This window comes from Erinaceus europaeus, chromosome 3 (genome assembly GCF_950295315.1).
Source record: "Erinaceus europaeus chromosome 3, mEriEur2.1, whole genome shotgun sequence".
In the NCBI taxonomy this organism is placed as follows: Eukaryota; Metazoa; Chordata; class Mammalia; order Eulipotyphla; family Erinaceidae; genus Erinaceus; species Erinaceus europaeus.
In genome coordinates, this window is record NC_080164.1 from 184593771 (window position 1) to 184654718 (window position 60948).

General features: G+C 56.9%; 2 protein-coding genes across 6 annotated transcripts; both read right to left on the reverse strand.

Moving 5' to 3' along the window:
* Window positions 1-18984: 18984 nt before the first annotated feature.
* Window positions 18985-30555, reverse strand: RNF4 (ring finger protein 4). The gene is made up of 8 exons (XM_016194572.2): window positions 30409-30555; window positions 26617-26770; window positions 22136-22250; window positions 21472-21551; window positions 20201-20210; window positions 19781-19940; window positions 19534-19582; window positions 18985-19269 (listed from the first exon to the last, which is right to left on the reverse strand). Exons 2-8 carry the CDS (start codon window positions 26623-26625, stop codon window positions 19120-19122), a joined length of 573 nt encoding a protein of 190 aa, XP_016050058.1. The 5' UTR covers window positions 26626-26770; window positions 30409-30555; the 3' UTR covers window positions 18985-19119.
* Window positions 30556-36666: 6111 nt separating this feature from the next.
* On the reverse strand, window positions 36667-59486 carry CFAP99 (cilia and flagella associated protein 99). Of its 5 annotated transcripts, XM_007537648.2 has the most exons (15): window positions 59352-59486; window positions 56374-56518; window positions 52073-52167; window positions 51870-51982; window positions 50857-51034; window positions 47879-47959; window positions 47688-47762; window positions 47128-47199; window positions 46925-47013; window positions 46151-46355; window positions 44701-44842; window positions 44474-44625; window positions 41855-42060; window positions 37710-37866; window positions 37193-37420 (listed from the first exon to the last, which is right to left on the reverse strand). In XM_007537648.2, the coding sequence occupies exons 1-15, from the start codon at window positions 59460-59462 to the stop codon at window positions 37334-37336; spliced, it is 1908 nt and encodes a 635-aa protein (XP_007537710.2). In that variant the 5' UTR covers window positions 59463-59486; the 3' UTR covers window positions 37193-37333. The 5 variants fall into 5 exon arrangements, 4 of the variants coding, with proteins under 4 accessions (XP_060044323.1, XP_060044324.1, XP_007537710.2 ...); XM_060188340.1 differs by lacking the exon at window positions 41855-42060 and having other exon boundaries at window positions 36667-37420; window positions 44474-44620; XM_060188342.1 differs by lacking the exon at window positions 41855-42060 and having other exon boundaries at window positions 37223-37420.
* Window positions 59487-60948: the final 1462 nt, after the last annotated feature.

A 60948-nucleotide genomic window follows, 5' to 3' on the forward strand; every position in this document is an offset into this window, starting at 1 on the left:
GCTGCACCCACTGGGCCCTCACACAGGTCAGGCTGCACCCACTGGGCCCCCACACAGGTCTGCCTGCACCCACTGGGCCCCACACAGGTCAGGCTGCACCCACTGGGCCCCACACAGGTCAGGCTGCACCCACTGGGCCCCCACACAGGTCTGCCTGCACCCACTGGGCCCCACACAGGTCAGGCTGCACCCACTGGGCCCCACACAGGTCAGGCTGCACCCACTGGGCCCCCACACAGCTCAGGCTGCACCCACTGGCCCCCACACAGCTCAGGCTGCACCCACTGGGCCCCACACAGGTCAGGCTGCACCCACTGGGCCCCACACAGGTCAGGCTGCACCCACTGGGCCCCCACACAGGTCAGGCTGCACCCACTGGGCCCCACACAGGTCAGGCTGCACCCACTGGCCCCCACACAGGTCAGGCTGCACCCACTGGGCCCCACACAGGTCAGGCTGCACCCACTGGGCCCCCACACAGCTCAGGCTGCACCCACTGGGCCCCACACAGGTCAGGCTGCACCCACTGGGCCCCCACACAGGTCAGGCTGCACCCACTGGGCCCCACACAGGTCAGGCTGCACCCACTGGCCCCCACACAGGTCAGGCTGCACCCACTGGGCCCCCACACAGGTCAGGCTGCACCCACTGGGCCCCCACACAGCTCAGGCTGCACCCACTGGGCCCCCACACAGGTCAGGCTGCACCCACTGGGCCCCACACAGGTCAGGCTGCACCCACTGGGCCCCCACACAGGTCAGGCTGCACCCACTGGGCCCCCACACAGCTCAGGCTGCACCCACTGGGCCCCACACAGGTCAGGCTGCACCCACTGGGCCCCCACACAGGTCTGCCTGCACCCACTGGGCCCCCACACAGGTCAGGCTGCACCCACTGGGCCCCCACACAGGTCAGGCTGCACCCACTGGGCCCCACACAGGTCAGGCTGCACCCACTGGGCCCCACACAGGTCTGCCTGCACCCACGGGGCCCCACACAGGTCAGGCTGCACCCACTGGGCCCCCACACAGGTCAGGCTGCACCCACTGGCCCCCACACAGGTCAGGCTGCACCCACTGGGCCCCACACAGGTCAGGCTGCACCCACTGGGCCCCCACACAGGTCTGCCTGCACCCACTGGGCCCCCACACAGGTCTGCCTGCACCCACTGGGCCCCACACAGGTCAGGCTGCACCCACTGGGCCCCCACACAGGTCTGCCTGCACCCACTGGGCCCCCACACAGGTCTGCCTGCACCCACTGGGCCCCACACAGGTCAGGCTGCACCCACTGGGCCCCCACACAGGTCAGGCTGCACCCACTGGGCCCCCACACAGGTCAGGCTGCACCCACTGGGCCCCCACACAGGTCAGGCTGCACCCACTGGGCCCCCACACAGGACAGGCTGCACCCACGGGGCCCCCCACAGGTCAGGCTGCACCCACTGGGCCGCACACAGGTCAGGCTGCACCCACTGGGCCCCCACACAGGTCAGGCTGCACCCACTGGGCCCCCACACAGGTCAGGATGCACCCACTGGGCCCCCACACAGGTCAGGCTGCACCCACTGGGCCCCCACACAGGTCAGGCTGCACCCACTGGGCCCCCACACAGGTCAGGCTGCACCCACTGGGCCCCACACAGGTCAGGCTGCACCCACTGGGCCCCCACACAGGTCAGGCTGCACCCACTGGGCCCCACACAGGTCAGGCTGCACCCACTGGGCCCCCACACAGGTCAGGCTGCACCCACTGGGCCCCCACAGAGCAGGCTGCACCCACTGGTCCCCCACACAGGTCAGGCTGCACCCACTGGGCCCCCACACAGGTCAGGCTGCACCCACTGGGCCCCACACAGGACAGGCTGCACCCACTGGGCCCCCACACAGGTCTGCCTGCACCCACTGGGCCCCCACACAGGTCAGGCTGCACCCACGGGGCCCCCACACAGGTCAGGCTGCACCCACTGGGCCCCACACAGGTCAGGCTGCACCCACTGGGCCCCCACACAGGTCTGCCTGCACCCACTGGGCCCCACACAGGTCAGGCTGCACCCACTGGGCCCCCACACAGGTCAGGCTGCACCCACTGGGCCCCCCCAGGCCAGGGCTGTGGGCAGGCCTTCAAGAAGGGAGGCCCCTCAACCCTCTGATCACAGAGCCCAGGGTCCAGGCGCTGGGACCCTCAGGCATGAGGCGGAGTTGCCACCCCCACCTCCATTCCAGGAATGGTGCTCGGGCCCTCACCCCCAGGTCCCATCAGTAAAGCTCAGAGAAGGAAGCTCCTGTGGCAGAGCACCTGAAGTGGCAGCAGCTGCAGGCCTCCTGGGGGGCACAGGGTATGTCCCCGCTGACACCCACAACCTGTGAGCAGGGGGAAAGGCACAGAGCTGTGTCTCCTGTCGCCGTCCTTATCCCAAACTAGCAAGTTAAAGAGTTGAGGAAAAGCCATGTTAAGGAGTCAGGGTCCATCCATGTTTATTTAATTTATTTTATTTTTTACCAGAGCACCACTCAGCTCTTGCTTGTGGTGGTGTGGGGGATTGAACCTGGAACCTCAGAGCCTCAGGCATCAGAGTCTCTTTGCATAACCATTATGCTATCTACCCCCACCCTCATCTATGTTTTAATGAGAGATACACAGGGAGCAAAGATAAGACACCAGAAGCCTGCTCAGCTCCGGCTGATGGTGCTGGGGACGGAACCTGGGGCCTCGGCTTCAGGCAGGAGTGCCTTTTGTGGTGAGCTCTTGTTTGGGGGAGTTGAGGTGTTTGTTTGTTTGGCCTCCAGGGTTATCACTGGGGCTCAGTGCCAGCAATACGAATCCACTGCTCCTGGAGGCTATTTTTCTGATTGTTGCCCTTGTTATGCTTATTATTGTTATTGATGTCTGTTGTGGTTGTTATTATAGTTACTGATGCCATCGTTGTTGGGTAGGACAGAGAGAAGTGGAGAGGGGAAGGGAAGACAGAGAGGGGGAGAGAAAGACAGACACCTGCAGACCTGCTTCACCGCCTGTGAAGCGACTCCCCTGCAGGTGGGGAGCCGGGGGCTCGAACCGGGATCCTTTCGCCGGTCCTTGCGCTTTGCGCCATGTGCGCTTGACCCGCTGCGCCACCACCCGGCCCCCAGAGTTGAGCTTTTTTTTTTTTTTAAGCTTTTACTTATTAATTAATGAGAAAGATAGGAGGAGAGAAAGAACCAGATATCACTCTGGTACATATGCTGCCAGGGATCAAACTCAGGACCTCATGCTTGAGAATCTAGTGCCCTAGCCACTGCGCCATCCCCCAGACTACCAGACTTGGGCTCCAACACCACAAACCACTAATATTTGGGAGTTTTTTCTTCTCACTTCAGGGGCATTAATGTTCTACCGAAATAAAAATGAGATAGCTCTCTTTCTTTCTGATTTTTTTTTTTTTTTTTTAGGTAGGAAAGAAGTTAAGAGGGGACAGGGAGAGAGCGGTACGTCCCACTCCTTTCTGAACTGAGAAAGAAAAATGTAGCCGGGAGCCGTGGAATCATGCATGAGTGAGGTCACAGAGCCATGAAAGAAAGTGGTTTTTTTACAATTTTGTTTATTGCTGAATAGAGACAGAGAAGTTGAGGGAAGAGGGAGAGAGACAGGAGGCCCAGCTCGGGCTTACACACCTGGTTAAGCACACACAGCATTATGCAAAGGATGTGTGCAAGGACCTGGGCTTCACCCCGCTCTGCACCTGCAGTGGGGACACTTTAGGAAGAGTGAAGCAGGTGTCTCTCTCACTCCCTCCCCTCACAACTTCTCTCTGTCCATCGAATGAGAAGGGAAAAAAAAAAAAAAAGCCACCAGAAGCAGTACATTTGTAGTGCCAGCACCGAGCCCGACTACTAGGGACAAAGGAGGAAAAGAAGAATAAGAAGTAGCATGGACAGGATAGTCACCACAGAGGAGATCCACAAGGCCGAGAAACACATGAAAAAATGCTCCAAGTCTCTGACTGTCAGAGAAATGCAAATCAAGACAACAATGAGATATCACTTCACTCCTGTGAGAATGTCATACATCAGAAAAGGGAACAGCAGCAGCAAATGCTCGAGAGGGTGTGGGGTCAAAGGAACCCTCCTGCACTGCTGGTGGGAATGTCAATTGGTCCAACCTCTGTGGAGAACAGTCTGGAGAACTCTCAGAAGGCTAGAAATGGACCTACCCTATGACCCTGCAATTCCTCTCCTGGGGATAGATCCTAAGGAACCCAACACATCCATCCAAAAAGATCTGTGTACACATATGTTCTTGGCAGCACAATTTGTAATAGCCAAAACCTGGAAGCAACCCAGGTGTCCAACAGCAGATGAGTGGCTGAGCAAGTTGTGGTATATATACACAATGGAATACTACTCAGCTGTAAAAAATGGTGACTTCACCGTTTTCAGCCAATCTGGGATGGACCTTGAAAAAATCATGTTGAGTGAAATAAGTCAGAAACAGAAGGATGAATACGGGATGATCTCACTCTCAGGTAGAAGTTGAAAAACAGAAAAGAAAACACAAGTAGAACCTGAACTGGAATTGGCATATTGCACCAAAGTAAAAGACTCGGGGGTGGGTGGGTGGGTGGGGAGAATACAGGTCCAAGAAGGATGACAGAGGACCTAGTGGGGGTTGTCTTGTTATATGGGAAACTGGGGGATGTTATACATGTACAAACTATTGTATTTACTGTTGAATGTAAAACATTAATTCCCCCGTAAAGAAATTAAAAAAGAAGAAGAAGTAGAAGAAAAGAAAGAGCTAGCCCTGCTTCAACATTTGTGAGGGGAGTCGGGCAGTGGCACAGCGGGTCAAACACACGTGGTGCAAAGCACAGGGACCAGCGTAAGGATCCCGGTTCGAGCCCCCGGCTCCCCACCTGCAGGGGAGTCGCTTCCCAGGCGGTGAAGCAGGTCTGCAGGTGTCTGTTTTTCTCTCCCCCTCTCTGTCTTCCCTCCTGTCTCCATTTCTCTCTGTCCTATCTAACAACGATGACAGCAATAACAACAACAATAACTACAACAACAATAAAACAAGAGCAACAAAAGGAGAAAAAAATTGTGAAGCTTCCTCTTGTAGGTTGGGACCAGGGACTTGAACCCAAGAAAATGGATTCTGTATAACCCTCCTGTCAGACATCTTTGGGTGAACCCAGAGCATCAGACTACAGAAACAAAGGTTCTTCCTTTTCATTTATTTTCCCTCCAGGGTGAGCGCTGGGCTCAGTCCCAGCAGTATGAATCCACTGCTGGCCCCATTTTTTCCCCCATTTTATTGGACAGGACGGGGAGAGATTTTTTTTTTGGTAAACTTTTAAAAAATATTTTATTGGGAGTCGGGTGATAGCGCAGTGGGTTAAGCACAGGTGGCTCAGAGCGCAAGACCACCAGAAGGATCCCGGTTCGAGCCCCGGCTCCCCACCTGTAGAGGAGTCGCTTCACAGATGGTGAAGAAGGTCTGCAGGTGTCTGTCTGTCTCTCCCCCTCTCTGTCTTCCCCTCCTCTCTCCATTTCTCTCCGTCCTATCTAACAATGACATCTATAACAACTACAACAATAAACAACAAGGGCAACAAAAGGGAATAAATAAAAAGTCAAAAAATATTTTATTTTGGGAGTCGGGCTGTAGCGCAGCGGGTTAAGCGCAGGTGGCGCAAAGCACAAGGACCGGCATAAGGATCCCGGTTCGAACCCCGGCTCCCCACCTGCAGGGGAGTCGCTTCACAGGCGGTGAAGCAGGTCTGCAGGTGTCTATCTTTCTCTCCTCCTCTCTGTCTTCCCCTCCTCTCCATTTCTCTCTGTCCTAAAAAAAAAAAAAAAAAAAACTATTTTCGGGGCAGGTGGTGGCGCACCTGGTTGAGCGGCACATGTTACAGTGCGCACGGACCCAGGTTCGAGCTCCCAGCCCCCACCCGCAAGGGGAAAGCTTCACAAGTGGTGAAGCAGGGCTGCAGGTGTCTGACTTTCCTCTCTATCACCTCCTTCCCTCTCGATTTCTGGCTGTCTCTATGCAATAAATAAATATAATAAAAAAAATTTAAAAAAATATTTTATTTGTTTATTATCAGATAGAGACAGAGAGAAATTGGAAGGGAGATAGGGGAGAGAGACGCCTGCAGCCCTGCTTCACCACTAGTGAAGCTTCCCCCCTGCAGGTGGAACCAGGGGCTTGAACCCGGCTCCTTGCGCACTCTGATGTGTGTGGTCAACCAGGTGTGCTATCACCTGACCCCCCAGGATGGAGAGAAACTGAGAGAGGAGATACAGAGAGACAGCTGGTGAAATGTTCCCCCTGCAGGGGCAGTGGACGGATTCATAGTGCTGTCACCAAGCCCAGAGTGACCCTGGAGGCAAAACAAGTCAATGTGGAACCTTACTACTTTCACCCACAGTGAGTGTGACTGAGGGTGTGAATATGCACAAGGTGCTTTTACAAGCCAATTAAGCGAGTTAATTATCTCACAGTTCCTAACCAGGGAGCCTTAGCCACTGGCAGAACCACAGCCGACAGGCACTGTCACCAAGGAAGCAGCTTGCTGGGGACACTGGGAGAGCACTGGACTTGCCCCTCAGGCTCCTGGGCTGACTCGCATGAATAAATTAGATCAGAAAGAGAGGGAGAAAGCAAGAGAGAGGGATCAAGAGCTCGAGGGCCAGGAAAGTCCTGACTTGTGTGGGCAGGGGCCTTACCTGCCCCTGTGTGTCCTGGAGTTGGGCCTGACAGCATTTGGGACGCCACGACACGAGCTTCAGAGAGTTTGCCGGGACAGCATCACCCTTAGAAGCCACAACTGACCACAGGACCTAAAACCACCGCAGGTGAAGCTACAGATGAAGAGACACTGCCTCTCTTTTTCTTTTACTTTAAAAAAAATTATATTTATTTTCCCTTTTTAAATATTTACTTATTTATTCCCTTTTGTTGCCCTTGTTTTTTTATTGTTGTTGTAGTTATTGTTGTTGTTATTGATGTCGTCGTTATTGGATAGGACAGAGAGAAATGGAGAGAGGAGGGGAAGACAGAGAGGGGGAGAGAAAGACAGACACCTGCAGACCTGCTTCACCGCCTGGGAAGCGACGCCCCTGCAGGTGGGGAGCCGGGGGCTCGAATCGGGATCCTTATGCCGGTCCTTGCGCTTTGCGCCACGTGCGCTTAACCCGCTGCACCACCGCCGACTCCCTGCCTCTCTCTTTCTACCAGAGCCCTGCTCAACTCTGCTTATGGTGGTGCAGGGGCTTGAACCTGGAACCTTGGCGCCTCAGGCAGGAGAGTCTGTTTGTGTGACCACTTTATAACCTTCCCCATTCACCACTGTGTTTATTTCCAGAGTTATTTCCCTTTTTTTAAACAAATGTATTCAGACGGAGGCGGGGGGATGGCGGTAGATGGCACATTGGTTCTGCAGAGACTCCAAGGTCCCAGGTCCCCGGCACCATCATAAGCCAGAGCTGAGCAGTGCTCTGGGGAAAAAAATGCATATATGTTTTTGTTTTGTTTTCTACTGAGGGTTGGGGAGACAGCCTCATGGTTCTGCCCGGGGCTCTGAGGTACCAGGTTTGACACTTGGCACCACCATCAGCCAGAGCTGAGCAGGGCTCTGGTATCCGTCTATCTCTGTATAGAACTCTCACTTAAATAAAAGATATAATTGAAGTTATTTGAGACAGAGACAGAGAGAGAGAGAGAGAGAGAGAGAGAGAGAAACAGAAAGACAGCTGGGGACTGAACCTGGGTCCTCAGAGCCTCAGGCAGGAGAGTCTGTTGCAGACCCTGTGCTGTCCCCCGACTCCCTCATCTCCACGCCTAGACATCTCCCTAGAAAGGTGTCCGATACCCAGCGGGAACATTTGTCTCCTTTCTTTTCTATTTTCTGTGGCTTGCTCTATTTTCTCTATAGTTCCTGTACCATAACTATCTTTTTAAATTTTTTAAAAAATTATCTTTATTTATTTATTGGATAGAGACAGCCAGAAATCGAGAGGGAAGGAGACAGAGAGACACCTGCAGCTCTGCATCCCCACTCGTGAAGCTTTCCCCCGCAGGTGGGGACCGGGGGCTTGAACTTGAGTCTTTGCACATTGTAACATGTGCGCTTAACCAGTTGCGCCACTGCCCGTGACTTTCTCTTCCAACTCTCCCCTTGAATTTAATAGTTGTGTGGTCCAGGAGGTGGCGCAGTGGTAAAGCATTGGACTCTCAAGCATGAGGTCCCGAGTTCAGTCCCCGGCAGCACATGTACCAGAGTGATGTCTGGTTCTTTCTCTCTCCTCCTTTCTCATTAATAAATAAATAAATAAATAAATAAATAAATAAATAAATAAGAATTTAATAGTTGTGTCTGTTTAGTGGCGTCCAAGGCTCTGAGTCCCAAGCAGTGCTGGTGTTTCCTGCCCCCTTCCAACCCCACCTTTCACCCTCTATCTGAAGAAAAGCAAAAGTAATAGCTCCCCTTGCCGCCCCAAGGTAGTAGTGTGATCACGCAGGCATGACGCCCAGTGAAGCTGTACCAACAAAGGGAAGAAAAAAAATTCAAGGGGGCCAAGCGGTGGTGCACCTGGTTAAGCACACACATTGCAGTGCACAAGGACCCAGGTTAAAGAAAACAAAAACGGAGTCAGGCGGTAGGACAGCGGGTTAAGCGCATGTGGCAAGAAGGACAAGGACCGGCGTAAGGATCCTGGTTCAAGCCCCTAACTCCCTACCTGCTGGGAGTCGGTTCACAGGCGGTGAAGCACGACTGCAGGTGTCTGTCTCTCCCCCTCTCTGTCTTCCCCTCCTGTCTCCATTTCTCTCTGTCCTATCCAACAACGACGACATCAATAACAACAACAGTAATAACTACAATAACAATGAAAAAAACAAGGGCAACAAAAGGGAAAATTAAAAACAAAAGATTAAAAACTGAGAAATATTACACATGTATAGACTATTGTATTTTACTGTGGACTGTAAATCATTAATTCCCCAGTAAAGAAATTTAGAAAAAAATAAAATTTTTCTTTCTTTTTTTATGCCTCCAGGGTTATCACAGGGGCTCGGTGCCTGCACTACGAATCCACTGCTCCTGGAGACTATTTTTTCCCTTTTGTTGCCCTTGTTGTTTATCGTTGTTGTTGTTGTTGTTGTTATTGTTGAATAGGACAGACAGAAATCGAGAGAGGAGGGGGAGAAAAAGATAGACACCCACAGACCTGCCTCACCATTGGTGAAGGGATCCCTCTGCAGCTGGGGAGCCAGGGGTTCGAACCAGGATCTCTATGCTGGTCCTTGCACTTTGCACTATGTGCGCTTAACCTGCTGCACCACCGCCCGGCCCCTAATTTATTTATTTTTAAATATTTATTTATTCCCTTTTGTTGCCCTTGTTGCTTTATTGTTGCAGTTGTCGTTGTTGGAGAGGACAGAGAGACATGGAGAGAGGAGGGGAAGACAGAGGGGGAGAGAAAGACAGACACCTGCAGACCTGCTTCACCGCCTGGGAAGCGACTCCCCTGCAGGCGGGGAGCCAGGATCCTTACGCCGATCCATGAGCTTTGCGCCAAGTGCACTTAACCACTGTGCTACTGCCCGACTCCCCAATTTATTTATTTTTAACGACAAAGCGAAAGATACACACAGAGAGCAACCAATGCCCTGCTGAGCTCTGACTGATGGTGGTGCTGGGGATGGAACCTGGGACCTCAGAGCCTCAGGTGGAAGAGTCTGTCCTTCATTTTCTGCCTCTAGGGTTACCACCTAGGCTTGGTGCCAGCACTAGGAATCCACTGCTCCTGTGGCTTTTTCTTTCTTCTTCTTTCTCCTTCAATTTCTCGGTTGCTTGTGAAGCAACCCTCTACCCTTACACGCGGGGAGCCCCTTACAGGTGAGGAGCTGAGGGCTGCAACTGGGATCCTTGTGCTGGTCCTTGCACTTTGGACTGTGTGTGCTTAATCTGGTCCGCCACCGCCTGGCCCCCGATGGGAGAGTCTTTCTGCAGATCATTATGCTGTCTGCACAGCCCAAAACCACTTTAAAATTTTATTTATTTATTTTGGGTAAAGACAAACAGAAATACAGAGACGGGGAAAGCAGGGAGAGAGAGACCAACAGACTGACCAGAGCCCTGCTGAGCTCTGGCTGATGGTGGTGCTGAGGATAGAACCTGGGACCTCAGAGCCTCAGGCAGGAAAGGCTTCTGAAGAACCATGATGCTGTTTCCATAAACCCATGGATTTATTTATTATTTTCCCCCAGGGTTGTCGCTGGGCTTGGTGCCAGCACTATGAAGCCACTACTCCTGGAGGTCGTTTTTTCCATTTTATTGGACAGGACAGAGAGAAATTGAGAAAGAAGGGGAAGATAGAGGGGGGAGGAGAGAGACAAGAGACACCTGCAGCCCTGCTTCACCACTTGTGAAGCTTCTCCCCTGCAGGTGGGGACTGGGGGCTTGAACCTGGGTCCTTGCGTGGGCCTTCATGCTGAATCCTGTGGGCTACCGCCTGGCCCCTGGATTTCTTTCTTTTTCATTTTATTTATTTATTCATTCCCTTGTGTTGCTCTTTTTTACTGTTATTGTTATTGACGTTGTTGTCGGATAGGACAGAGAGACATGGAGAGAGGAGGGGCAGACAGAGAGGGGGAGAGAAAGACAGACACCTGCAGACCTGCTTCACCGCCTGGGAAGCGACTCCCCTGCAGGTGGGGAGCCGGGGGCTCGAACCGGAATCCTTAGGCCGGTCCTTGTGCTTTGCGCCACCTGCGCTTAACCCGCTGCGCTACCGCCCGACCCCCTTTTTCTTTCTTTCTTTCTTTCTTTCTTTCTTTCTTTCTTTCTTTTTTTAACCAGAGCATTGCTCAGCTCTCGCTTATGAATTTGCAACTTTGGAGCCTCAGGTACGAGAGTCTCTTTACATGGTCATTACGCTATCACCCCCACATGGATTTATTATTTTTAATTTTTTAATTTGCTTTTTCCCCCCTTTTGTACCCTTATTGTTTTTTGTTGTTGTTATTGTTGCTATCATTGTTGTTGGATAGGACAGAGAGAAATGGGAGAGAGACGGGGAAAAATGGGAGAGAAAGATAAGAGACCTGCAGACCTGCTTCTCCACCTGTAAAACGACTCCCCTGCAGGTGGGGAGCCAGGGGCTCGAACCAGAATCCTTACACTGATCCTTGCACTTTGCACCACGTGTACTTAACCTGCTGCGTATTGCCTGGCCCCCTACCAGCCTTAGTTTTAAAAAGTTCTTTTTGGAGCAGATGGTGATTCACCTGGTAGAGTTCACAGTCCTGTGAGAGTCTGAGCGCGGGGGCCCTGGCACCCCCAGCAGAGGGAAGCTCATAAGCGGTGGGCTATGCCTTGGGGTTCTCCTTAACCCTCTCACCCTGTTTCCTGGAAGACACACCGGATAACTGCGTCTACATAAAAAACAAGCGCAACTGAATCTCATAACTAGAACTGTGTCTGTTACAGGTCAAGAGAGTGACTTCTGGCACAGAGATCACGGGGGGGGGGGCTACCGTTAAGCACGTGTTAACATGTGCAAGGACCCAGGTTTGAGCCCCGCTCCCACCTGCAGGAGGGAAGCTTCACAAGCAGCGAAGCAGGTCTGCATCTCTCTCTCTTTCCCTCCCCTCTCAATTCCTCTCTGTCCTACCCAATAAGAAAGAAAAAAAGGAAAAACTAACTGCCAAGAGCAGTGGTTCTGGGATGTTGGCATTGAGCCCCAGTGACGATCCTGGTGGGACACAGAGAGAGAGAGACACACAGAGAGAGAGAGAGAGAGAGAGAGAGGGAGAGCGTGAGAGAGAGCAGGCACACTCGCCGTGCACTGGGGGTGGAGGAAGGTGCTGAGTGGGTGCCAGGCTCAGTGGCCGCACACGTCTGTTTACCGTTGGGAAGCTTCCTTCACAGCGATTTCTAGGTAACTCAGTGACTTATACATTAGTGACCTGTAACCTATATATGTACATGTTCTATACTTGAACACATGATTTATATCTCACCACCTGTATCATCACCTGGGCTCAGGTCTGCACAACCCCATTATTCCTAGCAACCATTTTTTTCTTTTTCTTTTTTTGATAAGAGGTTGAGTGAAGGAGCGAGAAAGACACTTGCTCGCTCACCTGGAACCTTTCCCCTGGTGGGTGGGCGAGCCGCCACCCGGCCCCTCATCCTCTTCTCTTCTTTTTTCTGAAAGAGAATGAGAGGGACCAGATAGCGGTGCAGTGGGTTAAGTGTTCACACAAGACTCTGGCTCAGCCCCCTGTCCCACCTGCAGGGAGAAAGCTTCATGAGCGGTGAAGCAGGGCTGCAGGTGTCTCTGTCTCTCTCCCTCTCTCCCCACCCCCCCTCAATTTCTTTCTGACTCTATTCAGTAATCAATAATGAAAAACATTTTTTTTTAAAATACCCTCCCCTATGCAGGTATTCCCAGGTGGTGGCTGGAAGGTTAAACTGGGCATAGTAGGTGAGGACCTGGGTTTGAGCCCTTGTACCACAGTATTGCTGGCATCAGTGCACTCCGTGGATGGTGGAGTGGTGCTGTGGTCTCTCTCCTTCCCTTCTCTCTCTGAAACTAAGGGAGGAAGCGCAGGCAGCTGGGAGCAGTGGTGGGACTGCAGACAGAGCAGCAAAGGCAGGGGCATAATGGTTATGCAATGAGATTCCCATGCCTGAGGTTCTCAAGTCCCAGATTCAACCCCCCCCCCACCACCACCACAAGCCAGAACTGGGCAGTACTCTGATAAAAAAAAAAAAATCAGGAGTCAGTCTGCAGGTGTCTGCCTTTCTCCCCCCATCTTTCCCTCCTCTCTCCATTTCTCTCTGTCCTATCCAACAACGACATCAACAATAACTACAACAACAATAAAAACAAGGGCAACAAAAAGGAAATAAATATTTTTAAAAAAGCAAGACCTTTTCAGCCCAGGTCTCAGAACACTGTCAGCCCAGCACATCACAGGGGCTCACACGAGGGAGAAGAAAGGCCAAAAACACAAGAGGTCAGCAGCAGCAGCAGCAGCGAGGACCAACAACAAAACTTCAGAATCGTCCCACGACAGGTTTGCCTGGGAAGCGAACATAGATCACATGAAATCACTACATCTGATCAAACCGACCGAGGGCGGGGGGGGGGGGCAGGAAGCTAACTTAGATCACATGAAATCACTACATCTGATCAAACCGACCGAGGGCGGGGGGGGGGTGGGAAGCTAACATAGATCACATGAAATCACTACATCTGATCAAACCGACCGGGGGTGGGCGGGAAGCTAACATAGATCACATGAAATCACTACATCTGATCAAACCGACTGGGGGCAGGCGGGAAGCTAACATAGATCACACAAAATCACTACATCTGATCAAACCGACTGGGGGCGGGCGGGAAGCTAACATAGATCACATGAAATCACTACATCTGAAAAACCGACCAGGGACGGGGGGGGGGGGGAAGCTAACATAGATCACATGAAATCACTACATCTGATCAAACCGACCGGGGGCGGGGGGGAAGCTAACATAGATCACATGAAATCACTACATCTGATCAAACCGACCGGGGGGAGGGGGGGGCGGGCGGGAAGCTAACATAGATCACATGAAATCACTACATCTGATCAAACCGATCGGGGGTGGGGTGGGGGGGAAGCTAACATAGATCACATGAAATCACTATATCTGATAAAACCGATTGGGGTGTGTGTGGGGGGGGGCGGGCAGTACCGCATCAGGTTAAGCTCATAGAGTGTGAAGCACAAAGATCAACACAAGGATCCCGGTTCAAGCCCTGGCTCCCCACCTATAGGGGGATTGCCTTGCAAGTGGTGAAACTGGTCGGCAAGTGTCTTTCTCTCCCTGTCTTCCCCTCTTCTCTCAATTTCTCTTGTTCTATCCAACAACAACCACAAAAAGGCAAAAAGACGGCCACCTGGAGCAGTGAATTCATAGTGCAGGCACTGAGCCCCAGCAATAACCTCAGAGGCAAAAAAAAAAAAAAAAAAAAAGGCAAATATCTGTCATGAGAGATCATTTTATTTTTTTTCAACCAGAAAAGCTGAGCTCAAATACAGGTCCATGAAAGATGATGAATGACATAGTGGGGGTTGTATTGTTAAATGGGAATTTGGGGAATGTTATGCATGTACAAACTATTGTATTTACTGTTGAATGTAAAACATTAATTCCCTAATAAAGAAATAATTAAAAAAAAAAAAAAAAGCTGAGCTCTGGCTTATGGTTGTGCAGGGGATTGAACCTAGGACTTTGGAGCCCCAGACATGAGTGTCTGTTTGCATAACCATTATGCTATCTACCCAAGCTAATAAAAGTACTTTATTAAAGCAACTGATAATTGGTGGTGAGAAGTGGATTGCTGGGACTGGGTAGTTGTGTAGCTGGTTAAGCACTCACATTAGAGCGCACAAAGACCTGAGTTCAAGGCCCTGGTCCCCACCTGCAGGGGCAAGCTTCACAAGTGGTGGAGCAGGGCTGCAAATGTCTCTATTCCGGTCCTGACATGACGACCCACCGCAAGTGACATGAAAACCAGTCCTGTGGGGTAGGGGTACAGAATAATGGTTATGCAAAGAGACTTTCATGCCTGAGGCTCTCAAGTCCTAGGTTCAATCCCCCACACCGCCATAAGCCAGAGCTGAGCAGTGCCCTTCTAAAAACAAAACAAAACAACAGTCTTGTGGTCTGGGAGATGGCTCAGTGGATAAAGCAAGCACCTAACTCTCAAGCATGAGGTCCTGAGTTCAAGCCCCAACAGCACATGTACCAGGGTGATGTCTGGTTCTTCTCTCTCCTTTCTCATTAATAAACAAAATCTTAAAAACAGTCCTGAGGAAGATTGGGCTCTCAGTGGTGGTGGTGGTGGAGTGTTAGAAGTGTCATTTCTGAGTGACCAAGGAGTCAACCTGTGTGCTTTAGAAGGTCCCATCACCCTGGAGTGTCCAGAGCTCCTTAATGGGTAAGCGGGAGACCACAGACCAACTTCATCTGTGTGAGCCAGGCCACCTGAGGGATTTTAAAAAATACATATATTTATTTATTCCCTTTTGTTGCCCTTGTCTTATTGTCATAGTTACAGATGGTGTTGTTGGATAGGACAGAGAGAAATGGAGAGAGGAGGGGAGGACAGAGAGGGGGGAAGACAGACACCAGCAGACCTGCTTCACCGCCTGTGAAGCGACTCCCCTGCAGGTGGGGAGCCGGGGGCTCGAACCGGGATTCTTATGAGGGTCCTTGCGCTTCAGGCCAGGTGCACTTAACCCTTTGCGCTACTGCCCAACTTCCCACCTGAGGGATTCTAAGAGCCAAACAAGTCCAAGTCTGACAGGGCAAGGTCGGAAAAGTGCGGGAGGTATGACAATCCTATCCAAGGTCCAAAGGCTTTTTGTTGTTACATTTTGAAAAATTTTATTTATTGGATAGAGGGGAGGGGGAGATAGAGACAGACATCTGCAGCTCTGCTTCACCAATCTTGAAGCTTTACCCTGCAGCTAGGAACCAGGAGCTTGAACCTGGGTCCTTGTGTGTTGTAACATGTGCATTCAACCAGGTGCACCACCACCTGGCCCCGCTCCAAGGACTTTTGACTGCTCTTGGAAGCCATTTTTTCCTTATTAGTTTTTTAAATAAATGATTACTTGGGAGTTGGGCGGTAGTGCAGCGGGTTAAGTGCACGTGGTGCTAAGTGCAGGGACCAGTTAGGATCCCGGTTTGAGCCCCCGGCTCCCCACCTGCAGGGGAGTCGCTTCACAGGCGGTGAAGCAGGTCTGCAGGTTTCTATCTCCCTTCTTTCTCAATCCAGTAACAAATAGTAATAAAGATTACTCGTCCATGAATCCATAGTAACGGATACATTTTCCTTTACTCCCTTTTTGTCGCCCATGTTATATTGTTGTAGTCATTGTTGTCTGTCTTCGTTGTTGGATAGGACAGAGAGAAATGGAGAGAGGAGGGGAAGACAGAGAGGGGGAGAGACAGACACCTGCAGACCTGCTTCACCGCCTGGGAAGCGACTCCCCTGCAGGTGGGGAGCCGGGGGCTTGAACCGGGATCCTTCTGGTGGTCCTTGCGCTTTACGCCACATGCGCTTAACCCGCCACGCTACTGCCTGACTCCCTATTTTATTTTTTTAAATAATTTATTTACTCATGAGAGACATAGGAAAGAACCAGACATCACTCTGGTACATATAGTGCTGGGGATTGAACTTGGGACCTCATGGTTGAGAATCCAATGCTTCTATATCCACTGCGCCATCTCCCAGAGCACTTTTTTTTTTTGCCTCCAGGGTTATTGCTGGGCCTTGTTGCCTACACTAGGAATCCACTGCTCCTGGAGGCCACTAGACCCATTTTTGCTGCCCTTATTTTTGCTATTGCTACTGGTGTCACTGCTGGATAGGAGAGTGAAATCGAGAGAGGAAGGGAAGAGAGGGAGACACCTGCTTCACTGCTTGTGAAGCGACCCCCCTGCAGGTGGGAAGCCAGAGGCTTGAACCAGGATTTTTACAGTGTGTGCTTAACCCACTGTGCTACCACCCAGCCCATTTTTTCCTTTTTATTGGACAGGACAGACAGCAATTCAGAGAGGAAAAGACACAGGGAGAAAGACACTTGCTTCACCACTTGTAAAGTAACCCTCTCCAGGGGTGGGGAGCAGGGGCTCGAACCCAGACCGCTGTGCTTCATACTATATGCATTTAACTGGGTGTGCCACTACCTGGCTTCCCACATCATGGATACTTCTTTTTTTCTAATTTAGGGAAAGACTTATTTTTGAGAGAGCTGCAGACAGAGACACAGAGAAACACCAGAGCACTGCTCAGCTCTGGCTTATGGTGGTGTGGGGGATTGAACCTGGGACTTTGGTGCCTCAGGCATGAGTCTGCATAACCATTATACTCTCTGCCCCAGCCATCACGGATGTTTCGATGCACCTTCAAATGAACCTGAGCGGTCACCAACGTCCCAACGCAGGTGTGGCCTGCCGGGTGACATTATTGACATTGACCTGGTGGGCCTCCCTCCCTGACCAGGAACATGAAGGGCAGAGGAGCAGACGCTGCACTGTTGCAGCAGCTACAAAGCTCTGCTCCCTGAGCATGAGAACTGGGGTCTTGAACCCATCCTTGTCCACTGTGAAATGCACCTTTTATAGTCAGGGCCGAGGAGACAACATGTTTATGAAAACACCTATGCCCAGGGCTCTGGAATTCCAGGTTCAATCCCCAGCACCCTCTCTCCCTTACCAGTTCTACTCTCCTGGCAGCCAGGCTCAGGAGCACTGCCCATCTGGTGTCCACTCACCAGGCCTTGTGAAGCCTGCACAACTCTTCCTCCCCTGGTGCCAACTTGCCACTTGTGTCTCCAGAGTTGTCCCGATCCCTCCCTGGCTGGGGGCTGACCCTTCTTGGCTATACTTTGCTTGTTATGTTTGTGGGGCTGCTAGGCAGGTCTGGGGAAGGGAAGAGACACTGCAGAGCCAGAACATCCTCTTTGAGAAGCCCCACCTCTAAGAAGTCGCCCCACAGAGGGAGGGGGATGGCTGGTCTGGGTGCTGGGGCTGCTCCTAAACCACCTTCAAACTTTGGTGTCGGTGTCTGTTGGACTCCCCTACAGCCCACCCGAGCTGGCACCTGGACAGCTCAGCTGGACTGGGGAGTGTGTGTGGGGAATGGGAAGACGGCAGCTTGGGGAAGTGGGCTGGCTCACAGGAAGAATCTGCTTAGTTTTATTTCCAACTTTAACGCTAGCAGAGGAATCCAAAACACTTAGACAGGTGGAGTTTCAATGTAACAAAGATTTGAACTATGTACAGGGAAGGGGAGGGACTACGCCATCTCTTCCCGTTTCCCAAGTTTCTAAATAACAGAAACTCACCCCCCCCCCCCCCAACGTAACTTTGAACTGGTACAACTTTGTGACCCAACATGTGTCTCTGAAACAAACTGAAGAGGTTCTGGCCAGAGGCTTCTTGGCTCCTATGCCTGGGTGGCAGGTCTCAAGGAAAGGCCACCTCCAGGCAGGCTGGGAGGGGTTCGTGGCAGTGGTGTCCAGTGGAGGGTGGGCACACATACCATGTGGCCAGGACCCCCTGGGCTGCAGGCCAGACACCAGGGTGAGGTGAAGCTTGGCCGGAGCTGGCATGTGGAGAAGGCTGAGTGAAAAGGCCTGGATTTAGTGCAGCCTGAAGAGCCGGGACCACACTCCTCCCACCACGAAGGCCGTGGGCTTGGAGGCCGAGGGAGGGCATGCCTACAGGGCTGTCCGCAAGGGTGACTCAACCACCTGTCTGTCACCTCCTGAAGACCTGAGGCTTTTCACACCCAGGGAGGAGAAGCCACCAGTGAGCGCTGGCAGGCAGAAAGGACAGTCACCATAGGATGGCAAAGACAAGGCTGGCCTGCGCTCTAGAGACAGTGATACCGTCCACATGGTGGCTGTTAAGGCCACAGTCACCGCCACCACCATGCCCATCTGTCAGCTCACACAGCCCGAGCCAGTGAGTGATGTCAGGGTGTGGGGACAGTTCCTGAGAAAGGGGGACGGGCACAGCTGCCCGGCGGCCCGGCCTGACTCATGGGCAAGCTCCTCAAGGCAGAGGACAGCCTGGCTGTGTGCTGTTCTCAGGTGCCAGTCGGCCTTCAGGGAGCCTATGCCAGGGTTGCCCGGGCTCTGGGGCCGTCTTTACGGGGCTGCTGTGGCTCTGGCGTCCTCGGGCTCTGAGCGGGCAGTGTGGCCCGTGCCTGGTGGGGTCACTGTGGCGGGCAGGAACCTGGGACAGGCACAGCACCCCAGGGAGAGCTGGGATCAGTCCAAACAGGGACACGTGTTCCGAACAGCACCCCACCCCCCACACCGTGTGCCTAAACACTAGAGCAGCAGAGATATGGGGCCAGTGGGAAGGCCCCAGTGCCAGCTGCCCAGCTTCTGACCGGTGGCGAGGAAGGTCTGCAGAGGGGTGGGAATGAAAGAGTAGTCCACATATAGGAGGGTGGCTTTGAGACAGTCTGTCTGAGCTCTGGAAACTGCGTAAAAACCCCAGGGGAGGCGAGGTGGCATGGGAGCCCAGCCAGGCCGGCCGTCAGTCCATCTCCACACTTCATATATAAATGGGGTGGTATCGTTTGTGGTTGATCTTTTTCCTGCAAGTCGGGCAAGTGTTAGCATTCTTAAGGGAATCCCGGAGGCACTGGCTACAAAAGACGTGGCCACACTCTGTGGAGACGATGAGACGTCCGTTCTGCACAATCTAGAAAAGACAAAAGGAACAGCCTCCACACAGACAGGGCAGGAGGAGCTGCTGCAGGTGAGGACACCGGCACCCTGGGTCAGCAGGGCAGTGAGGGCACACGGGGCAACACCCAGAGGCTCAGGCCAGGAAGAGGGAGCCACACAGCTGAGGTGCAAGCCCAGGGCCAGGGTGTGGTGGCAGACATGGCCCTGGCCTGACTGCAGAAGTGCCCAGTGGGGGGGAGGCCCTCCCACAGCAGCCGGGACACGGAGCGCGGCTTACCTCCGAGTAACCGTCCATGCAGATCGGACAGCTGACAGTCCCAGAAGACCTGCGAGCACAGAGCTGGGTCAGCATTGGCAGGTGCAGACACCCTCAGTCCCGCCTAGAGGCTTTCCGGAGAGCCACCCACTGCCTGGGCAGTCACAGCGGGGCAGGAGAATCCACAGCCCTCCTCACCTGCACCACTGGGGGCGTCCCCTCCCCACCCACGGAGAGCTGGGGGAGAGGGCCCCAGCCTGGGGCTGACCTGAGGCCCGTGGCCGAGTCTTCACGGGCGTTCCTGGGCGTGTGGGTTGTCACATACACATCGCGGTCCCTGGCCAGCTCCTCATCATCACTGCTCACCACACAGCTGTCAGCCTGCTCTTGGCGCTGCCTCCTGCCATTCCTCCTCGGCCGTCTCCTCTCTGTGCTCAGGTGTGAGTCTGTGCTCAGGGGGGACCTTCCTGTCCCACTGCCCTCACCCCCCTCCCTACCCGGGGAAGGTGATGACGCGGCCACACCAAGTACTCGGGAAGGAGCCCTGGGTGCCTCCACATCTGGTGGGCCTGGGTTGAGCACTGGCCAGTCTAGCCGGCCACCCTGGTCTCTAGGTCTCCGGGGCCTGGGCGCTGCACCCACACCTCCGAGGCTCCATTCAGTCCACAGAGAAAAAGGAAACACTCACCGTCTACAATCTTTGAAAAAAGAAAAAGAGAAAGGCACAGTCAGCTGGAGGCCTCGCCCCTGGGCGAGTCGATGACTCTCAGCAGCTGCTTCTGCTGACAGTTCCAGGGCCCAGGTCACCGGCTAGGTCACTCACTGACCTTCCCAGCGCTGGCCCCAGACCGACACAGGGGCATCAAACACCAGCATGGGGAGCTCAGGGGCTGGCCCCACACTCCAGGAGATACCCCCTCCCCCACCCTGCTGGGATCTGCCAGTCCAGTCTCTTCTTCTCAGGAATCCCTGCTGTCACCAGCAGCTGGCCCTTACCCTCCCTGGGCAGCTGGACAGGAAGTGCTAAGCACTGGCCACTCCCTCCCAGGCCTGGCATTGTCCTGGGATGACCACTCAGCCCGCCCACAGCCCTAGCCTTTTCGAGGGACACACATGCTGTTCCACTGGGAACAAAGCCAGCACCAGCCGCCGTTCCGTGTCCACAAGAGGCCACTCTGGGGAGGCACAGCTGCACACTGCCTATGGGGGGAGGCCGACACTGCCAGCTAGCGCCCAGCAATGCCCAGGCCGTGGTGTCGGCCAAGGCACTACACTAGCCAAGCCATCATCCAGTCTGCAGGGAGCCGCAGGGCTCCGACTGCCAAGCCAGCGGGCCTGCCAGAAAGTTCCAATGAATCTCAGAAAAACTGTTGTCATGGGCTAGGAGGCCACTGGCTGCACAAGGACAGCTAATTAGTCTGAGGCTGGAGTGAGGCAGCTGAACGCTGACACAAGCCTAAGCCCTCAGGACTGCAAAGACACACCTGTATTCGCTCTTCTGTATGATGGTCTCAGGACCCTGTCACAGTGAGTGTGTCTGTGTGTGTATCCAACTCCTGCAGCCTCCCCCTACCTTACACTCACATGGTCGGGGCGGGCGGACACGCCAAAGGTGGGGTGCAGGCAGGTCTGACCAGCCCAAGTACCCTCAGCATACACCTTCCCCCAACCCCCACACAGACGCAGATAGGGACGGGTGCTTGTGGTCCCTGAGGCAGCTGCTCCAGCAGCTGTGAGGTGATCCCTTTGCTGGCCAGCCCTAGGCGCCAGGCACTCACACAGCCTCCTTTGTCCTCATCATTCCACCCGGGGAGGGCCAGTCAGAGGCTCAACAACTGGCCCAGTCTCATAGACGTAGGCCACAGGCTGCAAAGCCATCACCTCAGCTGCCTGTGACTGAGCTAGGTTGGTGGGTGTCACTGCTGGCCAGGGGACCACAGCCCAGAAAAGGCCACTTACCACGACAGAGTCGTTGTGAGTCAGGTCCACAACCACGGGCTCCAGAGACTCACAGGTGAGGTCCACAATCTCATCTCCAGCTTCCAAACAAAACACACAAACAATTAGCAGAGGGGCCGTCCCAGTGCCAGCAGCAGGGTCAAAAGGCTGAGATCAGACCACAGCACCAGGCACAGAGGGATGGCACGGTGCAGCAAAGCAGATGAGAGTGACGACCCTCTGAGCTCTGTCACTGCAGACGGCCTTCCCAGGAGACAACGTTGCAACCGAGTGAGCATCCTTGGCGTGCCAGACCGGACCACACTTAGGCAAGGCAGCTTGTAGTATGTTTTAGCATGTTCAAATTTGACCCGCCTTCTTGTTTTAAGTGGTTCACAGAGGGCCTGGGAAGTAGCTCACCAGGTAGGGTGCATACCTTGCCCTGTGCCAGGTCCTGGGTTCCAGCCTCAGGACCACGTGAGAGTACCATGGACAGCAACAAGGAGAGAACAGGGAAGATGAAGTGGTGCTGTGGTGTCTCTCCCTCCCTGTCTGTCTAGAAATGCAGGAGAAAGCCCAGAGGACAGGAAAACAGCTTGGCGGATCAGCACGGGGCTGACCTGAGTGCCCAGCTCTCCCCAGAAGGAGTTTCTGTGGGGCAGCACCGTGCGTTCCGGCGACTCACCACTCTCCACAAGCTCGATGGGCTCTGCGTCCAGGGCCATCTCCGGTGTGGAGGCCACTTCCCGCGTCCGCTTCTGAGTTTGCCTGGAATTGACTGTGCCTCCACGGCGCTTTCTCTGAGAACAAAGAAACGGCCACATGAGCTCCTGACCAAGAACAGGTCAGCCAGCAAGAGGCAGGCAGGCAGGCAGAGAGAGCAGGCCGGAGGCGAGGGGCCTCTCACAGCAGGACACTCCCCGAATCCTGCGGGACACAGCTGTGCAGAGGCTGTGTCCAGAGGCCGCCAGGCCGCCGCTGGAGTAGGCTGAAGTTAGCCCGGTGTCCAGATGCCTGCTCAGTGTTCAGTGTTCAGCCCAGACTCCAGGCGCCCCAGCCCTTTGGGCTGCCATTCTGTGTGGCTGGCACCATAACAACCACTCCTGCCAGCTGGGGGTCACCCTGCCTTGGGTGTGTGTGTGTGTGGTGGGGTCCCCATCCTGCCCACCTGCATGCAGAACCCCCGGCACAGTCTCCCCTGTAGATGGGACTTCTCAACGGAGCCTGTCATTCACTATTCCCACCTGCAGGAGCCTGGTTCCCTGGTGGCCCAGCCCCAGCCCCTCCCTAGCCCAGCAGGACTGGCAACACTGGGTAGAGCTTTTAAGAGAATGCACCTAGAGCACCACCATCAGCCAGAGCTGAGCGGAGCTCCGGTGAGGGAAATAATAATAATGATAATAATAATAATAATAAGGGGCCAGGTGGTGGCACACCTGGTTGAGCGCACATGTCACAGTGCTCAAGGACACAAGTTCAAGCCCTGGTCCCCACCTGCAGGGGGAAAACTTCACAAGTCGTGAAGCAAGGCTGCAGGTGTCTCTCTGTCTGTCTCCCTCTCTATCACCACCTTCCCTCTCAATTCTGGCTGTCTCTATCCAATAAAGATAACCAAAAACAAAAACTTAAAAAAAAAAGAGAGAGAGAGAGAATGCACCTAGGGGCCAGGCGGTGGCACACCCAGTTGACTGCGAATGTTACCATGCACAATGACCTGGGTTCAAGCCCCTGCTCCCCAAAGCAGCGTGGAAGCTTCATGAGTAGGTAAAGCAGGTCTGCAGGTGTCTCTGTCTCCCATCCCTCCATTCTTCTATTTCTTATGTATTAAATGAAAAGAAGGGGAGGGCGGTAAGGCATCTGACATACTGAGCAGATGGAATGACTGTCATCACCCCAAGGCCTCACAAGCCTCACTCGGCGCCATCTCAAACTTCTGGAAAACCTACATGCTGTTGACTAATCCCAACAAGCCCCAGAACATGTGCTGCCTAGTCCATATCCACCGAGAGGTCTGCAGCAACCAGTGCTCTGAAACAAAGCTGGGGCGGCGTGCGGCTGGGAAGGGGCTGCCCGGCTATGTGTGCAGTCCAGACTCTCGAGTCTGAGCTCTCACACCACCTGGAGCAGCTCTCCTCGGTCCCCATCTGAATGAAGGAGCTCACACGTGAGGCCTCACCCACAAGGAAAAAAAAAAGAATGGGGCTGAGGAGATCGAGCCATTGGAAGCATACATAACACCCTCATGACTGAGGTTCTGAGGTCCTGGGTTCGGCCCGATACCACCATAAGCCAAGGGTGACCAGTGTTCTGGTTAAAGTATAAAAATGAAATATGGGGCCAGGTGGAGGCACACCTGGTTGAGTGCACATGTTGTAAGTGTAAAGCCCTGAGTTCAAACCCCCAGACCCCACCTGCAAGGGGAAAGCTTCACAAGTGGTGAAGTAGGGCTGCAGCTGTCTCTGTCTTCCTTTCCTCTCTCAATTTCTGGCTGTTTCTATCCAATAAACAAAGATAATAATAAAAAGTTAAAAACCAACAAAAATTAAAATAACTTTAAGATAAAAGTGAAATGGAGTGGGGATCAGGCGGTAGCGCTACAGGTCAAGCGCAAGGACTGGCATAAGGATCCCAGTTCAAGCCCCTGGCTTCCCACCTGCAGAGGAGTCACTTCACAAGTGGTGAAGCACTGTCTTTCTCTCCCCCTCTCCATTTCTCTGTCCTATCCAACACTGACGACATCAATACGAGCAATAATAACTACAACAATAAAACAACAAAGGCAACAAAACAGAAAATAAATAAAATAGGGCGGGGGTAGATAGCATAATGGTTATGCAAAGAGACTCTCATGCCCGAGGCTCCTAAGTTCCAGGTTCAATCCCAGCACCACAATAAGCCTGAGCTGTGCAGTGCTCTGGCGTTTCTCTCTGTGTCCTTCTATCTCTGCACCTCTCTCAAAAATAAAATAAAAATACTTAAAAATATATAGAACAAAAATGTCTTGGCACTTTCAGGACATCTAGGCCTAGTACACCCCCAAGATATCCCAGAGGAAGGGCCAATCGAGGGCCAGCCTACACCTCTTAGTGCATCCCTAAAAGAACCGTCCCTATTGAATGCCAATCAAGGAAGGTCCTCAATACTGATCATTGAGAAACAAGTCACAGCAGGGAGTCAGAATAAAACACCCTCACCAAGAGGTCAAAACAGAGGTCCTAAAAAAAGCCCCAAGACCCCAACACAGCAGTCCTCACTAAGCTCAGAGACGCATTGAGCGAATCCACACACTAAACCAAAACAGGAAATAGCCAACTAAAGACGACAGCAGGTAGACTCCACTCCAGTAGAGGTTGGAGGAGGTACACGGGGAACACAGCAGCAGGATGACAGCAGCTAAGATCCACTGGGCAGGGGCTGGGTGGCGGCACACCTGGCTGAACGCACAAGTTATGATGTGCAAGGACTCAGGTTTGATTCCTAGGTCCCGGCAGGCATCTCCCTCCCTCCGTCTTTTTAAAAAATATATTTATTTATTTATTTATTGTCAAAAACAGATAAATTGAGAGGGGAGGGGGAGATAGGGAGAAAGACAGACATCTGCAGCCCTGATTCATCACTTATGAAGCTTCCCCCCTGTAGGTGGGGACCAGGGGCTTGAACCTGGATCCTAGTGCATTACAATGTGAGCACTTACCTAGGTGTGCCACGGCATGGCCCCTCTCTCTCCCTATCTCCCTTCCCTCTCGATTTCTGGTAGTCTCTATCCAGTAAGTAAAAGACAATTAAAATTAAATGTACACATATACATTATTTTAAAAAGGTAGTAGAAGACAAGGTACAGAACAAGGAAAACCGGACGATAACACCTACACCACAGACGAGCCAGCATGGTGAGAGGCATGAGATGGTGGCTGAGACAGTCGGCACGGAGGCGGACAGAGGGCCACACACAACCAACCGAATACAGGCACACCAGACAGTAAACTCCATACCCACAGAAGGGCTTTTATGGGAAAAGCTCTAGTGAGAACGAGAAAGGGGAGGAGTAACCATAGCACTCCAGGGTAGGCTAACTAAAGCACTCCAACTATCCCAGGGAACTGACAATGCCCTGAGGGCACAACATGGCGGAGAATGTCCCAACTCTCCAGGGAACTAGCAATAGCCTGAGGGGACAACATGGCAGATGTGACTGCATGTGCACAATTTCCCAGCAGGCAACAAAGGCTCTTACATGCACAGTTGCACCTAACATCAGCGGACTGGATTCACCGCCAGGAGGCACAGAGGTGCTGGGTGGATCAGGAAACAACCCATCCCCACAAGAAAGGTGTTTGACTTGGGAGAACAAACAGACTGAAAATGGAAAGTTGGAAAACATTAATATAAGCTTATGGAACACACACACACACACACACACACACACACACACGAGTCTCTGCAGACAACGAATGACTGGAATAGCCTTTCTGTAGCGATCAGGTTATCTTTCACCGACATCTCAGACCACTGTGGAATTAAACTAGTTATCTGAAAGACTGAGAAATCCCCAAAATATGGAGACTCAACATGCTTCTAAACAACTTCCGGGTCAGAACAAAAATGAGGTACACGTCCTCCAAGTCTACAGGATGCAGCAAAAGCAGGACAAAGGAGGATATTCACAGCGATGCAGACGCAGGTCCAGGTCCAGGTCCGTGTCAGAAAATAAAAGAGTTCAAGGAAGCAGCTTCCACCTGGGACGGCGAAATGTGGAACCGGTAGCGAAAAGCGTATCAATCAACATTTCCTCTAAGGTGCTAATGGATCTTGCAAAATCAAAAGACTAACTGGCAAGGGAGGTGGGTCAGTAGTAAGACGAGAAGGTGGTACTGGAAGGTGGCACACCACTCGCAGGACGTCTAGGTTCCATTCCTGGTGTGGCACGGATTCCAGGCCTCATCTGACTGACGCCAAAGGAAGCTGCTCTGTTGTCTGCCAAGTGCCCCTGCACGGCACAGCAGTGCTCATCACCCCAAGGAAGCCCTCGCCAATGAAAGGGTGACCGCATGTGTTCCCAGGACAAATGTGGAAGAGGCCCAGAGACGTGGCCTGCCAGCCCTGCTCCAGACAAGCTGGGGGGCTCCTGCGCACCCCCACCCCCAAGATGCTGCTAGCTAGACTCACCGTGCTCATGGTGCCCCTTGGGCCTGGCCTGGAGGAGGAAGGAGGGCACTGAGCCGCCCTAGCCCAGCCTCTCAGCCTCTCACACCCCAGGTTCTCACGCCTGCAGCTGCATCCTCTGGCCAGCTCAGGGTCGTGGCTCCCAGTCTCTTCAGGGCTGAAAAGCAAGGACACCCAGCTGAGAAGAGCTACTGCTGCCCCAGGGCCAGAGAGGTGGGGCTGGGCCACCCTTTCTGATGAGTGCTCCCAGCTTCAGGCCTTGTCTCTCACCGCAGTCTTTGAGGGAGTAAGAACCATTGTGCTCAGATCCAGAACCCTCCCTGCTGGCAGAATACCCCACCAGAAACACACACAGGTGTATATACATGTACACGGCCTTGGGACAGTGTTTCCAGACTAGAGCAGGCTGATCACTGGCTGCCCAACCTGTACCAGGCTGAGGCTGGGGGGGGGGGGGTCACGACTGCAGAGGCTGGTGGAAGAATGAGAGCAGCATTTGGGGTTCACTGCCACATGGCAGCCAAGCAGGGAAGTTGGGGTCACCAGGGTTGCAGAAGGAGCAAAGACAGCTTCCGAGGGACTAGCCTGGGCTGGAGAAAGTGGGGAAGGGGCTGTGGCAGCCGGGTGGAGAATCTTGTAGGTGGGAACTGGGGTCTTAAACCCAGTTTTTTTCTTTCTTTTTTTTCCCCTTGTTTTTTATTGTCGTTGTAGTTATTATTGATATCATCGTTGTTAGATAGGAGAGGGAAATCGAGAGAGGAGGGCAAGACGGGGGAAAGGTAAGACACCTGCAGATCTGCTTCACCGCCTGTCAAGCGACGCCCCTGCAGGTGGGGAGCCGGGGGGCTCCGACCGGGATCCTCATGCCAGTCCCTGTGCTTTGCGCCACATGTACTACTGCCTGACTCCCCCCCGTTATTTATTTATTTATTTTTCCTTTTGTTTTCCTTGTGGTTAATCGTTGTGGTTGTTATAAACCCAGTTTCTTGTGCATATTAACCTGAGACCTCAAATGGCCCCAGTATCTATTCTTTCTTTTTTTTATATTTATGTATTCCCTTTTGTTGCCCTTGTTGTTTTATAGTTGTAGTTGTTGTTATTGATGTTGCCGTTATCAGATAGGACAGAGAGAAATGAAGAGAGATGGGGAAGACAGAAGGTGAGAAAGACAAGACACCTGCAGATGTGCTTCACCACCTGTGAAGGGACTCCCCTGCAGGTGGGGAGCCAGGGGCTCGAACTGGGATCCTTACGCCGGTCCTCGCGCTTTGCACCACCTGCACATAACCTGCTGCGCTACCACCCAACTCCCCCCCCCCCATAAAGATAATTTATAAACATTTTAACTAGAGACAGAAACTGAGATGGAAGGGGGAAGATAGAGAAGCAAAGAAGTGTGAGGCAGAAAGCATAATGTTTCTGCAAAGAGACTCTCATGTCGTAGGCTCCAGAGTCCCAGGTTCAATCCCCCACACCACCATAAACCAGAGCTGAGGTCTGTCTGATAAGAGGGAGGGAGGGAGAGATGAGACCTCTGCAGCATCACTTCATTACTCATAAAGCTTCTCCCCCTGCAGGTGCGGGCTGGGGGCTTGAACCTGGGTCCTTGAGCAAGGCAACATATGCACTCAACAGGGCATCACTGCCCTCCCATAACTTCTTTATCCAGCCACCTGTTGATGGCCATTTAGCAGCCCAAGGCTGTTGTGAACAAGGCAGCATCGATGAACACAGGGCTGCACACGTCCCCTTCAGACCAGTGTGTTCACATCATTTGGACATGCCCCTAGCAGTAGGATCACTGGATGGATAAGGTACTTCCCTTTCTTCCTTTTTCAATTTTATCTGTTTATTTAATTTACCAAAGCACTGCTCAGCTCTGGCTCATGGTGGTGTGGAGGCCTGAACCCAAGACTTTGGAATCTCAGGCATGGGAGTGCCTGCAGAACCTCTATGCTACCTACCCCTAGTACTTGCAGTTCAATTTGATTAAGGACTCCCTGAAAAGGGGCAGGATTGGCGCATTGGAGGAAGCACACAGTAGTATATGCAAAGACCCACACAAAGACATGGGTCCGAGCCTCTACTCCCCACCTGGGGGGGGGTGCTTCAGGAGTGGTGAACCCGGTCTGCAGATCTCCTTCTCCCTCCCTTCTTAAATGGCTGCCAGAAGCAGCAGTGGCTTCACCGTTCATAGTCGCCATGAGCCCAGGCGAGGAGGTGATAAGACACAGTAACTCCCGACGGCCTTGGACAGTCTTCCACAGGGGCCGCACCGGCCTGCATTCCTCCCAGCAGTGTCAGCTCCTTTTCTCTGCAGCAAAGGCCGGAGCTCGGCCCTCAGGACGGGCAAGCGACCCCCACCCCGCGGGAGTTCAGGGCTTGGGCGGCGCCAGGGCAGCGCTCGGCCGCCCCGCCCTCCTCACCCTCGGAGGAGCCAGGGCTGCCGGGGAGCCCCCCCACCACCGCGGCAACCCGGCTGTGCGGCACCGGACCGGCGCGGCTCTCTGGCTCTCTCGCCGCAGCTCCGCGGCGTCCGCCTGAGCCTGAGCCGTGCTTCCAGACCGCGCCCCCGTCCCCGTCCCCGTCCCCGTCCCCGCAGTCGCGGCCGCTGTCCTTCCCGGGCCAGAGCCCCTCCGCGGCTGGGCGCCCCGCTCCGAGCGGTCAGGACAAAGGGAGGGCCCCGCCGCGCCCCTCGGCTCCGCTCCCCGGGGCGGCCACAGGCCCGCGAGCCGCCGCCGCCCGCCCGCCCGCCCGCCCGCCGGGGCTGCCCTGCCCCTCTCCTCCTCGTGTCTCTACCGCGAACCGACCAGCTGGGGCAACTTCCGCTCTTCCACCGCAGAGGAAACAAGCAAACAAGCAGACAGACAAACAGACGAGGGCGGGGCAGACAGCCTAGTGGTCACGCAGCCGGACCCCACGCCGAGGCTCCGGGAAGAACACACAGGCGGGCGGGCTGGTCCGCAGGCAGCGCGTGCGGGAGGCCGCGGTCACTCGGCCCCGGGCGACCCCCCACGCCCCGCCCCCCGCCCGCAACGGCCCCGCCTCCGAGCAGCGGCTCCTCGGCTTTCGGTGGGGGGCGGGGGTCTAGGCGGCGGCGGCACTTCCGGCACCAAAGGGAGGTCGCCCATGGCGTCCCGCGTCCCACCCGTCGAGCCTCGGGGTCCCACACACGCCAGGCCCTCAGGAGCCCGAGCCCCCGGGTGGGAGACCGGCCGCGGCCCTCAGGAGCCCGAGCCCCCGGTGGGAGACCGGCCGCGGCCCTCAGGAGCCCGAGTCTTCGGGTGGGAGGACGCGGCCCTCAGGAGCCCGAGTCTTCGGGTGGGAGACCGGCCGCGGCCCTCAGGAGCCCGAGCCCCCGGGTGGGAGACCGGCCGCGGCCCTCAGGAGCCCGAGTCTTCGGGTGGGAGGACGCGGCCCTCAGGAGCCCGAGTCTTCGGGTGGGAGGACGCGGCCCTCAGGACCCCGAGCCCCCGGTGGGAGACCGGCCGCGGCCCTCAGGAGCCCGAGCCCCCGGGTGGGAGGACGCGGCCCTCAGGACCCCGAGCCCCCGGGTGGGAGGCCGGCCGCGAGCAGAGGCGGCGTCTCCGCGGGAGCAGCAGCGCCGCCCGGCCTCCACTCCGTCCCCGGTTTCCCCTCAGCTTCCCCGCGACACCGCCCCCGCGGACGGCGCGGCCGGGCGGGCCCAGGGCGAGGCCTCGCGCTCCCAGGCGGCTTCCGGTGGCTCCCGGCGGCCCGAGGCCCCGCAGAAGCGCCGTCCCGCCCGCCGGCCCTCCCCGCGCAGCGCGGCCTTACCTGGCGGGAGGAGTCCGCGCCGCGTCGCTCGGTGCCCAGCGAGCCCCTCGGCAGCGGCAGAATCAGAAGCTCCCGGCCGGACGCCGCCGCCACCGCCGCCGCCGCCTCGAGAGCGACCCACTTCCGCTCCGGAGGCCGCGGTCCCGCCCCCCGCGCGTCGCTATTGGCCAGCTCCGTCCTCGCGCCCGCGGCCTGCCGGTCGGGGAGGCAGATCCTCAAGATCATTGGCTGAAGGGTCCGTCCATCAGCACTTTGAAAAAGCACCTTTTCCGGCACGGCCCACTCTCGCGTGCGCAGACTCCCGTCCTCTCGCGAGAGCCGCGGCGGCGCGCTCCGCCGCAAGGCTTCTCGGGAGTTGTGGTCCGGATCCCAGGCTGGCGGGCGGCCACGCCCCGGGGTCAAGGTCGCGGGTCGGGGTCTGCGGGTCCGGGCGCCCGGGCGTCTCTCCCCCTCCCCGGCCGCCGCGACCCCCGCGGCCGAAGACCCGGGGACCCTGCTGGCGCGCGTGCGCGGGGGCTCCGGAAGGACGGCTGCAGAGGGGCCGGGGCCGCGGGGTCGGAGGTCAGCGGGGTCGGAGGCCAGCGGGGTCGGAGGTCAGCGACGTGCGCGGCGGTCACGGGGCCGAGGCTCCTCCCGGGACGGCGCCCAGCGGGGCGGCACCTGCTCGCGCACAGGCCGCCGCTCGAGGACCCGGGTTCGAGCCCCGTCCCCGCCGCCGGGAGCCTCGCGCGGGGCTGCGGGGTCTCTGTCTCCTGGTCTGTCTCTGTCTGTCTGTGTGTCTCCCTGTCTGTCTGTGTCTGTCTCCCTGTCTCTCTGTGTCTGTCTCCTGGTCTGTCTCTGTCTGTCTCCCTGTCTCTGTGTCTGTCTCCCTATCTGTGTCTGTCTCCCTGTCTCTCTGTCTCTGTCTCCCTGTCTCTGTGTCTGTCTCCCTATCTCTCTGTCTCCCTATCTCTCTGTGTCTCCCTGTCTCCCTATCTCTGTGTCTGTCTCCCTGTCTCTGTGTCTGTCTCCCTGTCTCTGTGTCTGTCTCCCTGTCTCTGTGTCTGTCTCCCTGTCTCTGTGTCTGTCTCCCTGTCTCTGTGTCTGTCTCCCTGTCTCTGTGTCTGTCTCCCTATCTCTGTGTCTGTCTCCCTGTCTCTGTGTCTGTCTCCCTATCTTTCTGTGTCTGTCTCCCTGTCTCTCTGTCTGTCTCCCTGTCTCTCTGTCTGTCTCCCTATCGCTCTGTCTCTGTGTCTGTCTCCCTATCTCTCTGTGTCTGTCTCCCTATCTCTGTCTCCCTGTCTCTGTGTCTGTCTCCCTGTCTCTCTGTCTCCCTATCTCTCTGTGTCTGTCTCCCTATCTCTGTCTCCCTGTCTCTGTGTCTGTCTCCCTGTCTCTGTGTCTGTCTCCCTATCTCTGTCTCCCTGTCTCTGTGTCTGTCTCCCTGTCTCTCTGTCTCCCTATCTCTCTGTCTCCCTGTCTCTGTCTCCCCGCCCCCCTCTCTCTTTCTTTAGCAGCCCTGCTCAGCTCTGGCTGATGGCGCAGGGACTGAACCGGATGCCGCCCCTGGCCGCCTCCCTCCCTCTCAAGGAAAAGGGGTCGCGTCGGCCTGGAGAGGTGGGTCTGTGCAGGCCCCCAGCCCAAAGAGAACCTGGTGCAGGAAGGAAAAGTCCCATTGGGGGCAGGGCCGTGGCCACCTGGCCGAGCGCACACACGACTGTGAGCCAGACCCGGGTTCAAGTCCCGCCCCCACCTGCAGGGGAGAGGGTTCACCAGTGATGAACAGGCCTGCAGGTGTCTCTGTCTCTCTGGCCCTCTCTCTCCAATTTCTCTGTCTACAACCAATCATAAAATCAATAAGATAGTTAAAATTTATTTTAAAAGTTTACAATTTTAAGAGATAAGTAGATATGGATTAAAGATTAAATCTGGGAGTCGGGCGGTAGCGCAGCCGGTTAAGCGCACGTGGCGCAAAGCTCAAGGACCGGCCTAAGGATCCCGGTTCGAGCCCCCGGCTCCCCACCTGCAGGGGAGTCACTTCACAGGCGGTGAAGCAGGTCTGCAGGGGTCTGTCTTTCTCTCCCCCCTCTGTCTTCCCCTCCTCTCTCCATTTCTCTCTGTCCTGTCCAACAGCAATGACATCAATAACTACAATAATAAAAAACAAGGGCAACAAAAGGGGAAATAAAAAAATTTAATTTAAAGAAAGATGAAATTTTTTAAATCTTTTTTATCATTTTCCCTTTTGTTGCCCTAGTTTTTTATTGTTGTTGTAGTTCTTATTTGTTGTTATTGCTGTCCTTGTTGTGGATAATGTTGGTATGCTTTTTTGTTGTTGTTGTTGGTATGCTTCTAATTCTGCTTCTAAAAACCCCTTCTGTTTCATTTGGTTTAATCCCCCCTGCTTAACACTGCTCTGTTTACATAACTAAGCACCGGTATGCCTGCAGGGCACTGGTTTCATCCCCACCGGTTCATGATGTGTTTTTGCCCCGCCCCCCTCGTAGTCACCCTGATTGGCACCAGTCACTTTTCGCTCCACCCTCTCTACGTCACATCCTGTTTTCACCCTACTTGGCAAGTATATTAGTTTAGTTTTAGCTTGTGCGTTCAGCATGAATAAAGAGATACTGCGTACAACCCAACCATGAGTCCCGGGTCCTCTGTCTCCGCTCGTGAAGCCAGCCCAACAGGACAGGACAGAGAGAAATGGAGAGAGGAGGGGAAGGCAGAGAGGGGGAGAGAAAGACAGACACCTGCAGACCTGCTTCACCACCTGGGAAGCGACTCCCCTGCAGGTGGGGAGCCGGGGGCTCGAACCGGGATCCTGACGCCGGTCCTTGTGCTTTGCGCCACGTGCGCTTAACCCGCTGCGCTACCGCCCGACTCCCTTAATCTTTCTTTAATCCATCTTTTACTTACTATCATCACCATCATCATCATCACCAGAGCCCTGCTCAGCTCTGGCTGATTGTGGTGCAGGGGGTCGAAACTGGGACTTTGGAGCCTCAGGAAGGAGAGTCTCTTTGCAGAACCAGGGTGCTGTGTTCCCCCACCCGATACTTCCTGCACCTATAGGAATCATTCTTGTGTCTCCATCACCCGGACTTCACTGCTCCAGTCCGAATCTTTGAGGTAGTTGAGAGAGAGAGGAGAGAGAGAGAGAAAGGAGAGAGAGGGAGGGAGACACAGCACCCAAGCCAGGCTCAAACCCAGGCCACACACAGGACAGGCAGCACCCTTCCGCTGAGCTGGCTGAGGCGGCCGGCTGACCTGAAGCGGGGTCCAGCCGCCAGCAGCCCCGGTGTCTGGAGGGTCTGGGCTTCAAGGGGGCCGCCCGTGGCTGACGGGAGGCTCGGAGGAGCAGCAGGCCCACGGTCATCGCGCGGCGCGGGGCTCTCCGTGGCCGAGGCGCGAGGCGTGCTGTGGAGGCCCCACCGCCACCGGCGCCGCTTTCGGGGCCCTCGGGCCCTGCGCTTGGGGTGCGGCGCCGCGAATGCAGAGTCCCAGGCCTTGTACCAGGACTGGGATCTCTGTGGAGTGCGCCCGGCACTTTCTTTTCTTTTTTGCCACCAGCGTCGTCACTGGGACACCGCTCCTGGCTCTCCCCCTTTTCCCACTTTGACAGAGAGAAATTGAGAGGGGAGGGGGAGAAGGAGGGGAGACGGGGGAGAGGGGGCGGGCGGTGGTGGCGCACCCGGTGGAGCGCACCTGTTACAGTGCACAGGGACCCGGGTTCGAGCCCCCGGCCGCCACCTGCAGGGGAGAGCTTTGTGAGTGGCGTGGCGGGGCTGCAGGTGTGTCTCTCCCCCACCCCTCTCGATTTCTGACTGTCCCTATCTAGTAAATAAAGTTAATAAAAATTTAAATGAAAGAGGGAGACAGCCCTGCTTCATCACTCGTGAGGCCTCCCCTTCTGCAGGTGGGGACGGGCTGGAGCGGGTCCTGTCCATGGCAGGGTGTGAGCTGTGAGCTTGGCCAGCTGCAGCCTGCCCGCTTCTCTCCAAGGAAAGCTCTCGGCCACGGGAGACCTGCGGGTCCCCACTGCAGCTTCTGCAGGAGCCGCTGGGCAGCTTGTGGGGGCCGTGCCTCCCCGCCCCCCCGGGAGCGACTGCCCAGCCCGCAGAGCTGAGTCCTCAGCAGAGCCTGGGGGCCTCGTCCTGGCTGGCCTCGCCCACTCGCCCACACCCAGGGGGCCGCAGGCAGGCTCCACGGGCACATGGGCCACGTTGAGGTGGGGCGAGAGGCAGGTTTTGCCCCTTCGGGAGCCCCCGGGCCGTGGGGGACATTCTGGGGGGCCTGCCCTCTGCTACAGCCTGGGGACGGCCGGGCCTCCTGTCTGGGTCTGGCGGCTGTCCGTCCAGGAGGGGCAGGGCCTTGGGGTGCCGGTCTGCACCCTGGGTTTGCTGGGCCACTCCTGGCCCCTCTGCCCCACGGCCAGTCTGCTAGGAGGTCTGTTTCTGGCTGCCAGGCCTCCCCATGCCTGCTGCCGGCCTGGACACCAGGCTCTTGGATCAGGCACATCCTGGACTGTCAGCCGCAGGAGCTGATGTGTTTGTTGTTATTTTTCCCAGAGCCCTGCTCAGCCCTGGCTATGATGGTGCAGGGGCTTGAACCCGGGACTTGGAGCCTCAGGCATGAGAGTCTCTTCATAACCACCATGCTCTCTCCCCCAGCCCTTACCGAGTCTCTTCCTGAGAGCCAGGAGGTTTGGGGCTGGGGTGGTTATAGACAGCCCTCCTCCGGGTATTTCCCTCAACAAGTGAAAGCGCCTGGGTGGGGAGTCGGGCGGGAGGCAGCGCAGCGGGTTAAGCGCACAAGGATCCCGGTTCGAGCCCCCGGCTCCCCACCTGCAGGGGAGTGGCTTCACAGGTGGTGAAGCAGGTCTGCAGGTGTCTGTCTTTCTCTCCCCCTCTCTGTCTTCCCCTCCTCTCTCCATGTCTCTCTGTCCTAGCCAACAACAACATCAATAGCAACAACAATAACTACAACAAGGCTACAACAACAAGGGCAACAAAAGGGAATAAATAAATACATATATATTTTTTAAATGCACCTAGGTGGTGCAGGGTGCGGGACGCTGAGCCCAGCAGCTGCAGCCCTCAGCACCAGCGGCCGCCAGAGCCCAGCGGGGACCTAGGGCGGCTTGTCTCTCTTGGTCTCTCTTTTTCATTTCTTTAAGTTTTTTTTTTTTTAAGATTTATTCCTTTTTGTTGCCCTTTACTGTTGTAGTTGTGATTGTTGTTATTGTCGTCATTGTTGGATAGGACAGAGAGAAATGGAGAGAGGAGGGGAAGACAGAGAGAGAGGGGGAGAGAAAGACAGACACCTGCAGACCTACTTCACTGCCTGTGAAGTGACTCCCCTGCAGGTGGGGAACCGGGGGCTCGAACCGGGATCCTGACGCCGGTCCCTGCGCTCTGCGCCACCTGCGCTTAACCCGCTGCGCCACCGCCCAGCTCCCCTCTCTCTCCTTTTCACTCATAAAAATAAACACATGAGAAGCCGGATGGTGGTGCATCTGGTCGAGCGCACGTTACAGTATGCTAGGGCCTGGGTTCAAGCCCCCAGTCCCCACCTACAGAGAAAGAAAGCCTTGCGGTGAAGTGGTGAAGCAGGGCTGCAGGTCTTTTTGTCTTTCTCCCTCTCTGCCACACCTCTTGATTTCTGGTGGCCTCTATACAGTGCATAAATAAAGGTTGAAAAGAAGGTTTGAGGACAGGGGTAGATGGCATAATGGTTATGCAAACAGACTCTCATGCCTGAGACTCCAAAGTCGCAGGTTTAATTTTCTGCGCCACCATAAGCCAGAGCTGAGCAGTGCTCTGGTAAAAAAATAAAATAAAATAAAATAAAATTAAAAGGTTTGAAACACAAGTGGACAAATGACAAGGCTCTGAGCTGACCGTGCTGGATGGCAGGACGTCTTTCCACTCAGGCGGAGGGAGGGAGGGACGGAGGGAGGAAGGGAGGGGTGCCACTGCAGAGCTCTGTCCATGGGGTGTGGGGCTTGACCCTGGGCCACGTGCACAGCGAGGCCTGCGCCCTACCTGGTGAGCTGTCTCTCGGGCCCTCGTGCTTGCTTTGTTCTTGTCTCCAGGATTCACCACAGCAGACCGACTTTTTCAGTTAGAGACAGAGACAGCTGGAGGAGAGACTCCACAGCGCTGAGCTGCCCCCCCCCGCGGCCACACCCCCACGTGGCGCTGGGGACCTGAGCCTAGAGCCTGGACTCGGCAGGGGACAAGCCCACCAACACCTGCCATGTCTGCTTCATCGTAATATCAGCATTTTAGCATTTATTGGGTAGATGGAGACAGACAGACAGACAGACAGAGGAGGTGGGAGGCGGGGAGGGAGAGAGACAGACACACCTCCAGACTCCCCTCCCGCTCAGGAAGCATCCCCCCTGCAGATGGGGACCAGGGCCTTGAACCCAGGGCCTTGCACATGGTGACAGTCGCCCTCAGCCCGGCCCTGGCGCTGGCAGAATTTCACCTCCGGGGCTGGAGCCCGGCGGGCAGGTGGGTCTCCCTTTGTTCTCCGGCCTGAGGGTCTGGTGCGGGCTCCCCCTGGGGAGTGTCCTTGTCCCAGATGCGGCCCAGTGGGGTGTGCCCTGTGTGTGGGTGCCTCCCACCCCACCAGACCTCACATCCTGTCTTGGGGGCCCAGTGGGGTCTGCGAGGAGGGGCGGCAGGGAAGGGTGCGGTGGGGCGGGGTGCCTGGCCGACGGCCAGTGCAGGGCGCGGGCCAGGCCAGCAGACGGGCAATTTATCAGGAAGATTTTAATGTGCGATGCCCCCAGTGACCAGGGTTCTGCTGGGGTGACGGGGAGACTGGGATGAGCGGGCAGGGCGGGGTCCCGGGAGGGTGGGGCGACAGCTGTGGGTTTGGGGGTGTCTGGGGCACGGTGAGGGTGCAGGCAGGGGGAGATTGATCAGGCGGCTCAGGCGCGGCCTCCCCCCTGCAGGGCTCGCAGGCGGCGCTCACGGCTCTGCTCCAGCTCCAGCCAGTGCTGCTGCTCCCCTTGCCCCTGCGGGCAACACGGTGACCTCCACCCCTCCAGGTGACCTCCACCCCTCCCGCAGCCCAGCACCCTTTCTGCACACACGTGAACCCCCTCCCCTCCTCCATCCTGCACCCCCATGAAGCCCCCGCCCACCAGCACCCCCTTACACCGCCAACCCCCAGCACCCTGTCCGCACACCCCTGCGCCCCACTCCCGCGGGCCTCCACCTCAGCTCTTCCCCCAGTAACTCTGCCCCCACGGGGCCACAGGCCCTGGCCACGCACCCCTGCCCGGACACCCTTCCTCTGCTCACCCTGGGTGGCTGGTGCGAGGCCCGGGACGGGGGCACCTGTGGGTACGCCCCACACGCACACTCGGCCTCCCGGTCCCGCAGCGCCCTCCGTAGCTCCTGCAGCCGCTCGTCCTGGGGTCCCTGGGGGGCCGCGGCCCGCACCTTGCGCTCCTCGCACCTGCGGGTTGGGGGCCTCAGCACCTGCCGCCCCCCCCCAGGGACCCCTGAGGCCCGGGTTCGATCCCCAGCACCAGGGGGACTGTGGCCGACTGCTGGGCGGCAGGGCGCAGGACGTGGTGGCCAGGCCGCCCCAGCTGAGCTCTCTGGCTTCTCTCTCCCTGGGGTGTAGGAAATCTATCTTGGGGGCCGGGTGGTGGCACAAGGTCCCGGGTTCAAGCCCCCCCCAGGGGGAAAGCTTTGCGAGTGGTGAAGCAGGTCTCTCTCTCTCTCTCCCCCCCTCCTCTCAATTTCTGTCTGTCTCTATCCAATAAGTAAAATCTTTAAGGGGCTGAGTGGTGGCACACGTGGTTAAGCGCATATGTTACAGGGCACAAGGACCCGGGTTCAAGTCCCCAGTCCCCACCTGCAGGGGGAAATCTTCACGAGTGGTGAAGCAGGGCTGCAGGTGTCTCTCTGTCTCTCTCCCTCTCTGTCTCCCCCTTTCCTCTTGATTTCTTTTTTTTATTTTTACATTTTAAAAATTTATTTATTTCCCCTTTTGTTGCCCTTGTTGTTTTATTGTTCTAGTTATTATTGTTGTTGTAGTTGTTGTATAGGACAGAGAGGTGGGAGTCAGGGGCTCGAACCAGGATCCTTCTGCAGGTCCCTGCACTTTGCGCCACCTGCACTTAACCCGCTGCGCTACCGCCCGACTCCCAATTTCTTTTCTTTTTAAAATTTTTTTATGTTTATTTATTCTCTTTTGTTGTCCTTGTTGTTTTATTGTTGTAGTTATTCTTATTGCCATCGTTGTTGGACAGAGAGAAATGGAGAGAGGAGGGGAAGACAGAGAGGGGGAGAGAAAGACACCTGCAGACCTGCTTCACCGCCTGGGAAGCGACTCCCCTGCAGGTGAGGAGCCGGGGGCTCGAACCGGGATCCTTACGCCGGTCCTTGCGCTTTGCGCCACGTGTGCTTAACCCGCTGCGCTACCGCCCATCTCCCTCCCCCTTTTTTTTAAAGATTTTATTTATTTATGAGAAAGATAGGAGGAGAGAGAAAGAACCAGACATCACTCTGGCACATGTGCTGCCGAGGATCGAACTCGGGACCTCATGCTTGAGAGTACGATGCTTTATCACTGCGCCACCTCCCGGACCATTCCTCTTGATTTCTGGCTGTCTCTATCCAGTAAATAAAGATAATAATAATAAAAAAAATACATTAAAAAAATCTTTAAAAAAAACCTTAAAATAGGTGTTAGGGAGTTGGGCGGTGGCGCAGTGGGTTAAGCGCATGTGGCGCAAAGCGCAAGGACCGGCATAAGGATCCCGATTCGAGCCCCCGGCTCCCCACCTGCAGGGGAGTCGCTTCACAGGCGGTGAAGCAGGTCTGCAGGTGTCTGTCTTTCTCTCCCCTTTTATTTAAAAATAATTTTTAAAATTTATTTTCCCTTTTGTTGCCCTTGTTTTTTTATTGTGTGGTGGTTATTATTATTGTTGCTGACGTCATTGTTGGGTAGGACAGAGAGAAATGGAGAGAGGAGGGGAAGACAGAGAGAGGGAGAGACAGACAGACACCTACAGACCTGCTTCACCGCCTGTGAAGGGACTCCCCTGCAGGTGGGGAGCCAGGGGCTCGAACTGGGATCCTTAACGCCACTTCTCTCTCCTCTGTCTTCCCCTCCTCCATTTCTCTCTCTCCTATCCAACAACAACAATAATAATAACAACAATGACAAGGATAAGGATAAACAACAAGGGCAACAAAAGAAAAAAACGGCCTCCAGGCGCAGTGGATTCCTGGTGCAGGCACCGAGCCCAGTGACAACCCTGGAGGCAAAAAAAAAAAAAAAAAAGTGACAGCAAGCAGACTCGGAAGTGGCACTGCAGGTGGAGAGCCAGGCCTTTAGTCCCAGTGCCCTGGCTTCAGTCCCCCCTTTCCCAGAGCCCTGCTCAGCTCTGGCTGATGGTGGTGCAGGGGATCCAACCTGGGACTTTGGAGCCTCAGGCATGAGAGTCTCTTTGCAGAACCATTATGCTGTCTACCCCCGCCCAAATTTTTATTTGCTTATTCATGAGAAAGATAGGAGAGAGAGAAAGAACCAGACATCACTGTGGTACTTGTGCCGCCGGGGATCGAACTCTGGACCTCATGCCTGAGAGTCTGATGCTTTATCCACTGCGCCACCTCCTGGGCCACTTGGGTTCAGTCTCTGGCAGCACATATGCTCTCTGGCTCTCCCCCCTTTCATCAATAAATACATCTTTTTTCCTTTAGTTACAGCAGACCAGGGAGGTAGTAGGGAGGCTGTACTATATATATATATATATTTAACCAGAGCCCTGCTCAGCTCTGGCTTATGGTAGTGGGGGGTGGGGGGATTGGACCTGGGACTTCGGAGCCTCAGGCATGAGAGTCTCTTTGCAGAACCATTATGCTATCTACCCCATGGCGTCATTTTAAAAAAATGATTATCTTTATTTGTCTATTGGAGAGAGAGAGAGACAGCCAGAAATTAGAGAGAAGAGATAGAGAGGGAGAGAGACACCCACAGCCCTGCTTCACCACTCGTGAAGCCCCAGGTGGGGGCTGGGGGCTCAAACACATTGTAACTGCACATTGTAACGTGTGCTCAACCAGGTGCACCCCCAGCCCCTACAATAGACTATCATGTGTGAAGTCCGAGGTCAAAGGTTCAATCCCTGGTATCACAATAAAACAGAGATAAGTGCTCTGGTCCTCTCTCTCCCATCCATCTCGTTCATCATAGATCAACAAGTTCTTAAAAAAAAAAAAGAGAGAGGGGGGCCAGATGGCAGCATGCCATGTTGAGCACACACATTACCGTAGTCAAGACCTGGGTTCAAGCCCCTACTCTCCTCCTGCAGGGGAGAAGCTTTCCAAGCAGTGAAGCAGGGCTGCAAGTGTCTCTCTGACTTTCTCCTCCTACAACTCAGCTTGTCTCCGTCCAATAAATGAGCAAGCAAATTAATTTAAAAAGACTAACAAGAAAGGAAGGTGGAAAGAAAGTTAGGCGCGGGGCTGGGGACATAGCACGGTGGTTCTGGGAAAAATCTTTCCTGGGTCCCAAGTTCAGTCCCCGGCATGATTATAAACCAAAGCTGAGCCGGGCTCTGGTAAAAAAAACAAACTGGGCTGGGCAGTGGTGCTGCTGGTTAAGTGCTGGACCCAGGTTCACGCCTCAACTCCCTACCCACAGGGGAAGTTCACGAGGTGAAGCAGGGCTGCAGGTATCCCCTCCTTTTTTTTTTTTAATTCCAGAGCCCTGCTCAGCTCTGGTTTTTGGTGGTGTGGGAAATTGAACCTGGGACTTCAGAGCCTCAGGGATGAAAGTTTCTCTTCTCTCTCTATTTTGTACTATCTTTATTGGTTAGACAGAGCCAGAAATTAAGAGGGAGGGGCAGGTAGAGGGAGGAGACAGAGAGACACCTGCAGCCCTGCTTCACCACTTGCAAAGCTTTCCTCCTGCAGGTGGGGAGCGTGGGCTCAAACCCGCGTCCTTGCTGTGCGCTCAACCAGTGTGCGCCACCACCCGGCCCCTGAGAGTCTCCTTGCGTAACCATAATGCTACCTGCCCCGCCTGTTCACTGCCTCTCTGTTCCCCCCTCCTCTCTCAATTTCTCTGTCTTATCACATAAAGGGGAGGGGAGAAAGGTAGAACTGGCCACCGGGGTTCTTTGGGCAGTTCCGTAAGAGAACAGCAACAGCGGGAGGAGGCTGCAGCTCATGGGCCAGAGCGCGCCACCCCCCCAGGGACAGGCCCTGTGCTGCCCTGAGCTCCTGACAGGGAGCCGCGGATGGTGGAGTGATGTTCTGGTCTCTCTCTGCCTCTCAGAACTCACAACAGAGGTCGCCCCAGGCACGGACCGGGCAGTGCACCCGGGGATCCAGGCCGGGGCTGGCCGGACAGACGCAGGTAGCAGCCCGCTGGGGGTGCCCCGCGGCTAGGTGGCTGGGGACAGGGCGTCTCTGTCTCTGCTGACCTGAGTGCGGCGGCCCTGCCCGAGGCCTGGCGGCACAGGGCGATCTGCTGCAGGGTGTTGCGCAGCTCCTGGCTCCGCACCCGCTTGGCCCGTATGATCTGGTCCCGCTTCTCATCCCTCGCGCGCTCCTGGGCGTCCCTGAGCAGGGCCAGCCTCTCCCGCAGCTCCACCACGGACATCTCCCCTTCCAGGCCGTACCCCGGGACCTGTGGGCGAGGGGAGCCCCTGTGACCCGGGCCCGGGATCCACGGCCCCAGGCTCCTCCAGACCCCTCAGACAGAAGCCAGTGGACCTTTCTAAAGTTGTGGCAGACTGGAGGCAGTGCCGAGGTTATATAATAGACGCCACATGTGGAGTCTGAGGTGGGAGGTTCAGTCCCTGCCACCACCATAAGAGTGGTGTCGGGGTGGGGGACAAATGGTGGCGCACCGGGCTGAGCACGTTGCAGGGCACAAGGACCTGGGCTCAAGCCCCTGCTCCCCACCTGCAGGGGGAAGCTTCACGGGTGGTGAAGCAGGGGTGTGGGTGTCTCTCTGTCTCTCTTCCTCTCTGTCTCCCCCCTCCCCTCTCAGCTTATCTCAGTTTATTTGTCCTGTCAAATAGAATAGAAAGGAGAAATAAAACATAAATAAAAGGAAAACATGGCTGCCAGGAACAGTGGACTTGTGGTGCTGGCAATGAGCCCCAGCGACAACCCTGGAGGCAAGAAAAATAAATAAATGGGGGGGGTCAGGCGGTAGCACAGCGGGTTAAGTGCATGTGGCGCTAAGCGCAAGGACCGGCGTAAGGATCCCGGTTCGAGCCCCCGGCTCCCCACCTGCAGGGGGGGTCACTTCACAGGCGGTGAAGCAGGTCTGCAGGTGTCTGTCTTTCTCTCCCCCTCTCTGTCTTCCCCTCCTCTCTCCATTTCTCTCTGTCCTATCCAACAACGATGACATCAATAATAACAATAATAACCACAACAAGGCTACAACAACAAGGGCAACAAAAGGGGAAAAAATGGCCTCCAGGAGCAGTGGATTCATGGTGCAGGCACCGAGCCCAGCAATAACCCTGGAAGCAAAAAAAAAAAAAAAAAAAAAAAAAAAAGGAAAAAACTACAATAAATAAATGATGAGGAGGTGCTGTCAGGGCTGGGTGGTGGTGCACGTGGTTGGGTGCACGCCACAGAGCGCGAGGACTCGGTTCAAGCCCCTGGTCCCCACCTGCAGCGGGGAGGCTTCCTGAGCAGGGAAGCAGGGCTGCAGGTGCCTGTCTCCCACATCTTGATTTTTCTCTGTATCTATCCAATAAGTAAGAAGGAGGAAGAAGAGGAGGAGGAGGAAGAGAGAGAGGAGGAAAAGGAGGAAGAGGAGGAGTAATGGAAAGAGATTCTCATGCCTGAGACTCCAGTGTCCCAGGTTCAATCCCTCGCACCAACGTGAGCCAGAGCTGAGCAGTGCTCTGGTGAAAAAAAAGGGGGGGGGAGGGTGGCGGGCAAGAGTGCAGCAAGTTAAGTGCACATGAAGCAAAGCACAAGGATCCCGCGAACCCCCGGCTCCCCACCTGCGGTGAAGCAGGTCTGCAGGTGTTTCTCTCCTCCTCTCTGCCTTCCCCGCCTCTCTCAATTTCTCTCTGTCCTATCCAACAGCAACGACAGCAATAACAGAAACAATAACAACAATGATAAACAACAAGGACAACAAAAGGGAAAAAATAGCCTTCAGGAGCAGTGGATTCGTAGTGCGGGGACTGAGACCCAGCGATAACCCTGGGGGCAAAAAAATAAGAATCTCAAAATAAAGGAGGAGGAGGAGGAGGAGGAGGAGGAGGAGGGGGAGTTGCTGAAGGAGGAGAGGAGGAGGGGGAAGAGTTGGAGGAGGGGGGTGAGGGGAAGAGGAGGAGGGGGAGGAGGAGGGGGAGGAGGAGGAGGAGTAGGGGATGGGGGAGAAGGAGGGGGAGGAGTGGGAGGAGGAGGAGCGTGTAAAAGGCAGTAGCCTTGAAATTCCCTTTTTATGCAGTTGTTTGTTAAGTGCTTTTAGTATGAGTTGCTTGTAGTATGAGGTGGAAAATTCCTTGCCCCTCCCCCCTTGAATAAGCAGGACCTAATCAGTGAAGGCCGCCCATTGTTTTAAGGACCCTGCATGGGGACAAGCCTTATCAGGACCTTTGCACAGACTTTGTGGTGTGCTGTCTACCGGATGGGTGGTCATAGCCGATGGCAGGAGGATGTGCCTGGTTGAATTCTATTGGTTGTGTGATCTTACTATATTTGAAACTAGCCCGCGCTTTGCTTTGAATGGATCATGCTTTTGCTAAGTTTGAAATGATTGGATCTTGTGTTTGCTATAGCCTGTTATTGGATGTAGGTTGATAAGGTGATGTGCTCCCCCTCCCTGAGTGTAGTCTGAATTCCTATAAATTGTGTGGTTTGAGCCCTGTTCGGGGTCGAGCTTGGTAGACTAACACCAGTCACCATCTCGGCTCGGATTGCAATTCGTCAATAAACATCTTTGTTTCCTTGCAGTGGATGGTGGTTTGATTTATGCTCGCTAACAGAGCGGTGCTCTGGTCCCGCCATTCTCTCCACCTCGGCTCCATCCCCACCCGCTCTGGGGTCCCCTGCACCTGCGCCCACACCTGTGCCAGGTCCACGAACTTGGCCTTGCGCTGGGGCTGAGTCTCCAGGGCCCGCATCCGCACGATGAGCTGGCAGCGCTGCCTCTGCTGCTCCAGGGCGGCCCGGGCGCTCTGCTGCAGGAGCTGGCGGTTCTCTTCCGTCACCTCCTGGACTTGGGGCCGGCAGCTGCTGAGGGGCCCCCTGCCCCCGGCCCCCGCCCGCCCGCCCGGCCCGGCCCGGCCCTTACCCGTCTGCTGCCGCTCCCTCAGGAGCCGGCCCTGCGCGGCCTTCACGTTCTCGCGCGCCTCGGTCACCTGCTCCACCAGCTCCCTCCGGCCCTCCAGCTCCCGCCGCCGCGTCTCCACGCGCCGCTGCTGCAGCTCGGCCGACTGTGGGCAGGCCGGGCCGGTCTGGTCCTCCGTGGGCCCCGGGCTGGGGCCCGGCCCTGAGCTCCGCAAGACTCCAGCCCCCCCCCCCCCCCCCCCCCCCCCCCCCCGTCCTCAGCCCCGGGTGGGCCCTGAGCCCCCGCCCCTCCGGGGCTTCATGACCCTGGCTGCGGGGAGAGGAACCGGGGCCTCCCAGCCGGGCCTGGAGCACTTCCCGCCCTCAACCTGAGCCCCAAAGGCGGAGGCCAGATGTGGGGAGGCTGTCACAGCTCTCTGACTGACCAGCGAGCAACACCCAAACAACGTTTCTTCCTTGTCTTTTGAATGTTTCATTATCTTTATTTATTGGATAGAGATAACCAGAAACTGAGAGGGAGGCAGGGAGACAGACAAGACACCTACAGCCCTGCTCCACCACTTGCGAAGCTTCCCCCTGTAGGTGGGGACCAGGGGCTTGAACCCGGGACCCTGGGCACTGTAGTGTGTGCGCTCGGCCAGATGCGCCACCGCCTGGCCCTGAATGTCTCGTTTTCCAAGTGTTAACAGAGGGGCCGGCCGGTGGTGCACCTGGTTCAGTGTCCACATCACCACATTCAAGGACCTGGGTTCATGCTTGACGAGCAGTGAGGCAGGGCTGCAGGTGCCTCTCTGTCTCTCTCCCTCCCTCTCTCCCCCTCTTCTCAATTTCTCTCTGTCTTATCCAATAAAACAGGACTTGTAGGGCGGGCACCAAGCAGCAGGGACAATCCTGGTGGCAAAGAAAATGATTTCACTGGGGGATTAGTGGCTCACAGTAAATACAGTTGCTGGTCCGTGTGTAAAATGTCTCAGGTTTTTGCAAAACACTCTCCCTCAGCCCAGATCCTCATCAGCACCGGGACCTGAAAGCCCCCCCCCCCCCAGACCTCCAAGACCTTTACTTTACTTTATTGTCGCCAGGGTAATCACTGGGTCAGGGGTCTCAGGGGGGCCAGGGGAGCTCAGGGAGCTCAGGTGAGGCCAGGGGGATTAGTGGGTCAGAGGGGCCGGGGGGTTCAGGTGGAGCCCAGGGGACCAGGTGTGGCGGGGGGCCACGTGGGGTTATGTGGGGCCACGTGTGGTAAGGGGAGGGTCAGGTGGGGCAGGGGCAGGGGGGTCAGGTGTGGTCAGGGGGATCAGGGAGGCCAGGTGTGGTCAGGGAGGGCAGGGGGCTGAGGGTGTCATGGAGGGCAGGGAAGGCCAGGTGGTGCCAGGCGGGGCTAGGGGACCAGGGCTCAGGGCATCAGGGGATGCGGGGTGGCCCTGTGGGGGCCAGGTGCGCTGCGGCCTCACCTCCTCTTTCTTCTGCTCGGCCCTCAGCCTGTTCTCCTGGGCCAGGTGTTGCCGGGCCAGCACGGCCTCCCGGTGGCTCAGCTTCCCCTGGAGCCGGCGACACTCCCCGGCCACCAGCTGCTCCGCCTGGTCTCGGGCCAGCATCTTTTTCTGCCACTCGAGGAACTCAGAGTAGTCGCCAGCACCATCCACCAGCCTGTCCACCCTGGGGCCGGGCGGGGCTGTGATCGGCCGTGGCCATGTGGCCGTGTGGCCAAGGGGGCCCTGCCCTGGCGCGTCCTGCCCCGGACGCCACCACCCTCCCCCACAGCTGCCCGGCTTCCTTCTTGTCCGTCCCTCCACCTGCCCCCATTCCTCTATCCACCTGTCCCCCATCTATCTGTCTACTTGTCCACCTGATCCCTCCATCCACCTGTACCTCATCCCTCTGTCCACCTGTCCCCTACCTCACCCATCCATCTACCTGTCTCCCCATCTCTCTGTCCACCTGTCCCCATCCCTCCATTTGCCTGTCCCCTCATCCTTTGTCCACCTGTCCTCATCCCTCCATCTACCTGTCCCCCCATCCTTCTGTCCACCTGCCCTGTCCCTCCTTATCCTTCTGTCCACCTATCCCCACACCCCCCATCCTTCTGTCCACCTGCCCTGTCCCTCCTTATCCTTCTGTCCACCTATCCCCACACCCTCCATCCTTCTGTCCACCCCCACTCTTTCTGGGTCAGCAGGAGGGTCTGAGGAGGACATGCCCCCCACCCCGCCCTCAGGCCGACCCACCTCTGCAGCTCTCTCTCCACCTGCCGCTGGTACAGGGCCCCCTCCCGCAGGATGGCGGCCGTGTTCAGCTTCACGGGCACGTCGTTGGGCTGTGAGAGGAAGCAGGGCTGTCTGGGGGGACCCTGCACCTCATTTCCAGGGGCCCCCGTCCCCAGCCCCAGGCAGAGGGGGTGCTGACCAGGCCCGGCCCCTGCCGGCCTCACCGTGAAGAAAGTCAGCTTCCCGGAGGCCTGTATGTGGGGTGGGAGCCGAGGCCGAGGCTGCTTCTCCGAGTCCTGTGGGTGGGTGGCCAGGCAGTCTGCCAGGTGCTCACCTGCCCTGTGGCCACGACCCCCCAGCCCCCAGGAGCCCAGTCTTCCCAGCGTCTGAATGCCCCTGCCCAATCAGGTTTCCTGGCCCTCCAGCCTTCACATGGTCCCCTCCCCCGTGGCCCCCAGGCCTGTCCGGCCAGGCTGGGAATGAGCCCCCCAGGCCAGGGACAGCGGCTCCCAGGGGAGGGCTTGGTCATCACTCTGGGGCCCCCAGAGCTGCCCACCTGCTCTGTTGCCCTGCCCAGCATCCTGGTGCTCTGACGGCGGGGGGGGGGGGTCAACACACACCACAGCAGGAGCCCCCCCAAACCCACCCCGGCTACCTGGGGGACCCACGTGTCCCCTCGGCCAGCTCCGGACATTTCGGTGGGGGTGGCATTCAGCGTGTCGCCACCAGGAGCTGGGAGGAACTGGACTAGGGGTGTGGCCCTGAGCCCTGCGGGTTGGGGTACCTGCAGGGGGGGTTCCTCCTGCCTCCTGGGCATGGCACACCGCAGCTCCTCCACGTTGGCGTTCAGCAGAAGCTCCTGCGGGGTGGCGGCGGCCTTGGCCCACCGCCGGACCCCCACCCCCAGCCCCAGCAGCCCCCTGTCCCCCGGCGCCCCCCGCCCTGCCCCACCCCCAGGCTGGGCAGGCCCCACACCTCGGCCTTCCTGCGGTTGGACCTCTTGGTCAGCTCAAGCAGCTGCTGGGTCCTGGGTGGCTGGTAAGTGCTCCTGGGGACCTGGTGGGAGGGAGGGAGGAGGGAGGAGGGACTGTCCACAAGTCAGGCCGCCCGCCCCGCTGTTCCTGGACAGAAATGCACAGAAATGGACGCTCACACACACAGCCAGGGGAGACCCAGGGCAGGTCCACGGACGGCAGGTCCACAGAGGGCAGGTCCACGGACGGCAGGCCTGTGTTGTTTACCTTCTTTTTTTTTTTTCCCTGAGCCCTGCTCAGCTCTGGCTGATGCTGGTGTGGGCATTGAACCTGGGACTTTGGAGCCTCTGGCAGGAGAGTCTCTTTGCATAATCATTATGCTATCTACTCCCACCCTGTCAAGTCTTTCTCTCTCTCTGTTTCTTTATCTTTAATAAAAAAAAAAAAAAGGGAGGGACTGGGTAGTTGTGCACCTGGTTGAGCGCACATGTTACAGTGCTCAAGGACCTGGGTTTGAGCCCCTGGTCCCCACCTGCAGAGGGAAAGCTTCACAAGCGGTGAAGCAGGGCTGCAGGTGCCTCTCTTTCTCCCTCTATCTCCCCTACTCTCTCGATTTCTGGCTGTCTCTATCCAATAAATAAACATAATTTTAAAAAATGGAGGGAGTCGGGCTGTAGCGCAGCGGGTTAAGCACACGTGGTGCAAAGCACAAGGACCGCCGTGAGGATCCCGGTTTGAGCCCCCGGCTCCCCACCTGCAGGGGAGTCACTTCACAAGTGGTGAAGCAGGTCTGCAGGTGTCTGTCTTTCTCTCCACCTCTCTGTCTCCCCTCCACCATTACTCTCTGTCCTATCCAACAACGACATCAATCATTACAACAATAAAACAACAAGGGCAACAAAAGGAAATATTTATAAAAAATAATAATAAAAAGGGGACTGGGCAGTGGTGCACCTGGTTAAACCACACACACGTCTCCATGTGCAAGGACCCAGGCTTGACCCCCACCCCCACCTGCAAGGAGCTTCATGAGCGGTGAAGCAGTGCTGCAGTGTCTCCCTATTTCTTATTCCTCCTCTCTCTCTCTCTGTTCTATCACATAAAATAGGAAAAACAAAAACCACAGTGGGTACCAGGAGCAGCGGGTCCACTGTGCCCACACCGAGCCCAGGTGTGACCCTGGTGGCTATAAGATGATTTGTCCCTATTTTTCCCTTTTATTTTTTTACCCAGAGCCCTGCTCAGCTCTGTCTTATGGCAGTGTGGGGGACTGAACCTGGGGTTTTAGAACCTCGGGCATGAGAGTCTGTTTGCACAACCATTATGCTGTCTGCCCCTGGCCTTTAAATATTCTTATAGCAAGAGAGATGCAGAGAGAAAGACCAGAGTGCATCTTGGCTCTGGTGTATGGTGGTGCTGGGGTCTGAGCCTGGGGCCTTGGAGCCTCAAGCAGGAAAGACTTTTTTTTTCCCTCCAGGGTTATCGCTGTGGCTCGGTGCCTGTACCACGAATCCACTGCTCCTGGAGGCCATTTTTTCCCCTTTTATTGCCCTTGTTGTTTTTATTGTTGTTGTGGTTATTATTGTTGTTACTGCTGTCTTTGTTATCAGACAGTACAGAGAGACATGGAGAGAGGAGGGGAAGGCAGAGAGGGGGAGAGAAAGACAGACACCTGCAGACCTGCTTCACCGCCTGTGAATCGACTCCCCTGCAGGTGGGGAGCCGGGGGCTCGAACCAGGATCCTTACAGTGGTCCTTGCACTTTGTGCCACGTGCGCTTAACCCGACTCCCAGCAGGAAAGACTTTTATATCATTATTTTGCTGTCTCCCCTGTTGTCTGTCTTAACTAATTAATTAATTTAATTTGCCACCAGGGTTTACCCTGGGGCTTCAGGCTTGCACAGTTCCACCACTCCCAGCAGATGCCTTTATTTTAGAGAACGAGAGAGAGGAGAGAGAGGGGAGAGAGAGAGAGAAGGAGAGAGAGGGGAGAGAGAGAGAGAGAGAGAGAGGAGAGAGAGGAGAGAGAGGGAGAGAGAGAGAGAGAGAGAGAGAGAGAGAGAGGAGAGAGAGAGAGGAAGAGACAATACGGCCCTGCTCTATTGCTTGTGAGGCGCACCCTGGACGTGGTTCTCTCATGGTGGCTGGGGCTCGAACCCAGGTCTTCAAGCATGGCAGAGCGTGTACCCTATCAAGTGGTGGCCCGGGGCCTCCGTCTCTCTAGAAAGGGCGGAGGGCTGGCGGTGGTGCACCCAGCAGAGCGCACGTCACCACGGGGGTTGGAGCCGGGAGACAGACAGCAAGCCTGGGACCCACAGACTCAGATGGAGAAGGACAGACCCACAGACTGGAAGCTGTGAGTACGCACGGGGGGGGGGGGGGGGGCTCTCTCCGGCGCGGGGCCTGGCAGCCTGCAGGGCCGCACTCACAGAGGGCCTGAGAGGGGACACGCGGGCTGGGCAGTGTGCACACGGCCCCATGCCTGAGGACCCAGTTCCAGCCCCCGCCCCCGCCTGCGGGGAAGCCGCAGGGCTGCAGTGTCTGTGTCTCTCCCTCTCTATCTCCCCTCTTCCCTCAGCTTCAGAAAACAGAAAGGAAGAAAGGGGTGAAAATGGCTGTCAAGGACACACAGTGCTAACATAGGGGCCCACGCAAGGACCCAGGTTTGAGTCCCCTGCTCCCCAAATGCAGGCGTCTCTCTTTCTCTCTCCCTCTCAATCTGTCTGAAACAGAGACCCCTGCAGATCTGCTCCACCTCTCGTGAAGCTTCCCTCCCCCGCAGGTGCGGACCAGGGGCCTGAACCCAGGTCCTTGTGCACCGTGATGTGTGTGCTCAGCGGGGCGCCCCATAGCCCCCGCAGTGCTTGAATGCAGGAAGCCCTGAGAGCTCTGGCCGGGGGGCACAGGTCGGCCCCTCCATGCAGGCCCCCTGGCCTGCTTCTCTGTGGGTGTCCGCAGGCTGGATGCCTGGCACTTACCGGCTTTGGCTTGGGCACGCAGGGCACCCGCTCGGGCACGGGGATGGCGCGGGGCCTCGGGGTGGTCAGCCGGAACTCCTGGGGCTCCGTGGCCTTGCCCTTGGCCGGGTGACTCGGGGGCTTAGCGGCCAGGGTCTCCTGTAGCTGGCAGAGCAGCTGCTGCACCTTGGGCTGCCACCTTGAGGACGCAGGAGGGGCCGGGCGGGGCGCACCCCGTTGAGCACACGCGTCAGCATGTGTAAGGACCTGGGTTCGAGCCCAGCCCCTGCTCCCCATCTGCAGGGGGGAAGCTTCACACGAGTTGAAGCAGGGCTGCAGGTGTCTCTGTCTGTCTCTCTCTCTCTCCCTCTCTATCACCCTCCCTTCTTGATTTCTGGCTGTCTGTATCTAATAAATAATAAATAAAGATAATAAAAAATGAACAACAGCAAGAGGAGGGGGAGGGGAGGAGGGAGGAAGGAAGGAGAGGGAGAAGGAGAGGAGGCAGTGCAGTTGGGAGGTGATGGAGATGGTGGCGGGGTGATGGTGGAAGCCGGGGCCGAGACCCGGCACCCTGGGGGCTGTGCCAACTGCTCTGGGAGCCGCAGTCCCGAGGGCACAAGGGGAGACCAAGGGCCAGAGCCACGGCCACACGGCAGACGGGGAGCAGGGGCTCTGAGTCGCTCAGAAGGGACGCGACCCCAGGGATGGAGCTGTGGGAGGTCTCGGCGAAGGGATGGGGGCCTGGGCAGTTCGTGTCGGGGTCACCCAATGGGGGGACGGACTGTACGGCGGGTGGGAAGCTGGGCTCTGGGGGCGATGACCTGAGAGAGGGGCCTGGCCCTCCCCCAACCTGCTCCTGGGCCCATGGGACATCCCCCAGCTGGGGGTCAGCTGTGACCACCCCTCACCCGGCCACCTGCCCTTGAGGACACCCCACTGGAAAAGCCAGGGCCTCCCCCAGATCAGGGTGACCAACCAGCCTTGGGTGGGACAGGTGGGGGTGCCCAGGGGTACCGGGTGGGGGCGCACACCTCAGCAGGGGCTCCACCCAGCTCTCCCTCACGTGCGCCGGCTCATAGATGAGGCTCCACTGGTCCTGTATCCACGTCCGCAGGTGCAGGGGTTCAAAGAAGAAGCCCAGGAACTGGGGGAAGCCGGGGTGGTGGGGGCTGGGTGTGGGCTCCCCTCAAGGAGCGGCTCCCCCAGGTGGGCAGGCAGGCAGGTGGGGAAGCACCTTGTACATCTTGTCCAGGGCCTGTGACTTGATGATGTCGCAGAAGAGCTGGAAGCCCAGCTCATCCAGCTGGAAGGTGGCCAGGTAGCAGATAGCTGCGGACAGGGCAGGGGCAGGACAGGCAGAGTGGGTGCCCTGCAGGACAGACGTCCCGGGCCCCAGGGCAGGCTGGGGGGCAGGCAGAGTGGGTGTCCGGGCCCCAGGGCGGGCTGGGGGGCAGGGGCAGGGGCAGGACAGGCAGAGTGGGTGCCCTGCCGGACAGATGTCCCGGGCCCCAGGGTGGGCTGGGGGCAGGCAGAGTGGGTGCCCCGCAGGGCAGACGTCTCGGACCCCAGGGCAGGGGCAGGACAGGCAGAGTGGGTGCCCGCAGGGCAGATGTCCCGGGCCCCAGAGCAGGCTGGGGGACAGGGCAGAGTGGGTGCCCTGCAGGACAGACGTCCCAGGCCCCAGGGCAGGCTGGGGGACAGGCAGAGTGGGTGCCCTGCCGGACAGATGTCCTGGGCCCCAGGGCGGGCTGGGGGACGGGGAGGGGCAGGCAGAGTGGGTGCCCTGCCAGACAGATGTTCTGGGCCCCAGGGAGGGCTGGGGGACAGGGACAGGGGCAGGACAGGCAGAGTGGGTGCCCTGCAGGGCAAATGTCCCGGGCCCCAGGGTGGGCTGGGGGCAGGCAGAGTGGGTGCCCCGCAGGGCAGACGTCTCGGGCCCCAGGGCAGGGGCAGGACAGGCAGAGTGGGTGCCCGCAGGGCAGATGTCCCGGGCCCCAGAGCAGGCTGGGGGGCAGGGCAGAGTGGGTGCCCTGCAGGACAGACGTCCCGGGCCCCAGAGCAGGCTGGGGGACAGGCAGAGTGGGTGCCCTGCCGGACAGATGTCCTGGGCCCCAGGGCGGGCTGGGGGACGGGGAGGGGCAGGCAGAGTGGGTGCCCTGCCAGACAGATGTTCTGGGCCCCAGGGAGGGCTGGGGGACAGGGACAGGGGCAGGACAGGCAGAGTGGGTGCCCTGCAGGGCAAATGTCCCGGGCCCCAGGGTGGGCTGGGGGCAGGCAGAGTGGGTGCCCGCAGGGCAGATGTCCCGGGCCCCAGAGCAGGCTGGGGGGCAGGGCAGAGTGGGTGCCCTGCAGGACAGACGTCCCGGGCCCCAGAGCAGGCTGGGGGGCAGGGCAGAGTGGGTGCCCTGCAGGACAGATGTCCCGGGCCCCAGGGCAGGGGCAGGGACAGGCAGAGTGGGTGCCCTGCAGGGCAGACGTCCCGGGCCCCATGGGTGCGAGGGTCTTAGGGCAGCAGGCCAGGGTACAGCCTGGAACACGGGCGTGCAAGGTGCCAGCCACTTTTTAAATTGCCACCAGGGTTGTCCTGGGATTGGTGCAGGCAATGTGGATCTACTGCTCTCAGCGCCCATTTTCTCATTTGTTTATTTTTCGTCCTTTATTTGATAGGACAGAGAGAGCTTGAGAGAGAAGGGAGATAGGGAGGGAGGGAGTGACAGAAAAACACCTGAAGCCCTGCTTCACATACATTTCTTTTTAAATTTTTAAACAAATTTGAAGTCACATAATGCAATCTTTTGGTCTTTTTTTTTTTTTTTTTTTTAACTATTTTGTTTTATTTTTGAGAGAGGTGAAGAGAGAGAAAGACACAGAGAAACACCAGAGCCCTGCACAGCTCTGGCTTATGGCGGTGCGGGGATGGGACCTGGGACTTCAGAGCCTTAGGCAGGAGAGTCTCATTATGCTATGAGAACCATTATGCTATCTACTCCCGCCCTTACACTTATTATATTTATTGATTTATTGGATAAAGACAGCCAGAAATCCAGAGGGAAGGAGGTGATAGGGAGAGACAGAGGGGCTGGGTGGTGGCGCACCTGGTTGAACGCACATGTTACAGTGCACAAGGACCTGGGTTCAAGCCCCTGGTCCCCACCTGCAGGGGGGAGGCTTCATGAGTGGTGAAGCAGGAGTGTGGGTGTCTCTCTGCCTCTCTCCCTCTCTCCCCCTCTCCCCCTTCCCTTTACTTATTGGTCTCTACCCAGTAAATAAAGATAATAAAAAGAGACAGAGACAGACACATGCAGCCAGTTTCACCACTCAGGACATGAAGCTTTGCCCCTGCAGGTGGGGTCAGAGGCTCGAATCGGGCCCTTGCACATGGTAACGGGTGAACCACCACCCAGCTCCCAGGACCAGCTTCCTCTGTTTCTCAGGGAGCAGGGGGGAGAGGAAGGACAGAGGTAGGACAGAGAGAGATGGGGAGAAGGAGAGACCCCATAGCATCCTTCCACCTGCCATGGAGCTTCCCAGGGTTATCTGTGATGCCCCCATGTGGTGCCAGGGTTGGAACCCAGGGCCTTGCTCACAGGAAGGTGTGAACCCTGCTAGGTGAGTCACCTCCCAAACTCCTGCTAACTCTGGGTGAGTGGCCTTGAACTGGTGACTCTGGGAGGCCTGGCCTGAGGACTGCCGGGCTGTCACCGTGTGTGGCAGGCCATCTGCTGGTGCCCAGGGCTCAGCTGTGCTCCACAGGCCGCCCTCAAACACCCCTCGCTGCCTTATTGATTTGTTATTGGCTCCAGGGCTGTCACTGGGGCTCCCAGCACTACAGATCCACGGCTCTCCGGGGCATTTTCTCCTTTTCTATTTTATTGGACAGGACAGAGAGAAATTGAGGGAGGAGATGGAGAGAGAGAGAGAGGGAGAGAGTCAGAGACACCCTGCTTCACTGCTCGTGAAGCTCCTCCCCCCCTGCAGGTGGGGCCGGGGGCTTGAACCTGGGTCCTTTCTCATGGTGATATGGACACTTAACCAGCTCCCCACCACCCGCCCCAAACCTGCCTCCTGAACTCCAAAAGTCACTGCCACCCCGTGATGTCACCACACCCCCATGACTCAGCACGTCCTTTCCAGCCCAGGCCATCCACACTCAGCCTAGGCCAGTGGGGCCTCCTCGGGACTGGCCCAGCGCCCACATCCAGGTGGGGACCTGCAGCTGTGAGAGTCCATGCTGGGAGCAGGCGGAGGAAGGAAGTGAGCCTGCGTCCTGGGGCCAGGTTCCCCCCCCAGCCAGACACCCACCCTACCTGCGTCCTGGGGCCAGGTTCCCCCCCCAGCCAGACACCCACCCTACCTGTGTCCTGGGGCCAGGTTCCCCCCCCCCCAGCCAGATACCCACCCTGCCTGCGTCCTGGGGCCAGGTGCCCCCCCCCCCCCAGCCAGACACCCACCCTGCCTGCGTCCTGGGGCCAGGTGCACCCCACCCCCAGCCAGACACCCACCCTGCCTGCGTCCTGGGGCCAGGTTCCCCCCCCCAGCCAGACACCCACCCTGCCTGCGTCCTGGGGCCAGGTGCCCCCCCCCCAGCCAGACACCCACCCTGCCTGCGTCCTGGGGCCAGGTCCCCCCCCCAGCCAGACACCCACCCTGCCTGCGTCCTGGGGCCAGGTTCCCCCCCCAGCCAGACACCCACCCTGCCTGCGTCCTGGGGCCAGGTCCCCCCCCAGCCAGACACCCACCCTACCTGAGTCCTGGGGCCACGTTCCCCCCCCCAGCCAGATACCCACCCTGCCTGCGTCCTGGGGCCAGGTTCCCCCCCCCAGCCAGACACCCACCCTGCCTGTGTCCTGGGGCCAGGTGCCCCCCCCACCAGCCAGACACCCACCCTGCCTGCGTCCTGGGGCCAGGTTCCCCCCCCAGCCAGACACCCACCCTGCCTGCGTCCTGGGGCCAGGTGCCCCCCCCCAGCCAGACACCCACCCTGCCTGTGTCCTGGGGCCAGGTGGCCCCCCCACCAGCCAGACACCCACCCTGCCTGCGTCATGGGGCCAGGTTACCCCCCCAGCCAGACACCCACCCTGCCTGCGTCCTGGGGGCCTGGTCACTCCCACCCCCAGCCAGACACCCACCCTGCCTGCGTCCTGGGGCCAGGTCCCCCCACCCCCAGCCAGACACCCACCCTGCCTGCGTCCTAGGGCCAGGTTCCCCCCCCAGCCAGACACCCACCCTGCCTGCGTCCTGGGGCCAGGTCCCCCCACCCCCAGCCAGACACCCACCCTGCCTGCGTCCTGGGGGCCTGGTCACTCCCACCCCCAGCCAGACACCCACCCTGCCTGCGTCCTGGGGGCCTGAACACCTCCCCACCCTCAGCCAGGTACCCACCCTGACTCCATCCTGGGGGCTCAGAGGGTCCCCTCACCCCCAGCCAGACACCCACCCTGCCTGTGTCCTGGGGACCCAGACATCCCCCCCCAGCCCGGCACTCGTCCTGCTTGTGTCCTGGTGGCCTGGACGTCCCCCACCCCAGGCACCCACCCTGGAAGAGGCTGTAGTCGGCAAGCAGGCAGAGCCGGCCATCCCGCAGGTAAAAGGCGTCCACCACCACGGCCAGCAGCGTCCAGTGCTCCAGACAGCCCTCCAGCACCTCCAGGGTGAAGGCCTGCTTCTGGAGGGGCAAGGCCTGTGGACACAGGGGGGGGGTGAAGGCCTGCTTCTGGGGGGCCTGTGGACATGGGGTGAAGGCCTGCTTCTGGGGGGCCTGTGGACATGGGGGGTGAAGGCCTGCTTCTGGGGGGCCTGTGGACATGGGGGGTGAAGGCCTGCTTCTGGGGGGCCTGTGGACATGGGGGTGAAGGCCTGCTTCTGGGGGGCCTGTGGACATGGGGTGAAGGCCTGCTTCTGGGGGGCCTGTGGACATGGGGTGAAGACCTGCTTCTGGGGGGCCTGTGGACATGGGGTGAAGACCTGCTTCTGGGGGGCCTGTGGACATGGGGGGTGAAGGCCTGCTTCTGGGGGGCCTGTGGACATGGGGGTGAAGGCCTGCTTCTGGGGGGCCTGTGGACATGGGGTGAAGGCCTGCTTCTGGGGGGCCTGTGGACATGGGGTGAAGACCTGCTTCTAGGGGGCCGGTGGACATGGGGTGAAGACCTGCTTCTAGGGGGCCGGTGGACATGGGGTGAAGACCTGCTTCTAGGGGGGCCGGTGGACATGGGGTGAAGACCTGCTTCTGGGGGGCCGGTGGACATGGGGTGAAGACCTGCTTCTGGGGGGCCGGTGGACATGGGGTGAAGACCTGCTTCTGGGGGGCCTGTGGACATGGGGTGAAGACCTGCTTCTGGGGGGCCTGTGGACATGGGGGTGAAGGCCTGCTTCTGGGGGGCCTGTGGACATGGGGGGTGAAGGCCTGCTTCTGGGGGGCCTGTGGACATGGGGGTGAAGGCCTGCTTCTGGGGGGCCTGTGGACATGGGGGGTGAAGGCCTGCTTCTGGGGGGCCTGTGGACATGGGGTGAAGACCTGCTTCTAGGGGGCCGGTGGACATGGGGTGAAGACCTGCTTCTGGGGGGCCTGTGGACATGGGGGGTGAAGGCCTGCTTCTGGGGGGCCTGTGGACATGGGGTGAAGGCCTGCTTCTGGGGGGCCTGTGGACATGGGGGGTGAAGGCCTGCTTCTGGGGGGCCTGTGGACATGGGGGTGAAGGCCTGCTTCTGGGGGGCCTGTGGACATGGGGGGTGAAGGCCTGCTTCTGGGGGGCCTGTGGACATGGGGGGTGAAGGCCTGCTTCTGGGGGGCCTGTGGACATGGGGGTGAAGGCCTGCTTCTGGGGGGCCTGTGGACATGGGGGGTGAAGGCCTGCTTCTGGGGGGCCTGTGGACATGGGGGTGAAGGCCTGCTTCTGGGGGGCCTGTGGACATGGGGTGAAGGCCTGCTTCTGGGGGGCCTGTGGACATGGGGTGAAGACCTGCTTCTGGGGGGCCTGTGGACATGGGGTGAAGACCTGCTTCTGGGGGGCCTGTGGACATGGGGGGTGAAGGCCTGCTTCTGGGGGGCCTGTGGACATGGGGGGTGAAGGCCTGCTTCTGGGGGGCCTGTGGACATGGGGGTGAAGGCCTGCTTCTGGGGGGCCTGTGGACATGGGGTGAAGGCCTGCTTCTGGGGGGCCTGTGGACATGGGGTGAAGACCTGCTTCTAGGGGGCCGGTGGACATGGGGTGAAGACCTGCTTCTAGGGGGCCGGTGGACATGGGGTGAAGACCTGCTTCTAGGGGGGCCGGTGGACATGGGGTGAAGACCTGCTTCTGGGGGGCCGGTGGACATGGGGTGAAGACCTGCTTCTGGGGGGCCGGTGGACATGGGGTGAAGACCTGCTTCTGGGGGGCCTGTGGACATGGGGTGAAGACCTGCTTCTGGGGGGCGGGGCCTGAGACTGGGGAGGGCATGATGGTCTGCTTGGGGTGGGGAAGGGCCTACAGACAGGAGAGGGAGCGTTGGACACTGCCCTCAGGACTTGGCGGTCTCCAGGGTCAGTGCCCCCAGCACAGAACAGGTTGTGTGGGAGGGGGCTGTCCCGGAGACTTCAGCCTGGAGGCAGCTGGCGCCCACCTCAGGTCTGAGCTTCGGGAAGGGGGGGTTCAGTAGTTTCTTTTTCTCTTTAATTTTTTTTTTTTACATTTATTTATTTATTTTCCCTTTTGTTGCCCTTGTTTTTTATCGTTGTCGTGGTTATTGCTGTCATTGTTGGATAGGACAGAGAGACATGGAGAGAGGAGGGGAAGACAGAGAGGGGGAGAGAAAGACAGACACCTGCAGACCTGCTTCACCGCCTGGGAAGCGACTCCCCTGCAGGTGGGGAGCCGGGGGCTCGAACCGGGATCCTTATGCTGGTCCTTGTGCTTTGTGCCACCTGCGCTTAACCCGCTGCGCCAGCGCCCGACTCCCAGTAGCTTCCTTTTCTTTCTTTCTTTCTTTCTTTCTTTCTTTCTTTCTTTCTTTTTCTTTTTTCCTCTTCTGTGGTGTGGGGCAAATTCCACTGCTCTCTTTTAATTTCAGACAGAGAGAAGAAGGAAAGAGGAGGGAGAGAGAGGTGGGGCCAGGTGGTGGCGCACCTGGTTAAGTGCCAGGGCACAAAGACCTGGGTTCAAGCCCCCGGTCCCCACCTGCAGGGGCAAAGCTCCACAGTGAGGCAGGGCTGCAGGGGCCTCTCCCTCTCTGTCTCCTCCTCTCTCTGTGTTTCTGACTCTAGTAATAGATAAATAAAATTAAAAAACAAATAAGCAGACACTTAGAAAATAGTAGCTGTACTTATAGAGAGGGGCAGGAAGAGGAGGCGGGGAGGCCCCAAGTGTTGCTCCATTGTTGATGAAGCCACTGCGACTGGTGAGGCCACGTAGTGCCTGTCGGGACTCGAACCCGGGTCGTCCCACAGGAAAGTGTGTGCTGTGCCGGTAGAGACCCCGAGGTTTGGGGACACAGTGGCCCGCCTGCCCCCCCCCCCACTGGCCTCTGCACTGACCCACCTTAAGGGAAGTGGCCACCTCCTCCAGGAAGTGCTCTGGGATGTCCTTGCCTGGCTGGAACTGGTCCAACTTTTTGATGACTGTCTGGAGACACTGGCCGTAGTAGGCCATTCGGGGGGTGGCTGAAAGTGAAGGCACAAGTCACCCCACAGCTCCTGTGACCCGGGGGCCCTCCCCAGCAGCCAAACGATGTCTGTAGGGGGAAGCCCAGGGGAGCAGCATGAGGCACAAGTGGAGACCCCGCTCATGCGGGCTCAAGGTGGGGAGGGCTCAGCCTCCTCCTGCTGGGGCTCACTGTCAGAAGTGGGCTTCCCGACGACTCCCTGTGAGGAGAACCTGTGAGCTCTCTGGGGGGCGGCTGGTAAAGTCTAGTTCCAAACACGCTTCAGCAGCTCAGATCCATTTACTGTGTCAAACTAAGTGGGAAGTGGGGTTGGTTGCTGTGCTTTCTGACTTTTTAAAAAATTTCTTTATTGGGGAATTAATGCTTTACATTCAACAGTAAATACAATAGTTTGTACATGTATAACATTCCCCAGTTTCCCATATAACAATACAACCCCCACTAGGTCCTCTGTCATCCTTCTTGGACCTGTATTCTCCCCACCCACCCACCCACCCCCGAGTCTTTTACTTTAGTGTAATACTCAATTCCAGTTCAGGTTCTACTTGTGTTTTCTTTTCTGATTTTGTTTTTCAACTTCTGCCTGAGAGTGAGATCATCCCATATTCATCCTTCTGTTTCTGACTTATTTCACTCAACATGAATTTTTCAAGGTCCATCCAAGATCAGCTGAAAACGGTGAAGTCACCATTTTTTACAGCTGAGTAGTTTTCCATTGTGTATCTAGACCACAACTTGCTCAGCCACTCATCTGTTGTTGGACACCTGGGTTGCTTCCAGGTTTTGGCTATTACAAATTGTGCTGCCAAGAACATATGTGTACACAGATCTTTTTGGATGGATGTGTTGGGTTCCTTAGGATCTATCCCCAGGAGAGGAATTGCAGGGTCATAGGGTAGGTCCATTTCTAGCCTTCTGAGAGTTCTCCAGACTGTTCTCCACAGAGGTTGGACCCATTGACATTCCCACCAGCAGTGCAGGAGGGTTCCTTTGACCCCACACCCTCTCCAGCATTTGCTGCTGTTCCCTTTTCTGATGTATGACATTCTCACAGGAGTGAAGTGGTATCTCATTGTTGTCTTGATTTGCATTTCTCTGACAGTCAGAGACTTGGAGCATTTTTTCATGTGTTTCTCAGCCTTTTGGATCTCTTCTGTGGTGAATATTCTGTCCAAGTCCTCCCCCCATTTTTGGATGGGGTTATTTGTTGTCTTGTTGTTGAGTCTGGCAAGCTCTTTATATATGTTGGTTATTAAACTCTTGTCTGATGTATGGCATGTAAAGATCTTCCCCCATTCTGTGAGGGGTCTCTTGGTTTGGGTAGTGGTTTCTTTTGCTGTGAAGAAGCTTTTTAATTTGATGTAGTCCCATACGTTTATGCTTGTCTTAATCTTCTTTGTAATTGGATTCGTTTCATTGAAGATGTCTTTAAAATTTATGCGGAAAAGCGATCTGCCAATATTTTCCTCTAAG

Excerpts from the sequence above, each read along its gene's own strand:
- RNF4 (XM_016194572.2), bottom strand. Across the intron at positions 21,552-22,135 it reads CATCGAGCTTGTGGAGAGTG|CTGGAGATGAGATTGTGGAC; the intron begins GTGAGTCGCCGG and ends TTTGTTTGGAAG. Across the intron at positions 19,270-19,533 it reads GCATGGACGGTTACTCGGAG|ATTGTGCAGAACGGACGTCT; the intron begins GTAAGCCGCGCT and ends TGTCTTTTCTAG.
- CFAP99 (XM_007537648.2), bottom strand. The coding sequence starts at position 59,462 with ATGGCCTACTACGGCCAGTGTCTCCAGACAGTCATCAAAAAGTTGGAC. Across the intron at positions 47,763-47,878 it reads CCAACCGCAGGAAGGCCGAG|GAGCTTCTGCTGAACGCCAA; the intron begins GTGTGGGGCCTG and ends GCCACCCCGCAG. Across the intron at positions 47,014-47,127 it reads GGAAGCTGACTTTCTTCACG|CCCAACGACGTGCCCGTGAA; the intron begins GTGAGGCCGGCA and ends TTCCTCTCACAG.